This window comes from Centroberyx affinis, unplaced genomic scaffold, assembly GCF_046629955.1.
Source record: "Centroberyx affinis isolate AG114_WGS23_722 - 3 ecotype Tasmania unplaced genomic scaffold, CSIRO-AGI_Caff_v1 ptg000767l_1, whole genome shotgun sequence".
NCBI classification, from domain to species: Eukaryota; Metazoa; Chordata; class Actinopteri; order Beryciformes; family Berycidae; genus Centroberyx; species Centroberyx affinis.
Genome location: NW_027279377.1, coordinates 171,749 through 240,179, shown reverse-complemented (window position 1 = coordinate 240,179; position 68,431 = coordinate 171,749). Strand labels below are relative to the sequence as shown.

The window sequence follows — 68,431 nt, the reverse complement described above, 5'->3', positions numbered from 1 at the left end:
TGAACCTTAAATTAACCAAATAGAAAAATGCAACAAAGTAAACTTTTTTCACCTTACCCAGGGCCTTTGTCAGGCTCAGACAAAACTGTAAAATACTTCATGATCTTCATGTTAAATTATTATGTTGATGGCCTAAAACTTGCTGTTAGTCTATATTTCATCTGTGTCACGATGCAGGGTGTTATGGTGTGATGTTGATGATGAATATAGATATACTAAATACATATAATCACAGCATTCTTATCACAGTAGCATCCATGTAGAAGTGACAAAGGATTCATTGCTGGGCAGCTTGCTTGGAGAAACCACAACAATAAACATAACCAGCGACAGCCAAATCCTCCCGACAGGCACAGTCGAATTTTGAGGCTCAGACTGTCTTTGATGTCAGCTGGCTTCAGTGAAAGTGTGTGTGTACAATATAGACTGAAAAACAGTTAGCTGGCTGACTGGTAATGCTGCGGCCTGAAGCTATATATACATACCTGTCCACACCTGTTCATTTCACACATAGATACACACACAGAAGTGACAAGGTCTGGATAGGAGTAGACTCTATGCCGCTGCCGTTCCTAGACAAAACCTGTACGAATCGTACACTGAATCTTAAAACTTATTCAGTCGTTCGCTGTTCTTCAAGTTGCAACACATCTCCTTTCCCCAAAGAAATCTTCGGTCGTGCTCCAGTTCATCCCCCTACCTGTTTCTTGCTCTCATTGAGTCATTCTGCAGGAATGCGCTTAGCTAGCAAAGCTTTGACAAGTAGCGCTTTGGTGCAGATCAGAAGATAAGGTGTTGATTCACTGTTCAGGCTATGGCAACCAAAACAGCAACATTGGCAAAATCTGTAACCTTTAGGCTCCTTTACCAGGCAATTCCCCACCTAATCCTGAAGTGGGACACATGTCTTTCTAAAATGGGCAATGATAACAGGGGAAAATAAGGGCCGACTGTCTAGATTTGTACTGACCTGGGTAGAGCGGATTTTTGGGGCAGGCGGAGTAAATAAGGCATGTGCTGTAGGGAGGATTGGGTGAGAAAACAAAACCCGTCGCCAATGAATTCACTCACATGTGAAGCATGTCGCTCCAGGGAATGGGCTGTGAAATGTGGAGCACAGGTTTTAACCGTCGAGGAGAACTTGTTCTGAAGTCTGAAACTTCTTCAGAAACGTTGTGGGAAGGGAAGCGGTCGTTTCTTCCCACAGGGACCGGGGGAGCTGAGTAGTAGGGTGTACCATACCACCGAGGGTACTGTAGCAACATGAGTTTTGGTTGTTCAAACAATACAAAGGCAAATAATTGGTGCGGTGTCTTGCGTCTGCGGATCTGTACGTCCGAATGATGCTGTGAGAGTTATGTTCTGTTGTGATTTATTACCACGTATACAACCATTTATTACCAATACTTATCCAACATACCAACAAAGCGTCTATGGCCCGTACTCCACCCCGCACAGTGATTGACGGCTGCACTAAAGCATGATCTTGTCCTTATATGTCTCCTCCCTCCTGCTTGTTTACAGCTGACAGATCCGTCTACAGCTCCAGATGAAAAGGAGGCTTAAAGGCATTCAGGCCATACCTAGTTTCTAATCACTGACTTAGCTTAATTGCGTGACCTAACACGGCCTGAGGTATTTTACACACTGTCAAGGCCTCTGCTACAGTAGCTTTTTAATAACATGATATGAGTTTGGTGTTTACAGTAGGATAAAGTTCACAGTGACTTAGATAATCAAACTCCCAAAGATAGGTGTAATTAATCTTATTGGCCTCTTTTGGCCTTGCCAGACGACTGGGGGGCGTGTCCCCATGTGGGAAAATGTTTTGACATGCCAACCAAAGATGCCATTTTGAGATTAGACTGATTTGTGTCGAAAAAGAGGACAACTTTATCTGGCAGTTCTTTGGACCCAACGCGACTTTCTGTATTTGTAAAAGAGTTGCTTTCATATGTGAACACTACTCACAACACAAATATAACAGAGGAAAGATCCTGAACATACTTGCTCTGAAGAATTGCAAAGTAAACAACTATCAATCCATTCCATGGTGTTCTATCAATGCTTCTATCAATGCTTTTTCATTTTTGTGACTGAAAACTCTTACTAGTTTTGTAGGATGGACCCATGCTGTGATTAGGATACTGACATTAGCATGATTCATATTGTTTGTGGACTTTTAGAAGTCGTTGTTGTGAAAACATTGATCATGAAATGGAACATACTGATAGAATTGTGAGATTTCACACTTTCAAACAGTATATTGCATGGCCAAATTGCATGCTTGACAAATTCACTGAAAATTTCACCTTAAAAAATTTAATGAATGTGATTAACACCCCTTCCAGCTCGTATGCCTGTATATGGGCCAGTGTCTGTTTAAATTGGCAAGGCAAAAAACAAAAACAAAAAGCAAAATCCAATTGCCCAACCAGTCCCTAAGAATCAAAGAGCAAGGCTTCTTTCTAGACTCGCCAATTTGCACCGACGTTCAGCAATCAGCGATCAATCTTCTATGATAGAAGAGGCAGAGATACCAGATTCTCCACCGACAGTAGCCTCAGTAGACTAGAATGCAATGTAGCCACAAGACATGGTGTGTTTTGAGCAAGGAGCACAACACTTTTTCTTGACTGGAAAAACTCTTGCTTTTACAATAATAATAGCTGTCGGTATTATTATTGCTCTGTCACTGTAGGAAATGTAGGAATCACTGGTTTAGGGAAGTGGGTGCACCAAAAAAAGTAAATTACAATCCTTTACAACACAAAATAACTCCTGTAATGCATTGAACATCACAGATTGATGTTATTTAACTGTGTAAGAGTATCCCAGGGTGGATTCTTCTTTGAACGGTAGGATCACTGTCTGACGGTAAGATGCATTTCTGGAACTGTGCGAGAATTTACAAGATTAAGGGGCCAATTGAAAGAGTGTCATCCAGTTTTACTTGAGTTGTGTTCAGTGTGTGTACAAGAGTTATTTACGAGTGTTTACTAGCTCCATCAGTGGCAGCTAATGTTTGTCAAGTGACAATGCCAGGTATGGTTATAAATCTCTTACCACATCACCAAACCTGTCTGCAGTGTTTTACTACATTGAAAGGAAGCTGAAGTGAATGTGATCTGCTCACGTTTTGTCTAAGCACATTTTTCTACTCAGGCTTTGGAAAGGTGAAAATAAAAATATACGTATGTAATCAAGTTGAAAAGTGAAGTTGAAAATGATTTGTTGTGTTTGAGGTGGTGTGATTTGCTGTTTATTGGGTTGAGATGGTGGAATATTAAAAATGTTTTCACAAGTGCTGCAGGGAATTTGCTTTTAAAACCCAGTGGGATTCGTCCCTGGTTAGAGATTGCTTGCGTGCTGCTATTTGGTGAACAAGTTCCAACTGGAAGAAATGAATGTTACCTGATCAGTTGGACCAGTCTTCATTTAAAACCAGTCAGTCAGTCCACTGACCTAGCTGGATTCCAATAATAATCAGTATTTTGACATGTGGCTCCTGTATGTATAGCTGTATGTATATAGATAGTATGGAGAGCCTCTATTCCCGTTTGGTGAGATTCTGCTACTACTACTACTAGTACTTCTACAACAACTACTTCTACAACTCCTGACTCTGAAATAAATCTACAACCACAACAACAACTACTACTACTTTACTACTAAAAGTATGGTCGCTTCTCACAAGCTTATTGATTATGTTTTACTACCATCCAGGCAAAGCAGACCTACTTTCCCAGCTGATGTCTTCATATCTTGCGGTGGTGTGTGTGGGCTGGTACTCATAAAGGGTAGATAAGCCATAATAAATTATGACCTTGCATAATCAACTGACTGGAGAAATTCTAACTTGGTAATGAGCGAAAGAGTGGTAGTTTTGTTTTGTTTTGTTTGGTATGTGTGTGTGTGTGTGTGTGCATGTGTGCGAGCGTGCACTTCTTCATTTGTGCCTGTAGACTTGTTGGTTTTTCATTTGTTGGTTTAATCATTGCATGAGCTGTATCCTGCTGACTCCATAACCTGCTGAGTTTGTTTGATTTATTGTTTGACTAAGTCATTCAAGCCATGCATGTTTGACGGTTTTGATAGCTGTATGCCTTTATTCTGTGGAAAAGGGTATTTCCACAAACTCCTTATCACTCTGCAGCTGTTGAATAATGTTATCATGCATGTAGGCGTATCTATGTATATGTGCGTACTTGTGTTGTATGCATGTCCATTTCTCTTTATGTCCACCATCTCTGTTTTCATGCTGAATACATGTTGGTGTGTTACGGCCGGGCGTGCATTGCACACTGACTGAGAGTCGAGACCGCAGGGTGTTAACTCCAGCATAAACACCTCACTGTTGCTCTTTTGTGTTGCAGCAGGCTCTCAAACACAGCCATTATAATCAAGGTGAGGGTAGTGCAGCAAACACAGGCAGGCACTGCTAAAGTAAACATGACCTGGCGTCGGTCCTGAAACGCACATACATCTTATTGCATGTGCGTGCGGATATCAAACACATAAGTGCACATACAACACACACACACAAGCACACACGCATGCTTTCTCACACATAGGCTGATATGCACACAAACGTCGCATGGGTGCACACACACACACAAACACACCCCAAGAACTTTGAAAAGGAGTGGCACAGTCCAATTGGGACTATGCAAACACTGTGGGCCGATTCAAGTTTTTCCCTGTTAAAGAAAGCTCTCATTGTCAAAGGATTTTGCTAAATATTGTAGTACGTCATCATTATTGCAACACACTGAGCGCAGAAGCCAGCTTTGGGAAGAAATATGCTCTCTTCTTCCCTTACCTCGCTATTGAAGTTGTGCTCTTCAAACTTCTCCACTCGCTTTGCATTTCTATTAAAAAAATACCTATGGCAAGAATGAATAATGCATTTGGCATTTGTAAGAATTTACTATCTTTGCACACTCTGTAGACTTGTTTTATATATGCAGAACATGTAGGAAAAACGTAAAACTTCTCTCATCCTGTCACCATATTGCATTACATTTCCTGCACAAATCCATTTTGTAGCTTGACAGTTGCATTAACATGAGAAGAAGAAATAGATGGACAGAGGAGCGAGAGGGGGAGAGAGAAGATAGATGTTGCTATAGATGTGTTTTTCTCCTCTCCTTCCAAAGTCAACATGTCAGGATTATGAGGTGCCATCAGGTAACATTGTCAACCCTTGTAGTTGTGGTGACATCATAGCTGCCTCTCTACCCCAGGGTGATTGCAACAATGGCACACTGTATGCATTTTCACCATCAGGCAAGTTGGAGCACACATGCAGTTGGCTCTATAAGCGCAGTTGTTTATTGGTTTTAGTTTTTGAAAAGATGCACCGAGTCTGCAGTTGAAACATGGGGGGAAATGCATTAAAGCATTCACAAACATGATGGGGTTGTTTCCACTGCACCCCATCGTATCCAGTTATTAACGACCAGATGCTGTATTTCCACATACAAGGCCTGAGCTGCGGTCCAAGTGGAAGTGTAGTGGCTGCATCCTACTGGTTGATCCAGACCCACCCAGCATCTGGCAAACATTCGGCCCCACAGTAGTTTTTCCAGGCACTCCCAAATGCCCAGTGGCTTTTACAAATAACAGCTGCTTTGGATTTGTAGTGTGCAGCTACACTAGAGACGATTTTTGCAACGTCATTAGCATTGCAGATCATTGCACTGGTTTGTTTTATTAATGCATTGATGTGTTGAGTACAGTTGGCTCATGTTAGTCCCTCAGCACTTTCAATAGAGTGCTGATGTTTTTGGCAAGGGGGCCCAAGCTTTTTTACGCAACATTGATATACATTTTCCTGTTGTGTCGACCATAGACAGCAAGCCTCTACTTGGGCCGCATTGTCCCTCAGCTTATTGACCGACTGCCACTTTCCTTGACCCTGGAGTTTCCTTGACCCTGGAGTTTCCTTGACCCTGGAGTTAGCTTGACCCTGAAGTTAGCTTGACCCTGGAGTTAGCCCTTACATTGGGCAGCAGTCCAACAACGCCCAGTCACATTCTGTATATCACACCCTGCTCTGATTGTGTGCCGCAGTCAAATCCAGTGCCCTTCCAAAGTGTGCTCCCTGACTTTTCCTTATATTAGAACAAGCTATCTTCCATCAACAGCCACCAGTGAGTCATAATGCCCCTCATAAGCCCCAACAGTGGATGAGTCAGTTGTTGAATCCCATCCATCCCTTGTTCCAGGTTGTGCAGTAGCTACAGGTTTGCCTAGCTGCCTGAAATCTATTTGTTTTGTTTGTCTCTGTGTTCCTGCGCAGTGAGTGATGTGTCTATATTGATAACCTACAGTAACTTGGCACCGGCATGATGTGTTGCCAAGCTGTAGGATGGCAGAGGCGCTGAAGTGGATTAAGTTCGTGGAGGTTTGATGGGGCGTTGTGCGTGCAAATGTGTCTGTGTAGCTGTGTGACTGTTTGTGTCATCCGAGTCTCAGTTAAAGTTTACGTAGCTACATTGTGTAGCACGCCTTTCTCAGAGGCAGAGGTATTTCTCAGAGGCAAAGTTATTAACAGGGGTGCTTAGCACCCTTGTTAATAACTGAAAAAATGTGATCTAGCCAAACAAGGTTATCTAGGTTAACTAGTTAGCCTAGCTAAATTCAAACTAGCCACACTAGCCTATAGCTATCTAGGTATCATGAATGCCATGGTCATGAATGAATGAAAAAAGAAGTCATTGCCATTTATATTTTTACAGTGGTTCTTTAGCTCGTTCATTGATGTTGAGTTAACCAATGAGATTATTTCTGCTTGCACAGCAGATCTGCCTCTGAGAAACTCTTGTATAGCTCCAATCTGTGTTACACACAAATTGTGTGTCTTTGCATGAGTATGTGTATGTGTATATTACGCTGCTATGTTGCCATTCTGAGTTACAGAGTAGCCAAATGAAAACAACCCTGTCCTGTAATTCAGTGTTGGTGGGGAGCTGCCTTGTTTCCTCAAGTTATGGTCAAGACATAACTCCCAACATGAACTAGTTTCTGTATTTAACTGTTTTTTGCTTAGGGTTACAGCCTGAAGTCATAAATCCATCACTAGTGGCACTGATTTTGAAGACATGTAAAAAAAAAAATGGTAAAAACATTCAAACATTGACACAACCTTTTTACAGAATCCATCATTCTCATTCTCAAAGTGGGATTGTTTGCTAGCTGCCTTTTAAAGGATTAGATAAGGTGTGCAAAGGGTAAAGTTTTAAGAATAGCCAACCAACTCAACTTTGCTCAACCTTCCTTTGTTCAAGTTTGTCACACCTTCCACTTTGCCATTTACGTACCCCATGTGAAAACAACACTTCTCTTCTAGACGTTATAAGCTTATAGCTCCAGCAATCTTTTAGCAATGACATCAGTTGCCAGGGAGTATCAAAGACACACTGCAAACACTCCTAATTAAAAGCACAGATAAAATTGTGCACTTACAACAGCACAGTTTTTCTCTGTGGTGCAACAGAGAAGAGGCTCCAGACGAGTTGGAGCTGGTCTGTGCCTGCATGTCGACAAGGCGCTGTGGAGACAGATTTCACTCAACAAGGTTAAGGGTTAGGCTCAAGGATTGACTTTTCTTAACACAGGAAATGTCACTTTTTCCCCTCATAAAGAGCTTTCACTGATTTGAAGATGGCACCTGGCCTTCAGGCCTTAAAATTATCCTTAAAGTTAAGGGTTAAGGTCATGGCTTGGCTACTCCAAACCCCATAGGCCTTCTCAATAGCTCACTATTTTTTTCATTTGTGTGCATGCATGTGTGTTATTTTTTTTTTTTTGTTATTAACTCTGAAATTTAATTATATAAAATTTGCAAAGCCTAAATAGAGCTTTACAAAACAAAGCATAGGCTGTTCCACATTGTATTTGTACATTGGTATCTAAAAGGAAAAATCCACCCTAAAGCACACTATTAAAAATCAGCTATTGGCCATGTACCTTGCATTTCTGGTCCCATTTATTTGTTTGGTGGTGTATGTTTCTTAGTCCCATGGATAACAGGCCAAACATAGACGCAATGTCACATTGCAGCTACAATGGTGTTTGATAGCAGAAAGCTTCTAAGAAGAAACTACCTAAAATATCAACAGTAAACATTGGTTTGGTTTTGGTGTCGATTCAGCAATCATACATAGACAAAATCCATTGTAGAAGAGACAGAGACCATTTCTTCCCCAAAAGTAGCCTCAATAGACCAGAATGCAATGCAGCCACAAGAAGACATACTGTGTTTTGGACGCATAGGAAATGTAGGAAATCACTAACTGAATTAGAAATAGACGAGGCAGGTTGAGGGAAAGAGGGTACACCAAAAAGGTAAACATCACTATGACAAATTGATGATATATAACAGTGTAACTGTATCTGAGGGGGGAGGTTTCCTTTAAGGGCAGCTAGCCAAAACAATTTGCCACACCAAAGACAATAACTTCTGAAATACATTTTCTAGAGCACAAATAATAAGGAAACAGAATGTCCTAATAGATAAAAGTGTACCATTGAACAAATCATATTTTATTTACCTGTCTTTATTAATTCATTTTTATGATGTTTAATTAGTTCTACCTAAGAGCAAGATCAGAATGATAAGCCTATTTTAGCAAAAAGCAACTTAAACACAGGGGAAGAATCATAATATTAGGTCAGGCGTGGTTCATCCTACAGCTCAGCCTCGCACAAAGAATGTAAATATTGTAGAACATCTGATAGGACTCTAGACACTCCTCAATCCATCCACTGTTTGCAAGCACAGTATAACTCTGGGGAATAGGGACAGTTCCTAATCAAAACCATCCAAGGACAGTCCCATATATCATCCTAACTCTGACTTCATCCCATGTTGTTGGATTGGAGGCTGCTTTTCACAACTACACTCTTCTACACCCACTCTTGTCTGTATTCTCAGTATAACAGAATAATTTGACATGTAGTAAGCCTCTTCTTTATTCTCCTAGTCTGTTCTTATACCAAACATCTGGTCCTGGTAGGTTGTACACACTTGATCAACATATCAGTCAGCATATTTGCCTAGGTCAATACAGTCAGTCATTAACAATGCAGCCTGACTTCAAAGTCTTGGCACACTCTAAGAGACCAAATTCCGCATAACAATAATTCCTGTTAAATAGGTTGACTTTGTGACTCATTATACAGAAGTCTGCCTACTCAGTCAGCATCACTGGAAAAGTGATCTACCACTGCCTCCTTGTGGGGAAACACAGTACTGCAAAGTCTCATGTCTTGGTTTAGTGATTGGGGTTAGGGCCAATGTATTGCCAAATGGGAAGTGCCAACATTAAGTAACTTTCCTCTGCCTTCAGCATTGCAGTTTATACTCTGTCTTGATGATTTCCAGTGGACTGGGTGCCCAAAATGGTCACATTCCCTTTCACCTAACTGACCCATCCCACAATGCAACACGCATGCAGTGTTGTTGAACTGACAAAAGCGAGTGCTGAAACCTGGATATGTTGCATTATGCATTGTCACGGTGCAGTTAATGATATCAAACCGAGAGGCTGCCACGTTCCTGCACCTTGATCCCTTTGTTGTGAATATAAACACTGGAACAGCGGCTTTGTGTCATATGACTTCACTCGCTACAGTACAGCATTCCTTAAAGTACAAATGTAGCACACGTCTAGTGTTTGTTCTTGGTAGAAAGCTGTCTGCCATTCTGCTATGAAGGAGTCTTGATGCCAGGTTGGGTGTGTGATTTAATGCTCGGAGTCAGCTGAATAACTTTGGCTGCAGCGACGGAAAACCGGCCCTCCCGGAAATAGATGGGCCTCCTGATGTCGCACGCGTGTCCCAGAATGCTCGCTGGCACTCTAACTGAGCGGCACGTAGGCGTTACTCATGGTTATGCCGCTGCGGGGTGAATGCTGTCTGACCAGCATTTTCTCCCTCCTCTGGTTGTTTTTACCGACTGAAAACAAAGACGGAGTGCAAGGTTTTCAATGCACCTAAGAACAGCTAGAGGTGTCGGTGCACCTAGGAACAAAAACACACCCAGCCTCACACTGGAGCAGGAAGCGGTTGGGTTTTGAGGCTTTATTTGCATGTTGCTTATGAGGAACATAACAAAGAAACTATGTTAGGTTCATGTACTTACTTTGATGTAAAATTGACAAATGAACAACTAAATTGAAAAAAAAAATATTTTCCAAGAGATGTCCATAAAGGCTTTGGCGCAGGTTTTGTTATGAGCGGTTTGGATATTGCATAACATAATAATAACATAACATTGAGATGGGGAAACAAAGGCTGATGATATAACAGCCCCCCTTCCCCTCTTCTCCCTCTCTCCATTTCCTGCCTCTCTCCACCAGGAGCTATGACCAGATGAGTGTGTCCACGGAGTGCAGTTTCCGGACAGAATCGGACTGGGACCCTCATGACACCGGCTCTGTGATCAGCTTGGACATGGCTCAGCCGAACAGCCCCACCTCGCCTTCAAAATTCTTCAAGGTCAGTCTTCTTCACACCCAAAAGTGTGTTTTCACATTTATAATGAGCGTTGGGAAGGTTTCACTCAAAATGTGAGCTGTTATCGATTACTACCTACTTATCATTGCAGTAGTAGTACTGTAGTTTCACAATCTATATATTATGCAGTTGAACAATTTATTCCAATTTGCATACTTGTGAACTGAATAGTGTTGTTATTGTCAACAAGCATCACCCATTATTTTAATTCGATTTAAATGCCTTGTTCCTTTCAAATATGAGTAATGCAACAAGTAACCACCTATTTATATATATTTTTTAAAAGTGTCTGCAGTGTAATTATGGTAACTAGAAAGGTTTACAGCATCTACTTCTTTTAATCAGATTGTTGATTGTTTGAAATAGCTTTTAAGGATGATTCATTTTTATCAAAATCAAAGCAATGAATTAGCACAAAGTCCATCTGAAAGGTGTCCTCTGCATGGTTAAATAAAGGGGACAATTAATACATTTAATCAGTTAGTGGTGCAACACCTTCAACTCTTCCGGCTCTTATGACTCAGTGCCTCACTGAGGTTCGATCAATTCGTGAGAGCAGGGAACTTTATTTGTCATGTTAAAGCATTCACTGTCCCCCCCTTTCACATTTCCATATTGCCACTGTTGGGTGAAAACCTCATATCTCAAAAACTTTGCAGGAGCTGAGAAAAGCAGCCTTGTTTTTAGCTTGACCACCATGTATTTTGAATTTATCCAATGGGGTTGGACAGGGTTTTATAAGCTCAAGGATGGTAGAATTTTCTCAACCCATAGAGCAGTGTTTCTCAACGTGGGGTCCGGGGACAACCAGGGGTCCTTGAGGGGGTTCCAGGGGGTCCCCAGCAAACTGATGAATTGTTAAACTTCAGCATTATTTCATTTACAATTAGTTAACACAATTAGAGAATGTAGAAGAATGACTGTTTTGATAATAGTTTTTCTGTTATCTATCTACCTACAATACAGACAGTCATGTAGTTCTGGACAAAATCATATCTAACAATAAAAATATTCTCAGATTTGGGTCAGAGAGACAAAATCTCATCAAATGGGGGTCCATGGTTCTAATGTGGACTAAATTAGGGGTCCTTGATATGAAAAAGGTTGAGAATCACTTCAATAGAAGTGGAAACATGGAACTGATTAAAATTGGAATAACAAGGTTTCCACATGACAACAGTGATATGTTCTCAATCATTTAGGGCATTGTATTTAGTATTTGTGACTATTTAATGTTCTTTCCTAGTTAGCGATGAGAGAACCACTAGACTCTACCTGTTCTAGAACTTTGGAAACCCTCCTGGGTGCTGCCACTGGGTGCTACCTCTCCTTCCCAGTTCATTATCTCTGGAGCTGCACAGCTGCGTGAAACCACAGATTCAGACTTGAACCATTTCAAGCTGTTCTCTCTCACTTCTGCCTGTAGGGGACAGTGGTGAACGCTCACTGATACAGACTAAACCGTCTTCAGTAATAGAAATAACATATTTCTGGGCTGGAAGTCAGTGGTCTTCCCCTTTAAGATAAGATGACACACATATCATGTGGGTGATTTAATGGGGGTAATTATTCTATGGGATCTAATTGTCCCTAGGCTGTTTTCCATAGTCTCAAACTCGTCAAACCAGCTCTGCTCGGTATTAGTGTAGGAGTTGGAAATAACAATCACCTTTCATATTTGTTATGAAAAGTTATAGAATTTCAGGAATCAAGCATGTCATATTTAGAGTGTATACCAATGAGTCTGACTTTTATCTTTCATAATGAGAGAGAGAGATGAAAAAGCATAACCCCCTTTTGTTTAGCTCCAGTACACCACACTATTTGATTATAATTAACATTATTTTGTGTACGCGTGTGTGCTCCTGTGTGTGAGGTTTCGTGCCTGTGATCTTTGTTATCATCTGAGGCTGACAGATAAGGAAGTGGACCTTAATGCACACAGATATGGTACTGTATCTCCACCTACCTGACAATGTCACCTGAGTAAGTGAGTAATTACTAGGGAAATGCTTAGTGGATAGCTTGTGCTAGTAGCTTTATGCACACAGGAACGGTAGGTAGTCATTCAAGGTTGTAACATCTACTGGACACAAGAAATAGTTTATGCTCTTTATTTCCTTTCTGTCGTTTCATCACCATGGGATTGTGATTGAATTGAAACATCTCTGAGGTATGACAGTTTTGACGATATATCACCACAGAAACAACAGTGGATCGGGCCTGTTTTTACCAGTTTTTGCTGTGTTCATTGAGTAGGGTCCTTGCATTTCTGTCTGTTTAGAAATGAACTGGAAAGCCCAGCCACAAGCTGTGTGTCTTTACCTGTTGTTTGCTCAGTGGAATTATGTGGCTGTTGGAAAACAAAGGAATGAAGTGTGTTGAAACAGGATTTATGGTGGAAAAATTGCCTGTTTGCAAAGTGTTCTGTGTAGGGAAGCTGAAATACTCGTGTTTTACTGACAGAGCATCTGGGAAATAAGCTCTTCCTTTGGCAATTGTGGATAGAGATAAACCGGATTGAACATATTGGTCAAAGTAACAGTACTGATCTTACTTTTATAGTAATGTATCATGGCAATACCTGTGGCTCCTTTTATTCTTTATTATATTTTGTTCAAACACGAATGATCCGTTTATTGCTCTTATCTGACACAAGCTGTACCCCTCCTACCTATGGGCACTGTGGATAATAAAAGCCTATTGATTTGCTCAGGTTTAGTATGAGGAAGGGTGGGGTTTTTCGTTGGCAGGTCCATCCACGCCCTCACTATTTCTCTGGATGGTGAATTAATGTGGGTTGTTTGCCATGCGAAAGCTCTTTCACAATATTTTTTTTCACACTGCAGCTGTGATGCAAAAGAAGTCATGCCCTCCAGTTAGACCCTTTGTTCAGAAGCCGGGCCTCTTAGCACTAGACACACACAAGTAGATGTGGACGACGCTGCCTGTCTGTTTGTGAGAGGATTGACTGTTCGTTCGTTCAGAAGTAGGACACCGGTGTTTCACGCTTTCAACTTTATGAGCAGTTTGCGCGATCATCCAGTTTAAGGGACAATCTACAAAATGTAAACATTAACTTCTTTCGCCTACTATTTTTTGCGGTCTATGATAAATTGGATGTAGCACTCCAAAGGAATTCAACAAGTCAAAATGGTATGTAACTGTTGTTTTTATGTTGTGATCTATAGTTCCTCTGTGACTACAGACAGCCACGGTTTGCGAGGTGTGTAACATGCAGACATGGTGTTTTCTTTTTCTTTTTTGTGTCAAGTGGATGGTTTTCCTGTTGGGTGACTGCTTCCCTGCTGTCTGGGATGTTGAGTTAAAGTTTCCAGTCGAATTCTAAACTGTGGTTAAATTTGACTGGACAAAATTAATACTATAAATAGAGAACCTTGTTTGACCGTACAAGCAGAAAGACAAGTATTTGGAAACTACTGTTGTTTAACATTGTATACCGCTCCAACATTCAGTAATAAAATACTATGTATACAGTGTTTATTTGTTTGCCACCTGGACCCCTGGCCCAAGTCTTTCCTGTTGGCCTTCATTCTCTTCTGTTCATGTGAATACCTGTGGTAACTGACTCTTGAGCCGGGCATTACTGAAATTTTATATCTCCATTCCACCGGTTCTCCAGCCTGATCATTTTCCCACCGTGTTGTTTTTGCACCAGGAAGTCTGCCATCAGCACGTTCTATCTTTGACTTGACTGTACAGATTTTGAACATGATGATACCAAATCTTTTTTGTAAGGAATAGACACGAAGATATCTAATTTAAAGCGTGGCTCGGAAGAAACCGCATCAGTTTGTTATCTGTTTTTCTTGCCTGGCTTTCAGTGAGATTCCTGTTGAAGAGCATAGCTTTCAGTATTCGTGTTCTACTTTCTATTTGAACCAAGCCAAAAACAACGGGTGTGCCATCTGCTCTCCCCACCTGAATATTTATCTTTCTGTCTGTCCTCTTTCAGAGCTCGGATGAGAAGAAGGGAGTGTTTGATCGTATCAGCAGCTTCTTCAATACCAAGAGAAAGAGGAGCCAGAGCAGGCAGCTGTCAGACGCCTCCAACGATGGAAGTTCTGCAAGTTCCCCGGCCTCCCCGCTGTCCCCGCGTTCTCCCCAAGCCCCAGAGGAAGACGGGCTGAAGACCCCAACTCCTTCCCGAAAAGACAGCGAGGCAACCGGGCCGGAGGTGCTGGTGCATGGTAGCAGCCCCAGCCCCAGTGGCGCAAGCCTGTTGACAGATGAAGGAGTGCTTCCATTTGCGGACAGCGACAGCAGCGGCCGAAGCAGCGTGAGGGAGGTGCATGTGTGCAGGGTGAGCACAGCCAGCGGTGAGAGGAATTCTGGGAATGTGACTCCCACCCCTTCTGACCTTGCAGCTTCTGCATATCCGAATGCCGATTTCAGCTCTGAACCGGGCTTAACGGAATCGGTGGTGGTGGAGGTAAGCAAGAGGCTGCAGGTCCATCTGGAAGAGACCATCGTGAAGAACTCAGAGGGGTCGAGTGGGGACCTTACAGTGGGCCACACCACCCTGCGCTCATTTGAAATCCCCCTATCCAAGACATCCAAGGCCCCAAAGTCTCCTAACTTAACCTCTATAAGTTTTGAGTCCAAAAAGAACTCTCTAAAAAGTGAAGGGACGTTGGGAGTAACTTTAGACACCAGTTCTCGTTCTTCATCCACCTCAGATCCCATTGAGCCTCCGCAGGACGCTGGAGACTCTCTAGACATGGAGAGGAGAAACTCAACAGCCAGGGGAAAGTCTCAGAGATCCACCAGCGGCCCGTCCGGGGAAACCGCGACCACCACAGGGCGCCCCTCACCTGAGAGAGCAGAAGCACCCAGGAGCGCTTCTCCTGTCCAGCTCCACAAAGCCATATGGGTGGAAACACACCTGGGAGGGGAGGAGGAGTGGGAGGGGGGGAGGGAGAGGGAGAGGGAGGGGGAGGGGGAGGGGGAGAATGACAGGGATGTAATGAAAGGGAGGGAGGAGGGCTTCAGAGCGGACTCGCCTCCCGTGCTGGCCATTCCCGTCACAGTGATTCCCGTGGAGGACTCGTTTACTCAGGGCGCTCCAGACAGCCCCTCTACCCCCTCAGAGACTTTGGCGTCCAGTGGCAGGGAGCCAGAATCAGCCGTTTCCTTGGCACCCATCTCAGGGGAGTTCCAAACAAACTCGACCCAGCCAGAACAGCCTGACGTTGGCCCAGACTCAAGTAAGAGTCGTGTTCAGGACAGCCAAGAAATTCGTGTAACGCGCAAGACTGTGAAACTGCCTTCGAAGCACAAGGTTTCTGCCCAGAAGCCAAGTTCGGACGTGAGCGAGCAAGCGGAGAGACATCCGGAGAGAGACAAGTTCAGCAGAGATTCAACTTCAAAGACTTCCGAAACAACGGAGGAGAAATTGTGAGTATCTGTCTTTTTAAATTTTCTGTTGTTATTGTGTAACAGCCGCTTTGATCCCGAGAGAGAAAGAGAGAGACAGACAGAGAGAGAGAGAGAGAAAGAGACAGAAAGAGAGAGAGAGAGAGAGAGAGAGAGAGAGAGAGAGGCCTGGAAGCAACCTGAGCTCTGAGTTCCCATGCCCCATTGTATCAGAGGAGAACAATACAAGCTGAAACTGCACAGAGTCACTGAAATATTCATATATAGCACATTTAATTATACAGCACCGATGACAAATGTATGCGCCATAGGTTACACTTACAGTAAAATTCCTTAATGGCCAATCATTTCATTAGTACACAATAAATCAAGTCATAACTTTATAACTGCTGTGATTACTTTTGTTTCAATTTCAACTCAAATCAAGGTCACCTTTGCTGTGTTTACATATGGCGTCTTTTCACAGCCTGAATTAGTTAGTCATTACAGAACTGGATGGGCAACTGGTGACTGCTGCCTGCACACCTTGTTTGAGTTTAGGGCTTCTCCTCTACAGTGAATGTGCACTGTACTGCTCTCTATTAAAATAGCTAAGATAACTGCAGGTCATGTACATACCTGTAAAATGCCAAGAATTTCTTTGGACACTAGGATTGAGTTATAGCTCCATAACTACTGCAGGGTATTGCTTTTGCATAGCTGAAGTTTTTGACTGAGCACAGATTTTCAACTGTTAATTTCACATAGGTCAAACATTGTAAGAAGGGGAGCTGCCCTTGAAATTGAAAGAAAGTTCTCAAGTTTAAATTCCCTTTTTCACTTAAGACTTTCACGTAAGTGTGAATGTGAAAGTAGATTTACTTTATTTTTACTTGCATGTAGATTTTTTTGTTGCGACAGGTGATGTAAACATGTTCCTTGTTCCTTATTTAAAGAATGCATTTAATTTTACCTCAGGTATGTCCTACTGAAATTTGATTACACTAAAGATTTTTCTGGTAACAGTGTTTGCAATAACTGAATGATTGTAATGGCATTAAAGTTAATTGGTATTTATCTGTCTCCGTCCCACTCTCCCTTTGTTTCTTTCTCTCTCTCTCTCTCTCTCTCTCTCTCTCTCCATCTCTCTCCTCAGACCACCAAGCCTAGAAAACATCAATGCAGCGACCAAGGAAGCTAAACATGAGCCTACCACAACAACAGATTATATTACAGACTCTGACTCAAACACTCATGTGCCTTTAGCTAAACAAATTTCACCGAAGACAGACCCGGAGGCCTCAGAGCTTGATGACACGTCTGCAACCTCAGACATGCACAGACCAAAGCCACAAGCTGGGGCGTCGGGGCTGAGGGGCCAAGGGGCCAACCAGGCTGCACCTCCTAAACGAGGGGTTAAAGCAGTAGCAGAGATTAGGCTAACCACAGCAAGTAGAGCAAAGAGCCCGTCTTCATCAGTTGGAAGCAAGGCCAAAAATGTCACAGCAAATGGGAAGGGTTCCATAGAGAGCACGAAAGTGGGGGCTTCCAGTGATGTCCCATCACAAAAGGAACATAGGGATGAGAAAACAATTTCTGTGTCACCCACGTTAAAAGACCAAGCCACTCCAGGTAGCACCAGCAGTCCTTCAGGCACAACCAGCTCTAAGTCTAGAATCCCCAAAAAATCAACATCAGATATGGACTTGAAATCACCAGTGACACCAGATAAACCTTCAGTGGCTGATGTCTCTGGGTCAGTGGTCAGTTCCAAACCACAGAGACCAGCTAAACCCAAAGAAATTTTATTGAAATATACAGCTGCTAAAACCAAAGTTGGCAGAAAATCTAGTTTTGAGGAAGGTAAAGGGGAAAAAGCTCCGTCAGGGGAAATTTCCCCCACAAAAGCACCATCCAGGACAATACCAAAGCTCACCAAAGAAAAGTCAGTTGAGGACTATGTGAAACTTGTAAATGGACTGGAGAAAAGCCATGAGGAAAGGAGTATTAATGTGACCCAACCAACTGACAGGGACAACGCGGACGTCAAGAAACGGGGACAGGCACATCTGGAGAGCAGTGTTTCCATGACACCAAAGACCCGGCTACCCATTTCATCACCTGCAAGGAAGAAGAATGATGAAATACCTCAAACTAGTGGCACCGATTGTAAAAAGATTGTGGGTGAGACAGAACCAGGTATCAGCAGTATGTCTTCCGTGCCAGCCAGTCCAGAACAGCAGGAAATTACAAGTCCCGAGGAGAGCCTTGCTATTGAGATTCAACCCCTCGACTCTGAAAGTCCTGAGAAGGGTAAGACAGCACAGTTATGTGTAAGAAAAAATCCATCAGAAAACAGCTAATATATGTTATTTCTGTGATCCTGTTCAGTCTTGATTACTGATGTTTTTTTTCCCCAAGATTTTCTAGACTCATGACATCAATCCTTGGGCTCCTCTGTTGACAGTGAATGAAAAAGCAACTTTATAGAAACAGTTTAAATTTCAGTTTGTGGTTAATATCTTAAATAAACCTCATTTGGATGTCAAAGCTCAAACATTCTAGTGTTAACTGTCAGTCTCCAATTGATTGTCAATGGAGGAGCTCTAGGTTTTGTCTCTTGATAACATAACAAATTAGAGTTTTTTTTAAATACTTTTTCTATGGTCTCCAGCTTGGAGCAATAGTTGCTCATGTTTTAAGGTAGTGATTGAATTGAACTTTCAGCTTACATGTTGTCATTTTGTTGTATTAAAACTGTTGTTGTGTCTCCAACAGGAAGTAAGCTGCCTACAATCTTGCCCAAACATCTCTCCAAAAGGAGCATTAGCCAGGAGGAGAGCGACACACCCGCCTCCTGTCCCTCTCCACCTCCCACCAAGCGAGAGAAAGCTGGCTCACTGAAGCTTAGAAAACAGAGTGACACCCTATCTGCCACCAGTAAACAAAGCCCAAAAAGTCCAGTGAGGGATACAAGTGACCCGTCATCTTCTATGAGCAAGCTTCCTATGCGGCGTCAGAAAAGCCCCATCAAAGTTAACTCCAGAAAACTTCAAGATTCCCCAACCAGGAATTCCTCAACCACATCCACATCTAAACAGAAATCTCTGCTGGAGGACTCCAAAACAGCTGTCAAAGTGTCTAAAAATACTGTGGCGGTAGACACTGAGCCGCAAGACCCAGTGAAGGATAAGACCACTGATGATAGATTATCATCTCAGTTTGATTGTAAGTCTGTGCAAAGAGATATATTACTGGTCAGCTCAGCAGTGGAAGAAAAACAAATTACAAAAATAGATGACCAGTCCAGTAGCTGTGAAATCAAGACAGACAAACTGGCTGCCATAGAGACAAGTGATTTAGTGAAGAACATAACCAGTCCTACTGCTGAAGAATTTTCCAAAATTCAAACAATACAAGGCGATGACGCAGTTATTACAACAAACTCTCAGGTAAAAGCTACACCAGTAACGGACCCTACACCTGCGGCAGTGCCTAGCAGTGAAGTTGTAAAAACAATTGGAGCTCAATTACCAGTCAGTCAAGCAAGCAATGCTGAGACAGATAGCCAAGGAAGAGAGCATGAGGCCAAAGTACAAACAGAATCTGAGTCTCCACCTGCAAATGCACCACACATTGAAAGTGACGTCACCACACAGGAATCACAAGCAATATTACCGCCAGAATCTTCTCAAGTCAAAGTAAATGACAAACCCATGTCAGAGATAAACCAGCCAATAAGTAACATAAACCCGGATTCAATCCAGGAGAAAAGTCTTTCAGAGCCAAACCGTATTGTGTTAGCCCGGGACATTATACCTTCTCATCAGGATTTAATGGATACGTCAGCTAAACCTGTGGTGACTGACAACATTCACCGTGACATCAAGACCCACTCTAATCAGAAAAGTGTTGTGCCTAGTAATGCCTCCCTGAAAGCAGCAGATGAGGTCATATCAAAACAAGAAGAGATTAGCAAAAGTAATCTGCCTCCTGAATTAAAGGAATTAAAAGAACAAGATACTGATGGGAAAAAATCAACTACAGCCACACCCACTGCGGTCTCAGTTGATGCTAACCTGGCCAAGGCAGAAGAGCCAACTTTAACTGGTCTAGCGGATGATAGTTTGTCCCCTAATCTAGCCATGGATTCAGTGAAAACCAGTGAGGAACAGAGAGAAGGCAAAGAGGAGATCGACAGGAAACCAGAAAAGGCCTCGGATATGCAAACAGAGACTGTGATTGTTCTGAAATCTGCTGAGAATGTTGAGAATCAGCTGGACAAAGAGCCTTTTTTAGTCAGACAGAATTTGGCAGAAGAACTTAAGAGACTGGAGAAAGGCACAAAACAAAATGAAAAGCTGAATGAAGCAGGAGTGGAAAGCACTGACTCAAAGACCAGTTGCAAAGAGGAGCTCAAGTCTATAAGCTTCAAAGATGAAGTAGAGAAAGGCGTTACAAAACCAGAGAAACCTTCAACAGAGGCAAAGCATCTTCAGCGTGATTCAGAACAGGAACCAAAGACAGTAGACACAAAAGCTCTGGAAGAGAAGTGGAGAGAGGCAGAACAAGCAGAAATATTAAGTGTACTCCCTGAAAATGCAGTCTCTGTGGTCGATACCAAAAAAGAATCTAAGATCTTTGCAGAGAGTGGAGATAAAGAGACAAAGCAAGCGGATCAGCAGATGAAGACATCAATGATGAACACTAAACAGGAACCCAAACAAACTCTCACAAAAGATGAGAAGGTGAAAGACAGCGATGCAAAACAAGAGGACAAACACAATGTAGTTTTAAAGGAGAGCATAATTTCACAGATGGACACTAAAGCTCAGAATGATGAAGGTACCAAAGAAGAGACTAAAACAAAGGCGTCATCGATAAGGAGTTTGGTGAATGTGACTGCAAAGGAGAAAACTGACTCTGAAGTTAGCACCAAAAAGGCGCTCAAGTCCAGAATTATTAAAGACCAAGATGAGAAGGAGGTTACAAAGCCAGAGAAAAACACTGCTCAATCAACGGAATCCAAACGTCCAAATTCTAACTTGGTACAGGAACTAGAGACAGTAGGCACAAAAGCTCCAGAGGAGGAGCGGAGAGAGAAAGAACAAGCAGAAAAATGTAGTGTACTCCCTGATGCAGTCACTGTAGTTGATACAAAAAAGGAATCTAAGATCTTTTTGAAAGAATATGCAGAGGGTGGAGATAAAGAGATAAAGCAAGCGGATCAGCAGATGAAGACATCAATGATGAACACTAAACAGGAACCCAAACAAACTTTCACAAAAGATGAGAAGGTGAAAGACAGCGATGCAAAACAAAAGGACAGACACAATGTACTTTTAAAGGAGAGCCTAGTTTCACAGATGGAGTCAACTGGAGAACCAAAAGCTGTAAACACTAAAGCTCAGAAATTTGAAGGTACGAAAGAAGAGACTGGAACAAAGGAGTCATCGATAAGGAGTTTGGTGAATGTGACTGCAGTGGAAAAAAGTGACTCTGAAGTTCACACCAAAAAGTCCATAATTATTAAAGACCAAGATGAGAAGGAAGTTACAAAGCCAGAGAAAAACACTGATCAATCAACACAATCCAAACGTCCAAATTCAAACTCAGAACAGGAACCAGAGACAGTAGGCACAAAAGCTCCAGAAGAGAAGAGGAGAGAGAAAGAACAAGCAGAAAAAATTAGTGTACTCCCTGATGCAGTCACAGTAGTCAATACAAAAAAGGAATCTAAGATCTTTTTGAAAGAATATGCAGAGGGTGGAGATAAAGACACAAAGCAAGCGGATCAGCAGATGAAGACATCAATGATGAACACTGAACAGGAACCCAAACAAACTTTCACAAAAGATGAGAAGGTGAAAGACAGCGTCACAAAACAAGAGGACAAACACAATGTAGTTTTAAAGGAGAGCATAATTTCACAGATGGAGTCAACTCCAGAATCAAAATCTGTAAGCACTAAAGCTCAGAAATTTGAAGGTACCAAAGAAGACACTAAAACAAAGAAGTCATTGATGACGAGTTTGGTGAATGTGACTGCAATGGAGAAAAGTGACTCTGAAGTTAGCACCAAAAAGGACCTCAAGTCCATAATTATTAAAGACCAAGATAAGAAGGAAGTTACAAAGCCAGAGAAGAACACTGATCAATCAACAGAATCCAAAAGTCCAAATTCTAACTTGGTACAGGAACCAGAGACAGTAGGCACAAAAGCTCCAGAAGAGAAACAGAGAGAGGCAGAACAAGCAGAAAAATTGAGTGTACTCCCTGATGCAGTCACTGTAGTTGATACAAAAAAGGAATCTAAGATCTTTTTGAAAGAATATGCAGAGAGTGGAGATAAAGAGACAAAGCAAGTGGATCAGGAGATGAAGACATCAACTGACAATGAAATTAGCATCAAAAAGGAGCTCAAGGCCATAATTGTTAAAGACCAAAATGAGAAGGAGGTTACAAAGCCAGAGAAAAACACTGATCAATCAACACAATCCAAACGTCCAAATTGTAACTCAGAACCAGAGACAGTAGGCACAAAATCTCTGGAGGAGAAGAGAAAAGACACCAAATTACCTGAAAAATCAAGTGTCAGCACACCTGAAAATGCAGTCACTATGATTGATGTGAAACAGGAACATAAGATCCTCATCAAAGAAGGTGTTAAAGATGGAAATAAAGAGACAAAGCAAGAAGATCAGCAGGTGAAGGCATCAAAGATAGACACCAAACAGGAATCAAAATCCATTGTCATAAAAGATGCAGTGAGGAAGGAAAAAGGTTCAGAACAAGAGAACAAACCCGTTGTTGTTTCAGATAAAAGCGTATTTAACAAGACAGACTCAAAACAAGAGCCAAACGTAATTAGCACTGAAGGTCAGAAGAGGAATGAAGATAGCAGAGAAGAGGCTAAAACAAATGAGTCATCAACAGGGACTGTTGCTACACAAAGAGGCTCAAAAGAAGAACCGTCGTCTCCAAGAGAAAAGAATATCCTGATCCTCGGTGATGTACCAAAGCCTTCAAAGACAACACCCAATGCTGGTTTGTCTCTTCCTGCTTCAGTGACACCATCTACTCCACTTCAGACTCTTTCGCTGAAGAGCGAATCTCCATCTAACTGGTTAGACGTGGAACATGGTCCAAAACATCCTCAGAAGAAGGAACACAGAAGAAGACCAAGTGCCACAGCCAGTGTGGATGAAACCCTAGAGTCTGATGACTTTGACAATTTCATCAGGAGCATTAAAGAGGGCGGCATTCCTTTCTCACTACCTCCAAAGAAGCACAGTCATAAGAAAATCCCATCTCCACCTTTTGCCATGCCCGCCATCAAGGAGGACCGTTTTGAGAAAACATTTGACCCCGAAGAATTCCGCTTTGGTTTGAGGAAAAATGACAAAGGTTTTAGGGATCCTTCACCAGCTATGGTGATAAAACAAAAGGCCGCTGACAGGGAAGGAAAGAGCTTGGCAAAACGTGCAGGTACAGAAAAAGGTCTCACTTACAAAGTCGAAGAGGAGGCAAAAGTTGAAGCAGGAAAGGAAGAGGTACAAAACAACGGAGAAGAGCCTGGGAAGCTCACATCGCGACTAGGAAGGATGTCCATCCTCTCTAGCCTACTGAGTTCACCTAGGTCCTCCAGGAAGGCCAAAGAGGAAACTACCTCAGCCCCAAATGGCGCACTTCCATCCAGCCAACAACAGGACCTCCCTTCCCTTGGGAAACAGGGAATTGTTCATCCACCTCTGCCTGGCATAGGGACAGATAAGGCAGGTGTGAAAGGTATGGATCCAGGCCCACTTGTGGGTGTGGGTGTAGCTGCAGCTAGTGACTCAGCAAGTGACGGCCCCTCCTCTCCTCCTCCTCCTCCTCTTCCCTCGTTCTCAGAGATAAAGCTGCCTGATCACTTAGAAAAATACCTCAAGAAGGACAAAGGTATATCTGACGCTTCCCAGGGTTCCACACAGACTACCAAGACTAAGCTGAATCCTAAGGGAAGTACTGTTATGGACCAGGGTCTGACTGCAGGACTTCCTCAAATTGACATGGGCCTGAAGGGCCCTGCTGGACTACCTCTATCCAGCAACTCTATCCAGCAGATCTCTGGGAATGGACTTCCTACTTCTAAAACTAAGGTAGGTGTTTAAATATTTTAATGAAAGGCTGCAGTAATTTATTTCATTGTGTGCTTTTAGTTTTTACCATAACAAGCAATTATAGAAATGATAGAGAAATGAATGCCCTAAGACACAGTGATTTGAGCCCCTCCCTGCCACAAGGGCCTCTCATATTACTTCACCACAGTGTTCACTGTTGACAAAAGAGTGATTCATTCTTACAGCTGAATGGGTTTTGACCTGCAAGGACTTTTGAACATGGAGAGGCATTGCAGAATTCTTCACCCTTTTCAAAGTGCTGATATCTCCTTGTTATTTCCATGGTGATTTCTCTCTAACTTGAACAGAATGCAGTTTTTGTTGTGTGATGTTGGAACAAAGCCAGGAATCATTTGCAAGTGAGGACAGGTGAAAGGAGAATGTTGTCAGTCTAGAAAATGTACAGAAATCCCTGCCAACATGAGCTCATCTACTCTGTTACATGTCAGGATTAGAATCAACATGCAAATATAGCAGGTCTATGCAAAGAACATATTTGTGTTTAGATAAGCACAAGGAAGATGCAATAATACTTCCTCCACAGCAAGCAGTGTGTTCATTCATTGCTCTCAAGCTAACCAACAAACTAACAAACAAGCTAATCATTCTACAGGTCTGAAACCTTTAAGATCAATTTGCAGCACAAGTTTAAGGTAATTGAAATGTTATGTTTCCTCGCAGATACCTGAAGTAAGAGGGTTCCATAAAAGGCCTGGAAAGGTACGGTTAAATGCTTTTTACGCCCAATTGTAGAAATGTGATCACAATGATAAAATGCCATATATTGTACTGAAATATCTACTTCCTGGTTCAGATATTCATACATGAGCATGCTCAGTTTGGAGGGGAGGCCTTCGAGATACACCATGACGTAGAGGATGCCACCACGATGAAGCTGTCTCCTGTTATCTCAGTCAGAGTCACCAGAGGATGGTAAGGGTCTGCTTGCCAGTCTAAAGTCATAGTGTTGATTTTATAAAAATGTAAGTATCATAAACATTTAAAGCCTAGTTTTTGGTATGTATGACTGAGTGGGAAAAAGGAAGAAACAAGTCCATCTGTTTGCGAGAGATCTGTTTGCTGTTTGCTTTTGGTTTTAACATGCACCTCAATGTGATTGATAGGTTGACACATTTAATAAAAGAAATAGCATAACAAACCAACACTCTGCTGTGTAAGTATAGCCATACCTCATTCATATACATAGTATATAGTGATGTTTGCTGTCTTAGGCTGTGTTTGATGTGCATATTTGCTATCATAATTCAAGTTCCAATAACTATAGATAGATTGTGTTATGTAATTCTGTCTCTCTCTTTTCAATAGCTGGGTCCTATATGAAAAGCCTGGGTTCCAGGGGCGTACCATTGCCCTGGAGGAGGGTCCTACACAGCAGATAGTGAATATGTGGGCAGAGGAGGGAACCCCCACTACACTGGACCAGATGGGTCAGGCCATTCCAACAGCACCCATGGTCATAGGATCTCTTCGATTGGCAGTTAGGGTGAGTCACTGATTAATTTCTTTCTTCAATATTATTGATCTTTGGTTCCGTCATATTACATCCATATTGTTATTGTTCTGTCCTGTAATTGTTTTCTCAATCTATTTCAATACACCTAAAATTCCACAAAAGTCATCAGTCCATGTAGGTTTTGTATGTCTTGGTTTCACGTCATTCCTACAAAGAACTAGAAATCCTCATACAACTGATGTTTATTTTGTGTTTGGTAGGACTATAGTGTACCTTGTATTGACCTGTTTGCTGAGGTGAATGGACTGGGAAGGCGGGCATCTTACTGCGACGACGCCATGGAGATTGGCTCCTATGGGATGCCACAGACCACTGGCTCCATCAAGGTCCACTCTGGAGTGTAAGTTCTGCTACCAAATGTTCTTTTATGTCTCTCACTTCAATTCAGCTGGTAGCTACTGAAGTAATGTGGCATTATTTAAACAGCCCCAGTATGTCTAATGTTGAATTACCTTTACTTTTCTTGTGAGGATGGAGTTAGCAGTGTGCAAAGTAGTATTTTGCATATTGCCACTTTCATTTTCATTGTTGCTGACAACAATGCACACAGTGCCACAACAGTGCACAGTGCCAGAGATGCAAACTGTATGGAAAGTGTATGTACAGGGTCTTTGTGCAGCATCTGTTTTGTCCATGGAGGAATGCAGTCTGCACGCTAGAGCTTGTGGTATTACCATAATGTTAACTGCTGCTGATTATTGATGGTTAGTACTTCGATTTTACGATTGGCTCATGGTGTAGAGAGCGAAAGTAATTAGTGCCTTCATTTTCTAATTAGATAGGGCAGCGTTTTGTATTTCCAAGGTGATGTGAATAGATAATTCATGGAATGGTCATTACTCCCTCTGGTGCCCTAACCATAATTTATAGTTCTGAAAATGAGTGTTGAGGACAACCCCTCTCTCTCACACTCTCTCTCTCTCTCTCTCTCTCTCTCTCTCTCTCTCTCTCTCTCTCTTTCTCTCTCTCTCTCTCTCTCTCTGTGTCTCTTCAGCTGGCTGGTGTACAGTGATCCTGGGTTTGGGGGTTTCGTAGCCGTGTTGGAGGTGGGGGAGTATCCCTGTCCACAGGCCTGGGGTTTCCCTGAGCCCTACATTGGGTCTCTCAGAGCCCTGCGAATGGTACAGTACATACAATATAATATGCATCTGACCTACTTGCAGAATATTAGCAATCAACTATCAAATCATATTTAGGACATATGTTTGTACTGTAGTGATACATAGTTTTGAATGGCTTAAACTGAATTGTCTTGGTCTAATGTCTGTCTCTTCATAACAGGGAGCAATAAAGGTGGAGCATCCCAATGAAGTTAAGGTAAGTGTTGAATTACAATAACATCTATTCATATCTGCTGTTAATACAAAAAACACACATCCAAGGTTAAATATGGATTTTCTTACTCGTTTCTACACTAAAAATACCGGTCTTATGAAGTTTCAACACAAATTTCTGTATGTCACATTTATAAAGACGCAGGATTTGATGTAACAAGCCCTTGTAGAAATCTGTCTCAGGTGTCAGAGGGATGACGGGTACATGAGAGAGGAAATGTCATATAAGGTTATCACAGATGTTTTATTGAATTTGGCCCACAACGCCCTCTGAAGCCTCAACTACTATGACAAGGCTTAGACATATTTATCTGTGATGAATTTATTATGACGATGGATCGGCTGTATTTCCCACAGGGTTGTGAAACATTGCAGCGTGTTAATGCAGGTGTATTGGCTGGCTGGTGGGGAAACTGTACAGGCCCTGGAGAACTGGCACATGGCACCAGCGGGTGCTGTCTCTGCATGTTGAAATCAGTACTCAGAATTTGGAGTCAGTCTACTTTATCAGTAGAGATTCAGAGATTTAAAGTGGTGCCTTCAACGAATATTAGAAATGACAGATGAGATTTTGTAAAGTTTTTTCAGGTTTTATCAAGGGTTAGGTTTTATTTTGTATTTATGGATGTAAGAATAGTAACAAAAAAGATGATGTGACAGATGTTAAAAGGGCACAGTATGATAATACCAATGCTCTCTGACGTAGCACTCTTTGAGGGAAGTGATAAAGTAAGTTACCATATTCATACGTTTATTTATTTTTATTCTTTAATTAACCTTTATCTAACAAGGTTAGTCCCACTGAGATTAAGAATTTCTTTTTCAAGACCTAGTCAATAAAGCCACATGAAATAAAGAGCCAAGTAAAACAATTAATAAAATCAAAATGCAGTCAAGTCACAGAGAAAAATTCTATGTAAGCACACTAAAAGGTGCTTGCATAAAAGTCCAACATCAAATAAGCAGACTCGTTGGTCAAACTTACATTAAAGGTGCTACATGTAACATTTTAACATTAATATATCATTACCACATTAATTCTGAGACATGAAACAAACAAGATTAGCAGCTTCGACCAGCCTCTAAACTGCATTTTACATTGTGTACACTTTACGGCACAAAGGGAGATTGCTTTATGGCACAAAACAGGAAGAGGGCACTGTTCTTCCAGTTAGAAACATTTCCAATCGCGGTCTCCTGTACGCTGTCGGCTCACAGCCTACAGTCAGTCTCTACTGCTAGACCCAGTGGTGAACCCCATTGACTGACAGGTGTGAGATGCGTCAAGTTTCACTGCACTTTGCCCTGGGCACTGGGATCTGGGGACTGGATGGCATCCTACCTGGGAACGAGCATGGGCCAAAAGACGCATACTCAAGAGGCACACACACACATACACTTGCACACAGGGCCCGTCTCTGCAACTGAGGCTCATCTTCACCTCCTTTCTCTCTCATTCAGGCCTTAGTTTTTGAGAAGCCCAACTTTGACGGAGAGTGCATGGAGGTGGAGAGTGATGTGTACAGCTTGAGAGAGGGGGATAGCCAGGAGGAGGAAGAAACAGAGGGGGATGTTGGGAAGAAGAAGACATTGTCGACAGTCGGGTCTCTCAAGATACTTGGTGGCCTGTAAGTATCTCTGATTTAATGGAATCAGGGCAATGATCACTGCAGGAAATAATCACTAGCCACCAGTGAATTTCAGATGGGAATGATGAATTTGTCTCCACTGCCAGCCATTTTTGGCAGGCAAACAACCATTTTTAGCGATTCTTTTGTGTTGTTAAAGTCAAATTGGCCAGTAAAATAGTGAGATTTTTGAATCCACCACCCACTGTGCCAAATTGATGTTACTGGATGGAGTTATTTCCTCATCCTGGTGATTATGGTTCAAGAAAATAATGAAATGGATTCTAGACTAACATTGTATAGGAATCAGTACACCTGATTATGAAGTCTGAATTTCTCAAATGTGTGAGAAATGTTGAAAGCCATGGGACTAGCTAGTAATTAGGTATGTTTTTCTATTGTTAGTGAATGAAATAAACCATGAGAGGTTGCCAGTGACATTTGATCTACAGTGGTAATGTTACACTGTTTTTTTCCCCTCATATATCCGTGTGTTTCATCCTTGTAGCTGGGTGGGCTATGAGGAGGAGGACTTTGAGGGCCAGCAGTACCTCCTGGAGGAGGGGGAGTATCCTCACTGCAGTGACTGGGGCGGGTACGGGGACGGACTCCTGTCACTTCGCCCCATACGCACAGTAAGTATCATCTCAAATGTTTCCTTGGATTTTCTGTTGATGGAGTTTCTATATCTCTGCTCATGCTAACTACCCAGTTCTGTACATTTATCTATTTATCTATTTGAAAATGTCAGTTTCCAATTCATGTATTCACAAGAAGTGTGATTTCAATTCACTTTCAGTGGATTTGACTGTGTCATTATGCTCTCCAGGACTTCCTGTCCCCCAGTGTGAAGCTGTTCAGTGAGCGGGACTTCGGGGAGCGGGGGGTCAACGTCAACCTGCTGGGTCCCGTCCCCAACATGGAGGACACAGGCTTCGGTGCCAAGACCCAGTCTGTCAACGTCCTGGGTGGAGTGTAAGTCATACCTGTCTGGTTTCTGTTATTATAACCAATAACCCACATCATGACCAACACTAAATATTACGATGTTTTTAGCGGTTACAGAGTAGATAATTGGCAGTCGATGAGTTTTTATTTACTTATTAGTTGGTGAAGGATTTGTTTTCCACATCTGTGCTTAGAGGAAATAGCTGTAGTATTAAGAAGGAAGCAGGGAAACACTGCGTCTCTGTGCTGTGCTTCCCTTGATAGTTTTTTGGGCGTGTGCTTCTCATCTCACCTTGTAGACATGACTAAGTGTTTCTTTTAAGCCTCTTACACACGCAGACAAACACACACACCCAGCCCCAGAGCACACAAATATGAAAAGTATTGTGGCTGATACTTAAGTATAGAAAGAAAAAAAACATCCCTCTCTGGAGGGCAAGGATTCTTATCGATGCATTCAAAGTTAAATCCTTAACTACTGTTACTGTCAAATATATACATTACAGGCCTTTCAGATGTTTCAGCAAAGAAAGGCGAGGCCTTGCTCCAAGTATAGAACACAGAACACACAGTAAGCAGTAAATCCAGTTTGGAAAACCCACAACTAACAATCCTCCTCATATAGTTTTTGAGAATGTTGCCTTCAGGTATGCTACTACGTCAGCGCTAAAGCCCTCTCTTACGTAACCCAAAACATGAATATTTCCCCATTGTTCATATTTTTGCAAAGTTTAAATATGTTTAAAACTACTTTTCTAAGTCAGTGGGTCATCCAAAATAAAGCCTTCGTACTAACTAAACATGGCGCGGGACTGAATAAGGTTTTGTCTATCAGCCAACTGCACGTTTAAGCTACACAGTGAGTTTGTTTAACCTTTATCCCACCTTCACATAATACTCCGATGTTTACTCTGCATCTGGCTCGCCTGCTAAATTGCTTTACTGCATTTCAGAGGCACAGACTTCCTGTTTGGTTAGCGATAGGGTCGAGTTAGAGCCAGTGATTTGGTGCGAGAAGAACCAGCGGCTACAGAGAGAATGATATGGCACGGATTCTTTGATCATGAAGTGAAAGCATTACCTTTATCTTTTGTTATTTTATGTAAAACAACGCTGGTTTCCGATATATTCCGATAAATAAATCTGTCACTGTCAGTTTCCCAGTTTGCGTGTCAGCATGTGGTTTGTGTGTTGGTGGCAGGTGGGTGGCGTTTGAGAACCCCGGGTTCAGCGGAGAGCTGTACGTCCTGGAGAAAGGCCTGTACGGAAGCCCAGAGGACTGGGGAGCCCACAACTTCAAGATCTCATCCATACAGCCTGTCTTCCATGTAAGGAAGTCTCAAGATCAGTAGGAACAGTTAACAGTGAGGTTCAGCCAACATGGGTTTTGTCAAAGCCAATACCAAAACCGATATTTTGTGCCAATATTAAATTCCTTCAACTTTCACCATTTTCATGCCAAAAAACATTTCAAGTGTTCAGTGTTTGCCCCAGAATTCTCAGGCTGGAAAAGCCCAGGATAATAATAATGATAAAACACATTCATGCATACAAAATGTTGTCAATTCAGGTTAAGGGCTGAATTGATATGAAATCAAAGAAAACTGCTTCTATCTGTCCACTGATACATTGGTCTAACCCCAGATCAAGACTGGTAGGATAGAACCAGACATACTGAGAGACAAATTGAAAGTTTTGTTCCTTTTGTTCCTAACACCTCCCTCTGTTCTACAGGACACACTGACAGGATCAAGAAAGTTCAAGGTGAGTCTGGACAGTCATCACTTCGTTTCACTTTCTTTCACACGGAGCGCCTGTTTCTCCTCAACCCTCTGACATGCTGGTGGCGTGTTCTCCCCGGGTCAGTAAGGCTGTTGTGATGTGCGTTACAGGTGCAGCTGTTCTCGGAGCCAGACTTCCAGGGAAAGCTGCTGGTCCTGGAGGACAGTGCAGCCGCTCTGGATGAGGACTTCCTGCCGAGGTCCTGCAGGGTTCTGGCTGGCAGGTAGGCTCCGCTAGATTAGTGTCAAACACGGCCGTGAAATATCAGTGGCATTCTAGTAATATAGGAAGTTATTAATTACTATTATTATACTATACTACTATTATTAATATTAATATGATTATATAAGTAGTAATAAACATTATTTATTCAGCACTTCTATCTAAAAGCAGAATTTACAAAGTGCTTTGCAGGAAGGCATAAAGACAAGAATAGTAAAATATGTAATGGGGAGATAAAAAAAATAGGAGGAAGTAGGTTGAAAGAAAAATAAATTACAAAAAAATTTGATTATAAAACAAAATTTGATTTAAAAAAACGCTGTTGTCATGTGAAAACCATAACTCCAATTTGGTTGATGGTTAACATGCTGCTGAATGAGTTGAGGACATTTTATGACTCATTGTGCTCATAACGCCCTTTCAAAACAGCTGAAAACAAAGCTGTTTTTCTTAGTTCCCGATATTTTGGAGATGCGAGGGTCTTCACCCGACATTGATGAATTAAGAAACAAGCTAAGATTAAAAGCAACAAATGACTTAAAAGCAAGCCTATAAATGTTTTAAGAAGTGATTTAAAAGATGATACTGAATTATTGGCAAGACAGTTATCAGTATCAAATCCATAATGTGTGTGTGCACTTCTGTGTTTGTGTGTGTCAGCTGGGTGGCGTATGAAGGAGGCCAGTTCACAGAGAACATGTATGTGCTGGAGGAGGGAGAATACCCAAACACAGAGGCCATGGGCTTCCTATCCCCAGACTCTACTATCCGCTCCATACAGACCGTGGGACATGTGAGTAGTGTGTGTGTGTTTGTGTGTGTGTGTGTCCCTATATAAACAGGCATAAATAACATTAATAACATTATAACTTTGATTATTAAAAAACTATATAAGGTGTGTGATACTCGCACTGCCTGACTATTGGTTGCATGTAATGTTGGTGATCTAGGAATTTAAGTGTTGCACTCATTGCAAGTCCTTCTGGATAAGAGCATCAGCTAAGTACTGTAATATAAAAGTTGAATTACTGTATTTTCTCATTACACATACATACTCATACAAACACACTAACACTACATTTCTCAATTTCCCCTCTCTCTCTCTCTCTCTCTCTCTCTCTCTCTCTCTCTCTCTCTCTCTCTCCCTCTCTCTTCTGTAGGAGTTCTCTCTGCCCTCCATCGTCCTGTTCAGTAAGGCGGGCTGCAGGGGCCGCAGGGTGGTGCTGACGACTGGAGCCATCAGTTTAGCACAGGCAGGCCTGGATGCACACATACGCTCCCTGGTGGTGGATGGTGGAATGTATGTATACAATTTCTTCAGGTTAATTTAATTAGCAACTCCGAGTAAATATTTGCATTGTATGATCCAATATTAAAAGGATTTTGAATTTCACCTCAGCTAATTTTCGACACTGTAACCTTTCCCTAAACTCTTCGCTGCCACTGTGTTGAGAGCATGCAAAAGGTACAGTGGGAAAGCATTGAAGGTCTCTATATACCCGCATAGGGTTCAACAGGGACGCATGAAATTCCCTTGAATGGTGCTAGCCTAGCTGGTAGAATTGGACATGTTCTCATTAAGTGCCATCAACATGTCAGAGTGATGTGAGGAACCCACTGAGTGTTGAAACTGAAACTGTATAAATCAGGTGACTTAGCTTCAAATATTAAACCCATATAGAGCTGCAACGATTAATCGATTAATCGATTAGTTGTCAACTATTAAATGAATCGCCAACTATTTTGATAATTGATTAATCGGTTTGAGTAATTTTTTAAGAAAAATAAGTAAAAATTCTCTGATTCCAGCTTCTTAACTGTGAATATTTTCTGGTTTCTTTACTCCTCTATGACAGTAAACTGAATATCTTTGGGTTGTGGACAAAACAAGACATTTGAGGACGTCATCTTGGGCTTTGGGAAACACTGATCCACATTTTTCACCATTTTCTGACATTCTATAGACCAAACAACTAATCGATTAATCGAGAAAATAATCAACAGATTAATCGACAATGAAAATAATCATTAGTTGCAGCCCTAAACTCATATGAATACATAATATAGAATATACATTTGTCTTGGATTTACCTCCATTACATTTCCATATGCAAACCAATCAAGCTAAGCAACAAAGTGTGATTGGTTGTCCTCTGTCCAGATGGGTGTTGTATGAGGGCTGTAACTACCGCGGTCGACAGATACTGCTGCAGCCCAGCGAAGTGGGTGATTGGTGCAAGTTCAGCAGCTGGCAGCGAATAGGATCCCTGCGCCCATTACTTCAGGTATGAAAGGAGGGGTATGGGCCCATATGAACTTAAAAAAAAACTGCAAACTGGAGTCTTTACTTGTATTGTGTTGTCAAGACGTAATGTCTTAATGTTGGGTGTTACCAGTCATAATGAATCTAATTTGGTGAGCTTCATCAAATCAAACTAAGTGGTTCTGCATGTTTCCCCCCAACAGAGGCAGATGTACTTCCGTCTGCGGAGCAGGGAGACGGGCCATGTGATGTCCCTGACTGGGACCTTGGATGACATCATGCTGATGAGGATTCAGACCCTGGAGGAGACCGGGGGGGTGGAGCAGGTCTGGCTCTATAAGGACGGGCAGCTTACCTGCAAGGTACCCTACTATACCAACTCCACTCTCAACTAAAGCACTGCTCAAGGTTTCCTTACAGGACAGCTCACTGTATCTCCTCATTGGCACTGCTAATCTGTGGGTGGCTCATTGTTTACCAGAAAGTAAGGATGTGATGACAGCAACATTAAAAACAGGAAATAATAGGGAAGTAACAGGAAAACTGTAATCCCCTTTAAAAAATGAATAGGATGACAGATGTCTCTGTGGAGGGTTCTTTATAAAGGTTCAGTTAGAGCTGATTGTAACTACAGTACAGTGTTGAAATGTGTGTTTATGCACTTTCATCATATTTAGAAGCCCACTTTGTTCCATCAGTCACTCCAGTGTTTATTCATTCTGATATTTCATTCTGATATCAGTTCAGTTTCCAAAGCTGAGTTTTTATTGAGCCATAATATCCTGTTATGATTTTTTTTTGTGCTCATTTGAGTTGACGTCTTGCACTTTGCCGTCTGCTTGCCAATACATTTCCACCTCCTCCGTGTCTCCAGCTGGTGGAGGACTGCTGCCTTGAGACCACCGGCAGTATGATGATGGCAGGCAGCAGGCTTTGTGTTTCCCCGGAGCGAGGCAAGGACAACCAGCTGTGGAGGGTCACGCCAGACGGCCTGGTGCGCTGCCACCACAAGCCTGACCTGGTCCTGGAGATCAAAGGTCACATATCTTTGGCTTATCTTACAACCTTTGGCTCATCTTCCTTAAGTTATTTTTTGTGTGAAGTGAATAAAACTCAGAGATTAGAGTTCTGTCACCTTGACTGCTTTTCAGTTGTAATCCAATGGCTCCACCTCCTGGTCTGTTAAGGAAGTGCAGTTGTATAGTGCTGGAGAATATCTGGATCCAGCACTTGACAAATTAGGATGCACTTTTTTCAGCAAACAGTACTTATGTCCAATTCTAAAAACACTAAGCAGAAACTCCCACAACGTATATTTACTCTTTATGATCAGATAACAACTACTATTAACTTTTCTAACAGTACTTGCTCCATACTGAGCCTAGTTGTTTTAGGAAAATGTCAGCTGCCTCTTCTTCAGTCATAAAAAAGCGGTCCACGTCATGCAGTCCCCTCTGAAAGTTTACTTTTCATGTAACAATTTGTGGAATAGTGTGAATGCATCCGAACCAGAATTTATTCGGCCTTGACTGTCTCATGGTGTGCAAAAAGGAAGAAAAAAAACTGACTGTTTTTATGGTCTTTGTTTCCCAGGTGGTCAACAGTATGACAAGAACCAGGTGATCCTCAACACATTTGACGAGAGGAAACTGAACCAAAAGTGGTCATTGGAGATTCTGTAATGGGCCTCAACTCTCCAGACAAACTCGCCATGGGCCTCAGAGCCCCCTGATGCAGCTCTGCCAGGGGACTGAGCTCTCTACTGCAGCTCTGCCAGGGGACTGAGCTCTCTACTGCAGCTCTGCCAGGGGACTGAGCTCTCTGCTTCAGCTCCGCTAGGGGGCTGAGCTCTCTGATGCAGCTCCGCCAGGGGACTGAGCTCCATGCAGCTCCATTGTGGAACCCACACACAGAGAGTTTTCATGCTAACATAGCTCCATAATGTGACATTTTGGTTCATTTCTTGCTGAGGGTGAGCGTTGCCAATGCATCAACAAAGGAACTATTAACCAGAATGTAATAACATAGCACTTGATGCAGGTGAGATGTCGAAATCCAGGCATAGCAAACCTTTCAGTAGTATTGTCTGTTTTCTAGAATGAATGTAAAAATGTTAGGACAGTTGTTTTGTTTACCTCTAACACAGTGTGCCAAAGAATCCATGTACCCCTCCCCCTGTTTTCACTGCACTTACTGAGAACTCAGCCCTGTATTGATGCTGCATCCATCTCTCCTCCTTCATGGTACTTTTCTTCTACATGGTTTCAGTGTCTGTTTTCTGATCATACTGTCAGCTGTGTTGAAAAAAGTAAATATATTCTGTATATTGATGGCAGTAATATGAAGTTCCATGTACCTAGACACTCCAAAGATGTTTTTAGCAAAGATGTTTTCCTTTTGTAATTGCTGTCGATCCACAATGATCTATTGTAAAGTTTTGATATCTCTCTAGGATTTAGGTTTTTACATAAACTGTAGTTTACAGCAGTAGGTTGCACATAAGCATCAGGTGTATACGTTTAAGATTAGATCCATTTCAAGATCTGCAGTAATGATGCTTACCACTGTGTTTTGAACTGACTGTAAATATGTGAATGTTCCAAGAGAAAGCTGTTACATGAAAATAATAAAGATGTGATTTTCTTTCGTGCATTGTTTTTGGGGAGGCAAGGATTGATATATTATCTTTGCTTTCTTCACATGTTAATTTACTGTAGATATAAAACTCACAGACAATTTGCCAAAATAGCTGCATTTATACTGAAGGCCGAGTGACAAATCTGATCTTCTGGCCACATTGGTTAGCTTGGCATGACTGTCAAAAACACCATGCTATAAATCATTGATTAATGTGTCCACAGGTGTCTCAATCATAACAATCCCAGTCTATTTATGATTACAAACATGAAGAGATAGAAGAGAAAAACTGGATCCAAGGCACTCTTCTCACAAAAAAGCCTTTATTTTAATGGATAATGCATGGCATGAACAGTGAGGAAGGCCATCATGTGCTGCATTGGAGCCGGTTTTTAATGTTTATGCCTTGCATTAGCTATTAAAATAAAGGCTTTTTAACTTGGTTTATGTTAACCTATCCCAGAGTTTCACTTACCATTGAATAGATGTGGTGGGTTACTCTGCCTTAAGGAGTTGCTCACCCTAAGAATTTCATTAGTCTGGGTTTTAATACAGAGTTTTAGTGTCTCATGATGGAATAAATGCTGTTTCAGAGGATATTACAAAAATGACAAAAAATAAAATTCTGTGGGAAACACTTAGAATCTGGAATTTTTAGGCATAAAATAGTCAGATTTAAAGATATTATCAGCACAAAAGGCAGCTAAATAGAGAAACTTTGTTTATCACCCTAACATTTTTAGTCCACAACATCTGAGAGATATTAAGTCATTTTTTTCATTAGGAAACACAAAGATCACCAACATCTGCCAACCAGGACAAAATCTGAACCTGTCAGGCTCACTCTGAGGTCAGTAACATGACACTTAACCAGAGCCAGCAGCCACATTCACTGCAGTGCTATCAGATCCATCATCAGCTGTACACAACTCCCTGTATGAAAGAATATCATCTTCTGTTACTGTGAACAGGTGAACCAGTGACTCACTTTCTCTTTCTCTCTCTCTCTCACACACACACACGTGATCAAGTAGATTGACTCTGTGTGTGTGTGTGTGTGTGTGTGTGTGTGTGTATTGGGCACAAGTTATTCTTAGACAAAAAAAAATCTTACATGAAAACAAACCAAAGAGAAAGTCTATATTGCCCAATATATGACTTTTAATAAAAGGCCAATCTATCGGTTAGCGATATATCTGTCTAATCCTAATACATACATTTTATGTATTAAGGGTGAAGACTGTGAACACAGAAGAAGATGGAAAATCATCAGGTTTCATTTCACGGTGTCGTGTTTTATGGTATCAGAACAGGCAAACACAGCAGGAAGCCAAACACCTGTAATATGGAAGATCTTTTTTCTGGTGTACAACTAGCCCAGATGCTTTGTTACTGCTTCACAACAAAGTAGTTCTCAACCCCATTGATCGTGGCCTTGTACTGATAAATATATTTTGAATTAACTTGAATATCTTGCTTTCTCCTTTAGATACTGTGCTGTTGCTTGGGTTCCTGGCTTGTAACTCATAAAGACGTAAAATCAGTCAGTGATTGCAGGAAACAATCCATTGTTTACTTTTCATTGTATAGAAAGAGAAAGATGTGATGAGCAGTTAACTTCCACTGAACACAAACCTGGCTTCCTATGTCTGTGTCTAAGAATGTTGTATAGCTGAACACTGTTTCCATTGCAATCACTTGTGGCCAAATTATATATATACTATATATTTTTAAATGAATCATTCAATAATTTCATAACAAAACTTGATATGAACTGCATGTAACTGACACTTATGAGTCATGATGGAAAGTCCAAAACACTGCTTGTTTTGGCCTCATCTCATGAGGAAATTTAAATCATGTAGAAGGATGTGCTGTAGGTGTTATGTAGGCGACGATCAGACTCCTCTTTGGAACAGACCTGTTCCACTGTGCTCCTGACCAAGCAGGTAAACAAACAAAAAAAACAAACCTTGGCCATGCTGTGATTCCCCCAGGCAGAACAGCACACAGTGGCCTTATGATTTGATTGGACAGCAGGGCGCCACCTCTACATGACAAGACCCTTTTTATACTGTCATGCCACAGCAGAATAAGAAGCTGGAATAAGAAGTGTGTCGATTTAGAGCTGCGAACTGCCTGGCCGAGTCCAATTCAACAACGAGAAAGAAATACTGAACACGCTGACGACAATGAATCGCCAAACTGCCAGTCTTGATCTGTGTGGTTCTGCTGCTCAGTGCATGTGAGTAATCTGCTTGATTTTTGTTTTTTTTTCTGCAAATGTTTAGGCTGACATTGTTTAATTAATTTAAAACTGACAATTAAAGAAGGAAACTAGATGATTGTGCCTAATAACTGACATTACCAAATAACTTTGCTGCATCCATTTTATTTTCCTCCTAAACCTAGGTGAACTGGAAGGAGCACCGTATCGGGATTGTTCAGTACTATTAGGGTTCTGTGCAAGGTCTGCAGACTGCAGGTACCATTACTATGATGTTATTGTATGTTCTCATTACGCTTCCTTCTCATAAACTTCCTTCAAGTCCCTTACAATACACATTTCCAAATATTTTAAAGACCCAGTTACAGTTTTTTTTTTTTATGTATATAGCACAATCTCTTTCTTTACTTACTATATCTCTGTAGGCTACATTGATTGACGGTAATGTTGAGAAAGTGTTTAAGCGACAAAACTAACACAAGTGGCAAGCAATAATAACAGTAATCAAGTTTATTTCCTCAGCTGATTATATCAGGCAATACCCTCAGACCCCACACTCAAATTCAGTTTTGCCATTTATTTTAGAAAAAAACCCCATCAATTTCCAAACCTTGTTCAAAGAGAGATATGCAGACAGTTATAACACATTCTGCACACCGGCATATATAATCTCATAGGATGTCAGTAATTGTGTGAGGGGCGTCAGTGCTATGAGTCGTCTCCGTCTCCTCGGCTGATCTGGACCACAGTCTTCCCTCGGGCGTGGCCCTCCTCCACCTTCTGGAAGGCCTGGGGAACCTGGGAGAAGGGGAACTGCTCCTCCACCACTGCCCGGATCTGGGGAACAGATACAGAAAGGAGGAGAAGGATGAGGTCACAGGGTTTGTCGAGGCAGAAAGCTTCGGGTCTCCCCAACTTTCACAAGTGACAAATTCAGTGAGGGAAGCCACGCTCGGTAGATGTGATTTCCTTCAGAAGGTGAAAAACATCTGGAGTGTTTCGTAGTTGTATGTGAACCAGCCTTACCTGTCCCGCATCCACCATTTCACTTATGTCGTCCAGTGCGGGGCCATTAGGTGCGAAGAAGCCCCAGCGGTAGTGAACTCCCTTAGTCAGGTGCTGGAAGAAACCGGATGAGTGAAAAAAGGCATGAAGAGGGACTAAACAGATAACTTCACTTCATAACTTTGTCTCATTTGCTTTGTGTGTGAGATGGAAAAATAAAAGGAAAATTCAACAAAAAATAAAAACAATATTATGTGATGCACACTATGAAGCAGTAGATTGAGTGGCAGTTTTCTAGCCACACCATGAAAACACCATGAAACCATAAATACCGGTGGCGTAGTTAATAATCAAGAACGGGGACACAGCCCACTTTCAGTCTCTGTCCCCATTCAGCCTGGGTGGGATTCCCGGGAAGCCGCTACAAAAGGGAAAATGACTTGTCTCCGTCCTTTGTTGCGTTTGTGTGTGTGTGTGTGTGTGTGTGTGTGTGTGTGTGTGTGTGTGTGTGTGTGTCTGTGTAGGGGTTTTAGGTATAAAGGAGTTACTTAACATGTTGCCTTCAGGCCCATTTGGAAACGAGGACACTTTGACTGCTGAACCAGTTGTCGGCGCTCTAGTTTTCCTTTTAGTTTCAAACGTATGTGTGTGTGTGTGTGTGTGTGTGTGTGTGTGTGTGTGTGTGTGTGAAAAAGGAGCCGTGAAAGCTGGAGGTGTGTATCGCTGCTTCCTGTCTATGAACCCACAGCGGTACATCCCTCTCCCATTCTTTTCTGCTTTCACTCGTCAATATCCTGCTGTGCATGCGTCTTTCTTTACATTATGTATGCATGTACTGCACATTATACTCCATGTCCCGTACACACCGAAGCAAGACATTTGGCACCAATAGAAGCTTGTCTTGGGCCCAAACAGTTACACAGTCGGTGTTGATTAAACTCAACACTACGCCAGTGTTTATTTAAGTTCACACCCATCATTCAACACTTTAGATAGATACTCATATCGGCTCTATGAGTGAGCAAACACATTTCCAATCAACACTTGTCAGCTCAAATTAATTGCCACTGACAAATCAACACTTACTAACACTGGATAATTTGCTGTGCATCTTGGGTCAAAGCAACCAAGCCCATGTTGCTCTCTTCCTGTAAAAGGTCAAGCCATTTCAATTCCCAATAAGTGTGAATCTTTGCTGTGTCAGTCTGGATATCTCCCAATTTATCTGATTGCAGAGACAGTATGAGTGCTAGCAGAGGACAATGCTGTTGTAACCTGGAGCCTCCCAGTGGGAGAGCGCCTCTCCCTTTCTTACTGAAATGACTGTACCTACAGTCTCTGCAGCACAAGCTCTGACCGTAAGGAAAAACACACAAAAAACAGCTGAGCGCTCCACAATTGAATGGTGTCCGCTTTGTTGTCTCAGCGCCTGGAGGTGTGGTGTGTGTTTGTGTGTGTGTGTGTGTGTGTGTGTATGAGTTGGGTGTGGGTGTATGTAGGCCATTCAGGTGTCCAGTGTGTGTGTGTGTGTGTGTGTGTGTGCTGGAAAGAAGGCGCCATGAAGGCATCGCAGCAGATGACACAGTATCCTCTCTGGTTACACTTGGAAAGAGGAGATTTGTGCAGGAGGTGCTAGTGAGTACGACACCGTACACGGATGGTTGTTCGTTTAAAGCCTGTATTCAAATGATACGTACAGTATGGAAAGTAAGAAACGGCCAACTCTTTCCCCAAGATCTGCATATTTATCACTCTCTCTTTCAACCCCGGGGCAAACCCCTCGGTTAAAGACAGTCACCTCACTCTGCATTTAGTGGGGAAGAAAAAAACACAATAGGGCAAGTGTATCTGGGGCTGCCCCGCGCCATTAGAACCCTCCATCCGCACTCCTTTTCTTACTTCCGTTTCTATTTCGTGAGTACTTCTAGTTGAGCTTTACATGAAAAACGAAAAAAGTCACGATGAAATGAAATACGACTTTTTCACCTGGTTGGGTAAATTCTCCACATCGTACCGTACACCCATTTAACAATAAATGGCAAAATGTTATATAAAATGTGTATTTTCTCATATTTTTCTATCCAAACCATATTACTTTGACTTCCTGGAAATCGGCATGTTTCTAGCAAATGACTTCAGCAGTAGGGGCAACATGGTACACCGGTGTATTTTTGGGCGTTCGCCCCCGAAAACCCTTTCCTCTTCCCTAAAACAACATGGGCTGCGTGGCTGGAAGTGATTAATTGAATAATCCATAATTTGTGACAGCTCTGTGTGATGCACAGAGCAAGTCTGAAGTTTCAAACAACAGTCCCTCCTCGAGTTGTTTCCGCCACCAACATCCTGTTTCAACCAGAAATTCGCCGAATTATGGAGGCAACACGCCATCCAACTGCCATTTCCTTGTGACTTAAAATACACATGATGCAGAAATGCATCTGAGATCATTTGCAAATTAAAAGGAAGTTTATGTCACTTCCCCCTCTAAGTACAAGTGGGGTGCATTTGAGTGAATCAGTGCATTACGCCACAATATGTGCCTTTTATAATCAACTTGACTAATGAAATAAGGCCTAAAAATTTGCCTTTGAGTTTAACCAAATACTTAACCAAAAAGGAAGGCGAGGTGGAAGTTTTTTGTCCACTTGCTGAAACCCCAAGTAATGAAATAATATTGTTTTTTCCAACAGCGTACTGTAGAAAAAGACACTCCCTGAACCACAGGCAGACACCTTGAAGTAAGTACATACTGTGGATTCTGTGGTCGAGAGTCGAGTGGAAACACAGAGGTGGTGACAGCGATGCACAGATGTGACACACACACACACACACACACACACACACACACACACACACCGCAAATGCACTGCACCAACCAGAGATATGTGCTGCAGTCACTGTGGCCGCGCTGACAGGATGCCAGAGTTAAGAATACAAGCTCAGGGTGTGTGTGTGTGTGTGTGTGTGTGTGCGTGGTAAAGGGTGTTATATTTTACCTTATATGACTATATCAGAGCATAGGCTGCATTGATGAAGTGACAGTTTAGGAAGGATAATTTAATCTGGGCCACACTGGCTCAGATTTGAAATGGTAGCCTGGTCCAAAGTGATCATTGATCATTACTACTTTTAAATGATTTAACTCATGATGTTTTTAACTATTCTGCAGTCAAATATGATGCTACAATATGGGGTGTGCACTTCATACTATGCACTTTAGTGACACAGAGTTATATTGTATGTAATTCATAGTATGTACTTTATCTTGATATGTGCATGTCACCTGAGGATTGTTGACAACAAAGCACTGAAACCCTGAAACTTTATTGCTGCACACTATGCATTTGATTTTATTAGTTTTACCATGTGATATGATTGTGTGCTGAATGTTGAAATAAATGTTGAAATAATGAAATAAATGTTGCAACTGTTTTTAAGATGGAAAACAAATTGCCTCAATGACAACCTTAACGTTTTGTAATCTAATCTGTTCACACTACCAGCCGCAGTAGTCAAAGTTACTGGAACACAACGTATCATCACATCTGTGGTGTTGAGAATGAACAGTTTCCTTTCTCATCCGACGTGAAATGAATAGATATTTTTTACACCGCTCACTCCGACACAGATCAGTTGTGTAATCGGTTATTTCTCACATATGTAGAGGTATACCATCGTGTTTCTGTGTCCGTCCACCAAGATGCAACTGTTCAAGAGAGCCATGATGCAACATCAGAAAAACAGAGTGTCTGTGGGGCCGTGGAACAAAAGTGAATCCACTTCAAGCACCGTCTTTATACTGGTTATGATTACTCAGGCCAGTAGGAGTTATAAAGGGCCAAGTCATTGTTGCTGTCCTGTGACCTAACTAACTGAACTGAGTGTTTTTGCAGGCCAATACTGATACCGATATTTTTGGACTGACACTGCCAATAGCTGATATTTTGTGCTGATATCCAATATCTTTAGATTTGACCATTTTTGTACCAAAAATTCAAAAAAGATGTTTTTTTCAGTGTTTCTCTGAGAATTCTTTTTCTTGTTAGGGTGGAAAAGCCCGAAACAGCATTTAGACCATGGGACTCTCCACTGAAACTCCATCGGAACCTACAATAATATTACTCCTCCTCTTCTTCCGACTACGACTAAGAATAATAAGAATAATAAGAATGATAATAACAACCACATATTCATGCATACTTGTGTGGAATTTAATCAAAATGGTGCATAAGAACCAGCGTGATCAATGCTACAATAAATATGTAATCAAACTGCTTCATACCCATCATATTCCAGGTGGATGACACTGACTGGCCAATATGTGATTTTTAATAAAAGGCCAATATCAGCCCAATACATCAGCAAACCAATACATCGGTCTATCGCCGTGGTTACCTTGAGGGCCTTGGTGGCCACGGTGACGCCGGTCTGCAGCATGCCGTCAGCGATGCCCAGCAAGTCAGTGTTCTGCAGGAATGGAGTTACAAGGGTGATGTACTTGGCGCCGCTCCAGGGCTTGAGCAGGCCCAGCGCCCACTGCTCCGTGGCCCCGCCCACATTATCCAGGATCAGGTCAAACCTTGTGACGAGCGTGGGGGGTGGGGGGGGGGGGGGAGAAGAGACACACAAACAGCCAGAGATGACAAAAGGGCACGGAGACGGAGGGAGATTGAGCATAACAGAAAAAGTAAATGAGAGAAAGAGAGGTGTAGGAGTGGGAAAGGAAAGGATGAGTGGGCAGACAGACATATGAAGTGGGGAGACAGAAAGTTGGGTGTGAACACGTTCATTAGAAAGGCTGAAGGGCTTGGTTTTCCCACACTAATGAGAAGGCTGCAGCTATTGTGTTTCCCAGTCATTGATACACACACACCAACTCCAATCCAACACCTACCAGAATGAAAAATGAGTAGAGGTGTGAGACAGAGAGAGAGAGAGAGAGAGAGAGAGAGAGAGAGAGAGAGAGAGAGAGAGAGAGAGAGAGAGAGAGAGAGAGAGAGAGAGAGAGAGTGTGTGGTATGTGTGTGTGTGTGGTTTTTTTTCACTCACTTCTCCAGTGCGCCGAGTGGCACCTCAACAGGTCCGGCAGTGTAGTCCACCACATGGTCCGCCCCCAGCCCCCTTACCAGCTGCTCGGCATTCTGGGAGCAGGTCACAGTCACATGGGCCCCCCACGCCTTCAGCATCTGGCCACAACATTATCATGTAAATAAATGACAAAAGACATTTTCTCTTCAATCATGACTGCATTTAATGAATATATCCTGTATCACTGTGGCTACAGAACATGACATGATTGTTCCTATCAGTATTAGTGGAATGTATGAATATTATAAAATTTAAAATAAATTGACTTTTCTTGATGACTTGAAATGACTTCTGAACTTTTTGCAATTGGTTTTCAAACAATTTTATATAACAAATACAAAAACAATATTATTTGTTGTCATCCAGAGTTTTAGGCAAGTGCCCATAGCATTTATTATTGAGATCAAATGTTGCATCTGTGTAATGTGAGCTATTCAGGTCATCCAATAAGGTGTGGTGGAACACTTTGAAACCCCGGGTCATAAGGGTGTATTAAATAGAACCCATCACATTTTATGGAGCAGAATTTATACAACACCATTGTTCCTCTGGTGCTTTGTGTTCTCCATTATCTAAACACTGCTGTTGTTTCTTCTATGGCCACTGGTTGCATCATGCTCTTATACAAGTGGGAATATGTATTCATTTGTAGTGTGACACTTTAATTCCTCTACCTTGACCAGCATCATCATCATCCTCCTCCTCCTCATCAGTACCTGTATAGAGAATGTTCCCACTCCTCCGGATCCTCCGAGGATCAAAATCCTACGAGGAAGAGGAAAAAAAAAAAAAGACATGCAAATGTGCCAACAAAAGTATCCATTCGGTCATCTACAGTATTGTCAGTCTGAATCTCCCTCAATAGGATTCATTTCAGTTGAACTCGGGGCTTCGGTGTGTAAAGGCGGAGTCTGAGCCGCTGCCAGGAGGCCGGAGAATGTCCTCCAAGTGCTCATTACCAGCCGGGCCAGCAGAGGCTAAGCCCAGGGGGGAGCAGAGCAGGATAATGGGCTAGATCAAAGACAGGGAGCTTCTTTGGGATGGATGGGGAAGAATAACAAGCGGAAGGAGACAAGGTGGCCTCATATTGCGTGTGTGTGTGTGTGTGTGTGTGTGTGTGTGTGTGGGTGCAGCACTGTATAATCCCTGCTCCCTCACCGTTTCTTGGCACAGTTGTCCTTAGCGAGCCCACCCGTGTTGACCAGCGCCGACCAGGCAGTGGCCGCCACGTACGGGACGGCCGCCGCCTCCGCGTGACTCAGCGACTTCGGTTTACGGGACACCTGTCCTCGACACAATTACAATAGTAGCGGTTAATAATAATAGCAGCGCCCCCCCCTGCCGCCCGCCCAAAACGCCCCCCACATAAAAGCAAACACACCTCTCACTGTTTGAAAGCGGCCGAGTCATTATGAAAAAAGCGGCTCGGTGCCAGCTCCAAGCTGTGCTCGCTGTCTGCCCGCCCAATTACTCCAGATTTAGGAGATGCTCTCACGTAAAATGGTCCTAATGAATTGGTTTTTCATTAACGCGCTTCAGTGAGCAGCAGCACCCTGCCAAGTTAGACCTGCAGGTTTCCCTTAAAAGTCTGAAGGCAAAAATCTAGGAACAACCATGATATGCTTAAACTGATATGCTTTACTTCTGCTTGTACCCAGATAGTTGACTTTCACATACAAGGAAAGGGGATGAAATTACACTTTTGACACACACAGATAAGAGCTAACCTAACTAGTTAAATTGAACAAATTACAGAAGACATAAAACAAGCCATAACAACATTAGCCATAAGGCAGCAATGTACTACAGGAGTCCGACAGCTGAACAGTACCTCATTGGCACTCAACACCACAAACTCTGCCAAGCTGCCCTGCTTCCATGGTGGGATAGCTGCCCACACCTGAGGGAGACAAACAATAACAGAATATTCATTAACTAAAGACAGAAACACTTCAACCACTCAGAAAAAGGGCAGAAGGCACATAATTCTGCTTCAAAATGTTCTCAGCCTCCCTCCCCATACAGTAGGTTTATATTGTTCTAATACAATGAGATTGTATTTCACTGTACAGTAATGTATCGGCCCTTCGGCCCAAAGCAGCGCAGTTACGCAACCTGGTACAATGAGTCGCTCTACATTTCAGTGCTGCTTAGATTAGTCAACAAAAGTGTGGAGAGAGGAGACGGAAAGCAGGCAGCGTCCCTCTGTCAAGTCTTTTCTGAGTGGGAGATTGACATATGACTTCATGACAGGCCCATTTAGAGGCCCAGCTGGTCTTCATCCAAACACACACACACACACACACACACACACACACACATATACCTGTATATGTGTGTGCAAGTCAAGGTTATTATGGTAAACTGAGACAAAAACTAAAAAACTACTACAACTACCAAACCCCACACTGAAAACTATCTAAAACTAAACTGAAATTGAAATAAAAATTGAAAACTCCCTTTCAAAATGAATGAAACAAATGAAAAATCCCAAACTATGAAAACCCTGGTGCAAGTGCATGCTTACATACACATACACACTCAGCATCCACTTATAGGAACAACTCTGGCCTCCAAGACAGCAGATTTTTTGGCGGCACATTCATGCTGCACTGTCATATTCCTGGAACCATTTTGAGAAGATGGAGCATCATCCTGTCTTTGACTTTATTAATTCATGCTTGCAGCAGTAGGGTATACTGAAAAAGCCGCAGGATTTTACATCAGTATCATTAAGATCATAAAACATGGACATAAAAAGGACACTTTTGTACACGTGAAACAAGACAAAAAGAGCTGTTCAAAGTGATAAAAAACAGTAAATAAATTTGAGACCTTATCCTGCTGGAAGTTTCCATTTGACAAAGGACAGGGATGCACCTGGTCAGCTGCAACGTTTAGGTACTCTGTGGTGTTCAAATGATGCTTAAAGGCCCAGCTGCATGTTCTGAGATGCCCTTCTGCACACCACTGTTGTCCCGACTTGGCATTTGCGTGCTTGTGGCCTGCCGGTTTACTTGAACAAGTCACGCCATTCTCCTCTGACCTTTCTCACCAACGAGGCGTTTTCGCCCACTGCTTCTGCCGCTGGAGGTTTTGTGTTTACGGCACGCTGTCTGCATGTTTCATACTCAAACTTTATTCATACCTGACTCACTGTCTGGGGGAGCAGGCTTTTGGCGTGCCTAATAAAGTGGATACCGAGTGTATATGCACACATCTCTCCACTCCTTCTCCCCTCCATTTACCTCATCCCCCTCTTTGAAGTACTTCACATCCAGGCCGCATTCCATGACGACCCCGGACACGTCCCTCCCCAGGATGAGAGGGAACTCGCTGCCCGTCTGCTTGATATTCAGTGGGTCTCTCTTCATGGACAGTGTGGCAGCACCATAACCACCTGCGTGGGTGAGATGAGCAAAAGTGAAAGAGGAGAGATGCCGATAGAGACAGAGATGATGCAACTGTATATTGAAATTGGTAATTTTGCCTTTACACTGTATAAGATACGATCTAGCTAATGCAATTTGGGTTTTGATGCCCCATACTGTCCATCTGCACGCTAACCCACTGCCTCCGTAAAGATCTCAGTGGTTTAATTAATTTTGACTTTAACACCAAACCACAGTGCAGTGGAAAATTATAGACCTTCAACATCAAACCACAATTCTTTTTTTTTTTTTAAGCTGGGCTATGTGCTCACATGTCAGACTTCATTACTAGATAGTGAGCTACCATTTGCTCTATTCACTGGCATTATCATCAGAATGAATTTATCATTGCCAGTAAAGTCTCTTGCATTTTTCTTAATGTCAGCCTATAGGCTTAAATATTAGCTACATACCATTCATACTTTCCAGGGCCTAGTTTCCCAAATGAGTCTTAACAGTGGGATCAAGGCATTGGATGAAGGTGACTTTAGATGCCAAGATGTTTCTGTCAAATACAGACATGACTTGTTCTAGTGCAAATGGTATTCTGCTGTGAAGATGCAGACAATTTCAGTAAGTTCAATACAATCTGGCAAGATATGTCACCCACCTCTCATACTGACATCGAGGGGGTTCAGTCCTGCTGCGTGCACTTTGACAATGACCTCATTGGGGTAGTGGATGATGGGGAAGCTGGCGTTTTTAGTGAACCGCAAGACATCATTGCCTCCATATTTATCGATGACCCAAGCAGGCATAATAGTCATGCGACTGCGGGTAGTGCTGAACAGTCTTGTCTGGCTGCCATGCCTAGAAACTGATGTGTTTACACTAGGTGCTTTACTGAGATAAGACAACCACCTGCTGCACACTAACTGTCTCAGAGAACTCATCATTCAACTCTCGAAAGACTAACAACTGTCAAAGAAAATGCTGCACCTGGAAATCAGTAGTAATGCATTTTGCACTCGTTTTAAGCAGGGCAATCCGAACTGTACAGCCAGTTACGTTAGAGCAAGTCATATAAATCACGATTTATGACAAGTGAATATTAACATTTTCATCTCATGCTAACAGATCTATTCATCTCGACAAATGCACTGATTCCAAGTCATTTCACACACTGTGGAAGAACAAATGAAGTCAACTTAGCTCTGTTCCTTAGCGTGCCCCTTACTCGTGTGACGTCGCGGACAGGGCTCGGCGCCTCCACCAATCAGAGCGCGGTTTTCTCAACAGCTGTCCAATCACTGAGCGCGATGTTCGACGCGAGCTCAGCGAAACAAACATGGCAGCCCACTAGTGCTCCTCACACTGCACGAAGGTTGCTGTCAGTTTGAAAGGTTGTCACCGAAAACTATTGTAAATATGCTCAGCCTGACAATAAGGGAGGTTAGTACGACGGTTGCTTGTTTTACGACCTTATTTTTCCAATGTTTTTGTTTTACGTAATACGTTAGGCGTTTCATATTGTAGCCAGGTTGCTAACTTTAGCTTTAGGATAACTTGCACAAATGATTATTTTCCTCCGTAACAGGCTATAACCAATGTTTGTTATTGTCCGTTACTCTTGTCTGGTTGTCTTCCCTTCAGTATAGTCAGGGAAACTGTATAGTTGAAGGAAAATAGTAGAAAATATGAGCATGAGTCAGAAAGTGCACGAGTCCCTTGCAGAAACAAGGTGACATAGCTTCATGTGCTTCATCACTCCTCCCCAGGTGTCTCTGGCACTGAGGGAGGGAAGGATCTCACCGACAGAGCTGTGCAGGAAATGTCTGCACCGCATCAGGAAGACTCAGCACCTGAACGCTTACATCACCGTGACAGAAGAGCTGGCACTGAAGCAGGCACAAGAGGCGGAGAGCAGGCTGCTGCAAGGTGTGGGGATATGTGTGTGTGTGTGTTTCCAGTTTTGTGTAGAGTCATAGGTGTTAACTGTTTGATGTTTTCTTCTCCTCAGGTGCTCCAAAAGGCCCTCTAGATGGAATCCCCTTTGCTGTCAAGGACAACTTCTGCACAGAGAATATCAAGACCACATGTGCTTCCAGGATGCTCCAAGGTCAGCAAAAGATACCATGTCTCATATTTCCCTCCATATACTGTATCTATACCATTAGAACTGATGATGACAATGTTCCCTTACTACTGCTACAGACTACAAACCGCCATACAATGCTACGGTGGTCCAGAAGCTCCTTGAGCAGGGGGCTGTTCTCATGGGGAAGACCAACATGGATGAGTTTGCTATGGGGTAAGAAGATCACAATAGCTCTCAACATACAGCATTTATTTTGGTAACATCCAGTTCCAAATCCAAATTTGAATTTTAAGTTGCTTTATAAAGCTGTTATTCCTATGTTTCTGTTCTCCCCAGTGCTGGCAGTACTGACGGGGCCTTCGGTCCGGTGAGGAACCCCTGGAGCTACGCTGCTCCCTACAGAGACCAGATGAGGACGGAGCCAGACTCTGACTGGGTCGTCACTGGAGGAAGTTCAGGAGGAAGCGCTGCGGCCGTGGCGTCACTCACCAGCTTCCTGTACGTGAGACAGTGTCAGATCCCACAACTGTTGCAAAGAAATAGAATAAAAAAACTTTACATTTTTGATAGATTGCAGTCAAAAATGTATTTGCAAATGGAAAACAAAGGCATTTTGACTTGTTTTATGTTGCATAGGACATCTTTTGATACCCCCCAAGTGACAAGAGCAGTATAAGATGTATATTACAGCATAATTAAATAGCATGTTGCAGTAGCACAAGTCATAATATGTTAGTACAACAAATTAGGAACCGTCTCCCATGTCCCAAGTGAAACCCTTTAACCCTTGGTGTCCTCCTGGCAGGGCTTTGGGTTCGGACACAGGCGGTTCTACCCGTAACCCAGGAGCACTGTGCGGTGTCGTGGCCCTGAAGCCCACCTACGGCCTGGTGTCCCGGCACGGCCTCATCCCCCTGGTCAACTCCATGGACGTGCCAGGCATCATGACCCGGAGTGTCAGCGATGCAGCCACTGTCTTGGGTAGGAAACTGGTGGCAGGTTCTCCTTTTCATTGCCTAATTTCCAAGCAAGTTTTCTACATAGCACAAGGGGTAGTGACACAAGATTGTGGTAAAAACATGCAACATCGCATGCGGGTCAGTTCCGCACTGTTAGGCAATGGTTCTGTGGAGTTTACCTGGGAGTTTGTTAATGTGTCACACAGGCGTCCTCCAAGGCCTTGATGTTAGAGATTCAACAACAGTCCCTAGTCCCTCATCACCTCCAGAGCTGCCTGAAGACTTTGATGTCAAAAACATCTGTCTAGGCATTCCTAAGGTGAGCTCATCTGTATATTAAATCATTATTTTCCATCTATTAGCACACATTGGATACCTTATTTCCCTGCCCAGTCTGGCAGAATATATTTTTTCACAGACCACAAGCATTTCATACATTAGATTTAAGGTTTAGTTATATCCAATATGCCTGAATGTTTCCTTTCCACTTTTCACTGTCTGATAAAGCAGAAACACATTCAGTTTGTAAAGCTGCTTGTCTGATCTCTCTATGCGGGTCAGGAGTACCACGCCCCGGGGCTGTCCCAGGAGACGCTCGCACAGTGGAGTCGTGTTGCGGACATGTTTGAGAGGGCGGGGGCGCGGGTGGAGCAGGTGTCCCTCCCCCACACCCAGCACTCCATTGTCTGCTACCACGTCCTGTGCCACGCTGAGGTGGCGTCTAACATGGCCCGATTTGACGGCCTACAGTACGGTAAGGACCAGTCTGTGTTAAAGGTACTGCGTGTAGCTGTTTACATTGTGTGTTACTGGGTCAGATTCTGCAGGGAATCTGCTGGATTGCTTTACGGCAGGCAGGGAGATTGCTTTATGGCATAAACAGGAAGAGGGTGCTGGTCTTCCAGCGCAAATGGAGCCAAAGCTTTTAGAGCTTCTTGCAATTGCAGATGGCATAATGAGTGAAAGACCAATGGGGGGAATAAAACACTATCAGTTATCAGCTCCTTCTTGCTCTTCAATACAAATGCACACACAGCAACGCTGAGGAGGCGAACAAGTAGCAAACTCTTAGCGCCAGAATACGATCATGTTTATGGGAAATGTGGTCTTTAATATTGAGAAGCACTAGCACCAACAATACCACTGGAGTGCGACAGAGGCTACCAATCGTCCTGACCATGATCTCATTTGTTATTCGATAATTATAATTATACCATTATACCAACTTCACAGAGAAGGAGCCAAAGTAGATCTAACTGATCCACAATCAGTCATACAACAGAATGATGTTAACACAAACTTAAGGAAGCAATTCAAAACACAAGACACCAATAGCAAGTTTTAGCAAGACATAGCAGCCTATCTAACCTACCCGGCACCACCAGCCTTAGACCGTCAATGCATACAAGGAAAAACTGCCAACTGCCTTATTAGGAAAATATGGAGGAGACCAAGTCAAAGAAGGATCCCCCACCGGGACGGCTGAGCATGCAATAGATGCCAGGACAAAGAGTGGAATGGACATTAACATGGATAATGACAATGACATAAGAAAGCAGATGAGTCAAAGAGAAACATGATGCAGAGTAGTCTGTCTTTCTTGGATCACTTGATCCGGTCTGGCTCAAGGGAATATCATCTAACCCAAACAGACTAAAACAAACTGGGAGGATTATAATGATGCTTGACTCATGCCTGCTTGTTTGAATATCAGAAGACAATGATGCTGATGACCTTGTTGACTTCTGTCCCGTCTCTGCCAGGCCACCGTAGCGAGGTGGACAGATCGACGGAGGCCATGTACGCCTCCACCCGTCACGAGGGCTTCAACGACGTGGTGAGAGGGCGGATCCTGTCCGGGAACTACTTCCTGCTCAGACAGTAAGGTCCTTCTCACGCTAGTCACACGATCTGTCGCCGAATTCAAAGCACTTAATAGTTGAGAGCTTGAGTGTCTCTTTATTGCTTTGACCTTTTGTCTGCTGTCAGATCTCTACTGTCATGGGAACATGACAAAGAGGAGAGGTGAGGGCGTTTATACTGTAATATGCAGGACTTGCAGATTCGGTTATTTGCCAGGCGGCCCTTCACGAGATTCAAGAGAAAAATAAAATTGTACGGCGGGGGTCGAATAAGCTGTTGACGCTCGTTTTCCCAGGAACTACCAGCACTACTTCGTGAAGGCGCAGCAGGTTCGCCGGCTGATCGCGGACGATTTCGAGCGCGTGTTCCGGTCGGGCGTGGACGCGCTGCTGACGCCCGCCACTCTGGCCGACGCGGCGCGCTACGCCGACTTCACACAGGAAGACAACCGAACGCGCAGCGCCCAGGAAGACGTCTTCACCCAGCCTGTCAACATGGCAGGTACAGAGAGACAGCTGTATTAAGCGTGCGTGTACAGGATGGGAACGTGTGTATGAACGGATACGCTCATACTACACACGCACGCACACACACTCCCATATGTTATTTTTCCCTCATCCATTCACAAAGGCACACTGAACAAACGTCATCATGAGATTAAATAGAGAAGTGAGTGTTTCAGTGAGCAAAGGCAGTTCTTTAAAAGTTATGTTCACTTTGTAAATCAGCCAGGAGAAAATTCCTAACTTTCCAGTCAACCCATTGCAATTTCAGTTTAGATAAAAGTTTCCCTCAACACAGCTGATCCTTAATGGGGGGTGTTTCAGTTTGAGGGCAGTTAAAGTTTCACCCACCTTTTATCGCTCTCCAAACTAACCTTTAAATAACCTTGAGATCCTAATCTCTGCTTTTCCTTGAACTCTCTTTCAACTCCCCTTTTTTTTTTTTGTTGTTGTCGTAGGTCTCCCTGCCGTTTCTGTGCCAACCGCTTTATCAAGCCGGGGCCTTCCCATTGGCCTACAGCTTATAGGCCCCGCCCTCCAAGACAGGAAGCTTCTTGCTGTAGCCCAATGGATGGAGCGGAGGGTTGGGTTTCCCTCCATCAGTGACCATGGAGACTCCAGCGAGAGGAGAAGTGACACGGGTGTGACCAAAAGGGAGCAGACTTCAGCTGTGTGAAGAGAGCTACAGGCTAAAGGAACTATTGACAAAGTCACTAAACACAGGCACACTTATTAGACTTATGATGCAATCATGATGGACATGTATTGCCTGTAAAATGCCTTTTCTGGAGTTTCATCACTGACATGCCCACAAACAGTGACCACAAACAACAAACTTTCATCCACTGACTATTTTAAAACATGCATCATATTTGGAAGGAGATGACATCCACCCATGGCATGTGCTACTGTGTTTGTGACCCTAGGGTGATGTCATTAAATAAATGCCGGGAAGTCGGGTAGATTATCTTGTGACTGATATTCTATTTTTTTATCAAACGTCCGTGTTCAGACGTTGTTTTGGAGAGGAGGGAGGGTTCTCTTTGCTCTGTCTTATCAGTTTCTGTGTAGCCTTGAAGTTCTTGAACCTGCTTTACACACACACACATTCACCACTGAAAACCTGCTGTCTGCCTAAATGGTTTACTTCTTGAATGAAAAAGAACCTTTCAGAGGCTCTGGAACCACATGTTTCTTTGTGCTGCAGTGGGTGCATTAAAATAGTTTTTGATGGGTTTTCAAGTTGTTTTTTCAGTCATTCACCAGGAGTTGGTGCTCTGTTTGTTAGCGCCTATCAGTGTAATATGATACATGAATAGGTGATGTGAGACGAGGAGAGGTTTTCCCCTTGTTTCCCCCTTGTCTCAGGATCTAGATTTTCCACACTTTAAGTTCTCTGATAGCTGAAAAAACATATATAGATATATAGAATATGCCATATGCATGGTTATGCTTTGCTTCAACTTTGCCAGGGCTTCTGCTTTTTTGTTTTTTCAATTTAGAAGCTTCAAATGACTTTCCAGGTCTCCTTCATACACGTTCACATGTAGTTTCATGCAGTACCCAGGAGAGGGTTGTGAGGAGGCTGTCTGGCCTCATATGTACCATATCAAGGCACACACTGCTGTTAAGCATTGTCCATATAACATCAGATCCCAAGTCAGCTTGCTCTCCCCAAGCTTGGAGAGGGACATGCAGCAAATCTGATCTAAAACAAATCCCATTCTGGTGAAGATACTGAGTATTGAAGTACTGAATATTTCATGCAGATGTTACAAAATTAAAAACGTTAAATGCATATCTTTATGCGTGTGCTGTACGCGTGGGTGTGAATGTGTATGTGTGTGTGTGTGTGTGTGTGTGTGTGTGTGAGTAAAACACACTGCTGAATTTCCAATGTAAAAGTCGGGTAGCTACTTTGCATGATTCAAACACAAGCTCTAAAAACATCATGGCTCCAGGTGACACTTTTTCTGAAATACTAAGATTGACGGCATTAAAGCACTGCACTCAACTCAAGTGAAATGAATCCACTCAGCCAATTAAGGCATTGGACACAAGCCTAAACTGAGGCGTCACACTGTGTGCTTACAGAGCCCACAATAACCCCTGCTCTCCACTGACTCCAGTTCAGCCTAATCCTGACCCAGGGAATCTGCACTCGCTCCCGATTTCTCTCACGCTACCCGCCGCGATGATTCAGCGCTTTTCGAAAAACTGAACTCAAATATTTACATGCAGGAACATCACTTATTTTATTATGTTTGCATTAATGTGGTGTGTTTGTTCGTGCGACAGCTCGGTCGGCCGCCCTTGCCTGTGCAAAACGCATGGGTATGTGGATTAAATGATAATGCAGTGTCTAATGTTGATATGGGGATGGATGGCTGGAACTTTGATGAATTGATACTGACACTTGCTGTAAGTTTCAACAGATGCTTGGCTGGCTGCCCACTGAAACCCCTTCTGATAAGAGGACAAATGACCAAGTGTAGTGAAGACGGCTATCTGCTTCCTGCAGCTCATTGATCTTCCTCTTTGCTTTTCATGCCGTTTACGGCCGTACCACAAAACAATTCACCTCAGTATCTCTATCTATACAAATGCATATTTTTGCATTTTAACATCATTTATATACATTTACATTTGTATACATAATTTAGTAATAACTGAGTAATAATTTATTGATTTCCACAGAACAAAGAAAGTAAACATGACTGCATCGGCCATACTTTAAACAACACTGGTTCAGTTTTAATATCCATAAGGAGTTCTTTGGCAATGTTTCTCTAGTGTATTGCTGTCAAAGGTCAATGATATCACATACAAAGATAATACATTAACATTATTATTAATCATTTATTTTGCACTTCACACAAAGGTGGGAAGACCTGGGAATTAATTTTGTTGATTATATAAGGTGCATGTTGTAGCCTCTGGAGAATCCTTTACTGGCTGTCTGCTAGATGTACTAAAGGTTTTTCTTGCAATCTCAATGACATCAGACAACACTCTGTCTCTGACCCGCAAGGCCGTCACCAACACCCACAAGGCTCCATTAATACTACGCTGTGTGGGAGTACGCTTCTCATAAAAACAAGGAATCGTTTTTTTTGGTGTTGTTAGAGACGAGAAGGAAGTTTTCAGTGGTGCCGGTTGATATCTAGACAGAATGAAATGTCTATTAGGGGTGCTGTTTTTGTATACACAAGTCTTCCTACATCAGTGCCTTCTACTGAATAGCTGCTGTGTAACAAGCACACTTCTCCAAAGTGGACATAGCTGCCTCGTTGTACAGACTTGAGTAGCTATGCACTTGACACAGCATTCCAGTACAATAGAGGACTTTCACCCCTCTTGAGTACCAGACATCAAAATACTCTTTCCGTGACCTGGGGGAGCCTTTTTTGAGTGAATGGGTGCAGTGCTGAGTAACGAGCATGCCTGGACCTGATAATATCATGCCAGATTCATAACATACAAGATGTCACTGATTTGCTTCTGATTTCAGCAGAAAGCTTGTTTCGCATCTCTTGAAACAAGGCTAAGTAGAGAAAGTGGAGAGCGCCGAGCTTTACAGGTTTTTGCATCCAGCTACGAGCGTGGCAGGCCCAATTAAGACCCAACTAAAAGAAACAAATTCATTTTAATAAGGATTAACCTGCCCATCCATGACAAAGGGTTACTGGCTCATTCTTGATGGTTACAAGAATGGAGGAACGGTCAGTCTGTATCAACCAGGCATCTGCAAATGAAATGCAACAAATGTGCAGTTCAATTAATTGGTATGTCATGTTAATGAGGGTGACTCAGGCATTAAGATAAGAGAAGTCACTTCTGCTAGTTATCTACTTTGGTGAATATGAAACATATTCACTAATTTCCTGTGTGAAGTGGCTCTCATTTGTCTTTTTGAACATTGTATTAGGGAAATAATAGTTTACAGACAGATTTAACTGCTGTAGAATAGAGTATAACCTCACTTTCAGCCAACATTGATCACAGCCTCTTGTTCTTTCTCTAATGGAGACCCCCTCCACACACACAGGCACACAGAGAGCCCACGCTAGGCTCTTGTTTCCTTTGACATTCTCTCTCCCGGATGTGTGGATTTGCGCTGTACCCCCCTCTCCCCTCTTTCATCCTCTCCCCTCCATCCCTCCATCCATCCCTCCCTCCCTCCCTCCTGCCTGCCCAGGCTCTTTCCATTGTTCTCTCATTTGGTCCTGACCCCCTGTGTTCGTTGCGCAAATGTCGCCCGACAGCTGAGAGAGAAGGACGTGCTAATGAAATCTCAGCAAAGCGAGGACTCCTCCGCACATGCCTAAGGCCTTGTCACACACACACAACCTTGTCACACACACACACACAAAGAGGAACAAATGCCAGTATCTGGTTGACACTCACAAACCACCGTCCAACCACCTTTTAATACTCCCTCTCTCTGTCCCTTTCACGTTGAATTCAAGGGACAGTTCCTATCCAGATACCCAGTGGCTGAGTCTACTGTATTCATGCAATAATGGCAAGGCGAACCTATTTGGTTGATGGGGCCTGTGCCACAGACTCTCCTTCACAACATATTGATATATGATCCAGTTATTTGGCTTGTGCAAATGAGCCTCCTTCACATTAGTTTTTGCATGCTATCAGTTATGGGCTGTGAAATAATAATTAGGAATTCATTCATTTTCTATACCCGCTTATTCCTATTCAGGGTCATTGGGGGGGGGGGGGGGGGGGGGGGGGTCTATCCCAGAATGCATTGGGTAGAAGGCAGGGAAAATTGTGTCATGAAAATATATGCAAACTGTATTCAGTTCATTTGCTATGGATGTCAATACAAGATAGGTAGATCGCTTGTGCAAAGTACTGTATACACAAGTCTTCCTACATCAGTGCCTTCTACTGAATAGCTGCTGTGTAACATGCACTTCTCTCAAGTGGACATAGCTGCCTCGCTGTACAGACTTGAATAGCTATGCACTTGACACAGCATTCCAGTACAATAGAGGACTTTCAAGGTAAAGTAAGAAACACAGAAGTAACACATTCTCTGGCAGCCATATTGGAGGTCCTCAGCTCATGGGCAACAGCGGCGGTAAACAGGTGTATTTTCTAAAAGTACAACTTGTACTTTTTTTTTAAAAAGGTACATTTCTGTGTTGTTTTTGACTGGAAACTGAACATATGAAGTAGAAGCTAGTGTTAGTAGCAGCTAGTAGTCACTTAACATTAATATCAGTTGCTTTGCTAAATTAGCCTGCTGGCTGGTTAGCTAACGTTAGCTTACAAAGCCAAAAAAAACAAAAAACAGCAGTTTGTTCAGGTTAATTGAGCTGACTCCTCTCAAGCCACAACTCAAGAGTGTTTTGGAGTAGAGACTACAACCTAGAAAGGGGCTTGTCTTTGGAAACAAATCTACATTAACAGACTATTCACTTTTATAACATTTCTAAATTGACCAACATCCACAACGTCTTCACAACGTGTTTGTCAGGTATCTCTCATTTATTTTCTAGCCCCACTGAACACACATAAATACATACATAAATGTGTTGTCTATGGAAAGTGAAGAATATCACATCTCAGAATATGAAGATACTGTTAGGTGACTTCATACTGTACACTTCCCACTGCAATAACAACTGTGATATTCTCAGTATTTTTCTTTAATGCAGAGGGAAGTGCATGATGTTCAGTGACTCATATTTTGAGGTAAGTGAGATGAACCACTGGCTCTCAGCACATGCTTTGACCACAGGAAAGCAGAGAGATAGAGAGCAATGGTCTCAGTCAATACAAACAAATGTTATCTCTGCTTGGTTTGAGGCGGGGAGTTTGCATTGCAAATAGCACGACACAATGTCTCTCCTGGTCCAGCTAGTGGAAAAACAGGCAAGGGTCGTATTTTCAAGAGGAAAGGTGTGTGTGTGTGTGTGTGTATCCAGAGCCTGTTCCCTTTTTAAATGAGGAAATTACCAACACAGCTGGGCAGGGGCCAGGTGAAGGGATTTTCAAATGTAGAGGCTGATTTATTTTGTTTACCGTCCTTTCCAATGATAAACTATTGGTCGCATAAACTCAGCATCCTTTAAAAGTCTCCACAGGCTCAAACATCACTATATGCTATTTGACATGCATTATTTGTTTCTGGATTGAAATATCATTTTTCTGCGTTTTAATTTAATAGAATACACAATAGAAACACAATACTGATAGAACATAACCAACAATGGATTACATACAAAAGCAGCCTATAATGTGTCCGATCACCTGTCCCCTTGGCCTGCAAATAGTATTAGTTTACATCCCGGTGACATTGGCCATAGCTCAATCGGGGTTTTAATTTAAAATCATGAAAATCATAATGCCAAAGTAAACATTGATGATGGAGAGCCATACCATTGTGAGTGTTCTCTTTATTTCTCTCACCTTGCCTTGAAAAGCCATACATTTGATATGTTTTTACGTGCCTGAGTGGTTGGGTCTAACATGGGAAAATTATTTTCCACAGTAGGCTATATTAACCTTGTGTAAATTTGAGATAATCCTTGTGTAAATTTAAAATGGATTAGGTTCTCGCTCATTATTCATATTCCAGAAACCCACATTGAAGAACACACCGTCACCCAGCTACTGCTTTTGTTTACAGAGCGATTTTCACCCTGAAATTCATTGTCTGCGCTTTTGTTTGACTAGTTCAGCGTCGTCCCCGTCTCATTTCCATGTCCCATTGAGCGATGTCTGTGCGGTAAACTGAGTTAAAGCCGTTCCTATGGATCAAAACCCATAGCCCTGCATGCAAAGGAGGCCGTGCAGGCCGTGCCGCAGCAGGCTGCAAAATGTAACAGGGGAATGGGAAAAGGCTCGAGCTGGGTTATCACTGCGATCCGCTGTATTGTGTGGAGGAAGTAGACTGACAGATGTACCCTTATCTCCATTTCACATAGCCTGTGCACAGTGTATTCTGAATACACTGCATTGAACTGAGTATATACATATTCTGGCATGAAGTAACCATAGTGACTTGCAGGTGGTTGCCTTGTGACAACCGGCCAGGGCAACCAGATAATTGGATGACAGCACTGTCATTAACGGCTGGGTTCCGTTCCTCATTCTCAAAGTGGTTTTTGATTGATGATTGTGTTTTTTTCTTGCTGCCATTTTGTGTTTAATACAGATGATAGATGAAAATAAGCCTGGCAGATGTAAATTCAGCTCACATTCTAATTGTGGAAAACTTAGGAAAAATGAACTCATTAAAGGAGACTCAAGACACAAATTAGGAGGAAAATGAGAGGATTTATTGACTAAACTAAGTAAAGCAATTGACAATACCGCTAAGCCCAACCAAGTCTTGGAAACAGAGTGGCAGGTCGGCATAGTGGTTAGCACATACCTGAAAGGTCACAAGTTCAAGACCCATTGTGTTCTGGCAAAGGGAGTCACTCTGCATTGGAGCATCAGCTAAAGGAGCAAAATGTCTTTCAAAATATCAAGAGAGAATTGAAAGACCATTAAGAAGTTTAATCTGATGACTCACGGATGCACTCAGCTGAGACTCCAGGTTTTAGTTTTTATTTCATCCAGATCACTCAAAGCTCATTAGCCTGCGTTCAACGGGAATTGTTTAATGTGCTTCCTCCTTGTGCCCATTCTCGAGTTCCTTATTGGTACAGGATGTGCCACAGTAATAGGGCATATCAAAATGCCCCAGAGACTGTGCTATGTGCCACAAAGTCTCGGTCAGTGTTGGCACAATAGGCGAGAGGAACATTTTTAGGGAAGATCGCGGTTGGGTCAATACGGTTATACAACCTGCGTATAAAATACAACGACCTTTAAAGTATGATTAATAGCCAGTTCCTGATGTTGTGCCACTGTGCCGCCCTTGACGCTCTATCGGACTAATAAAGCCATCGCAATTTGTGTGATGGCAAGCATCATTAACATGCTGCTAATACAATCATAAAAAAAGATCTGTACACACATGACGCATTAAAGCCACTAAAACTTTACTGTGGACTGATGCTTGGATCTTGGTGTTTGTCGTGTGTACGTTGGTTTCGATAGGGAGAGATGTAGTTGCTTTGAAACGCAGGAAAGCCAACAGGGAGTTTAGTTTCTTGGTTGCCCCCCTGTCCTTTTCCGTGCTGCCACTAAGCTCTCAGCAGGCTTTGAAATTAGATCTCTCTCTCTCTCTTTGTCACACACACACACACACACACACACACACACACAGTGGATGGATAATGATCTTACTACTCAAACTTCCTCTACCCTTATTTCTCTCTCACAGGGGCCAAATCTATGGTCCCATGTACATCAGTAAAGTGCCTCATATACAGACTCTTCTATATAGATCCACTTCAAATAATTACAACAGCCCTTTGTTGTTCAGTCTCTCTCTCTCTCTCTCTATCTCTCTCTGTCCAACAGGTGGCTGATAGAATTAATCCCAGTTTCAGCTCGTCGGCACTCTTAGCGAACACACACTGAAAGCCAAAGGGCAAGATACGGCACACAGTCCTGACTGAGAGCATATCTAATATAAACGCGATGATATTTTCATATTTTCAATGTGCTGTTGATATTTCACCAGGAAACACTACCAAAGCCCCTGCCTCTGAATTTGCAAATCAAACAACGCTGTTTTCTTTGGAGGCTGTCCATCCAATAACACAGAAGAATGTGAGATATACAGGAGGAAAGGAGCATCGTTAATCGCAAATCTATGTAATAGGATAAATAGAAATCTAAATGGAAAAAGATACATACAATAAAGATAAGAGTATGCAAACTTAGTAGACAGTCTTAGTCTGCACTGCAACTGTGGCTTCCCTAAAACAACATTTAGTTGAATTTAGAGGAGATTCTCATTGCAGTTGAACAAAGTCAAAGTTTATATTCACAGGAACCAAATTCAATTCCTGAAAAAAAAGTTAATGCAAGACTCAATCTATGGCCAACTTCTTGTTGTGTGTGGCTTTAATTGACTAATGAACATATTTCTTTCCTGCGGATAGAGTTCGTATTTCACTGCTTCAGTTCCCTCGGCGTCGTCCAAGTTGTAATATGGATACGGGCCCAGCTCCAAAAAAGTGTTGTAAATGCAACCCTAGTCTCACCCGTAGAGGACGAGAAAAAAAAAAAAAAACAACAACTCTGAGACATCAGTTCCTGGAAGCCGCCTGGTGCTAAGCAACATGCCGGGAAGCCACAGAGATGGTGAAGAGATATCTGTTTCCAGCGCATGATAGTCTTTGACTTATTGATGAGCAACAAACTCCAGGCCATTATTTTAGACACCAGAGAGATGCGGCGGAAGAGAACGCTGAATCAGTGTTGTGGCGGCAAAAAAGTGAGTGCTTGTGTATGAGAATATTGTGGCAAGACGGTGGAAAGCATTTTAGTGAGTTTGGCTGGGTGTCAAAGCTCTTATCACAGGCTTTGATGAGAGTTTTGACTGTTTTTTTTGGAATGCAGCCTCCTACTTCAGTGACTTGCACAGCTCAGCAGTGAGAGCTGTGGAGTGTCCTTCACCTCTCCAACCCCCTACCTTTACCCTCCCTGCCTCCCTCCCTCCTTCCCCTTCCTGTCCTCTCTCTTTTATTTGTTCCCAAATAATCCCCATACCACGTGCTTCCCCCTCACCCCACCCACACCCTCTTACAACCCCCTACACCTCCACTCGGGTTTCTCCTTACATTTCAGGTGGGACGGGGAGGAGATGGGTGGAGTGGCTTGGAAGGAGAGAGGGGAGGGTGGGGGGTATTGGCTCGAGCGGTCACGCTCCGGTGGCCGACTAAAGGAGAACCCTTCTCCTGCTCGCCCGAGTCCACTCCACCGCTGTTAAAGTTTCATGGCTACTACTACGTCAAGCCTCTTTAGCTTTGGATTATATTAAGTATGGTGGCAGAGGAGGGGAAAGAGGCTGAGGGACCGAAGTCGTGGGAAGGAGATGGCGATGGAGATGGTCCTCTGCCAAAAGAGAACAAAAAAGTGACTTTGTTTAGGAGTAAGAGGTAGAGTGAGATATGTGGAGATGAGGTGAGGGCAACGCAGATGCAGAGAGGCAGGCAGGAGAGTCGGGACGGAGGTGGAGCAAAGGCCTTGAGCCGAGTCCCGCTCTGAGACAGATAAGACGAGACGGACAATGAACCTATTGTCATGTGATCGGGGCGGGATGCGATTCCCACACAGATCAAGAGTGCACAAGTGTTTGCACGGGGGTGTGTGTGTGTATGTATGTGGGGGGTGGGTGGCTTGGTGACTGGGGGGTAATGTTGGGTGGGGGGTTGAGGCAGCAAACAGGTGAATTCCACCATTCAGCCTCATATAGGGCCCTGCTGCTGGCAGAGCCCCAGCAGTGAGCAAGGGAACCGTGGGTCACCGGCCTCTGAATTATTCACTCGCTCTTAGTCAATTATTGAAGTGTTTTTATTTGTCCATTACTCACACCCTCCCTGCATGGAGTGAGAAAACAAACACGTGAACTGGTTAGGTGTTTGCATTTTAAAGTAAGTATACACACGTAACTTTAGTATTTGCTGGCAGTCGATAATAATGCATTATATAGGCTATCCCTAAGTCCAGATAGCATCTCAAAATTGGATAAGCAGTGCAGAGAATGTAAAGGTTTGGTTCATCTTAAAGACATTTTTAGGCAGAGATCATTTTTCTGTTGTATCAATCAATGACTATGGGAAAATATAAGCTTTAAATTTAGTTTCTTATGAAGACTTGTTGATAGGAAATGGTTCAAAGTCATTTCTTTCAATGCGCTTTGTTGGTACATTAATTTCTATTGCTTGAACTGTATAAAAAGGGCAATGTGGCGATTAGCTTTTTGAGGCCATCAGATGACCTTTTGCTATGGTGGCCTCTCTTCAATGGGCTGATTGTATGCATAAAAAAATGCATTTTTGACTGCACAGCTCCATGAGGTGGTGGCACTGGGCGTTTCGGATGCTTCTGGTTCCATCAAAAGGTTTAGAAAACTGGACATTTGTGCCCATTAGAGCTGCAACATCTATGAGAAAATTAGCACTTGAAGGTACTTGAGATCCTTTTTTTCTTTTGCAATATGTACCTGTTTATATCATACCATGCACAACATAAGTTTATCCTATAAAAAGTAAGATCTGAAAATAGCACGTCATTGTGTTCCTACTCTGATGACTTATGGCAACTATGATGAATAATGGGTCCCATTCTCTGGAGGTCAAAACATTGCTTTGACAGGCTATCTCAAATCAATCATTAACTCAAGCCAACTTATTCAAATTTGAACTATTGTTATTTGGGAGGGCTAAAACTAACACTTTCACAGCACCAGGAAGCTGCAACAGCTTAATGGAAAATATTGGGGATGCAAATGAACAGAAATGCAAAGTTCTGCAAGTGGTTGTATGCTACAACTGTACGGAAATCCTTAAGACTTACAGGTTTCATTTTCATCTAAATGCAGAATACAATGCTTTAGTTTAAGACTAGCCTGTCAAACTTCTTGAATTCCAAGTTTCTTCAGCTTGAGATGTGAACTCATGAACCACAGCAGCATGCCACAATGCCAGTTCCTCATTATATACCAACCTGTTTAGCCTCACCTTAACTCAGACCAGATTAAAAGAGCCTAAGCAGATGAACTTTAGTTGATCCAAATAATCCCAGGTGCAAGTGATACAGCCATTAGTTGAGATTTAAATAGGAAACTATTCTAGACACAGCACCAGGTCCACTTTCAGAAGTGACCCAGTCAACATGCCTTCCTTACTCAACATGTCCAACAACTCTTGCACTCTTTGCACTAACTGCAGCCATTGATACAGATAATTGCATGGCTAAAACCCATATTGGCCCAATTCTGCAGTATGTAGCTTCCATGGCAATAGCAGGTTAATGGAAAAAAATTCATTTTGTTCAGTGACAGAACCGCAAGCCTACGAGGTTCATTCTAGTTTTATTGATTAGTTTAACCAGGAACATTGTAGACTGCCAAGGTAACCGGATCAGGGTGTTGCATGGCCTGAAAGCAAGACCAAGCAAAGCTAAAGAAATTGTTCACGTCATCCATTTGCTGGTGAAAACTCTAGGTGTAATATTGCATTTACACTTCACCATTAGTGGATCGCCTGTTACCTGAAATAAAGCTCAAGTTGTGAATTTCCCCAGCGGCCTGAGCCATGCACAGCATGTTGAGGGAGCAAGAGCCGAACAACTGAAACCTGGGTTCATCTTTTTTATTGTCCAATTTTAAATTGTCACATACATTCAAATCTTTAATGAACTTAACACAATAAAAATCTAAAAGCATAGTCACATTTACATCACACGGATATGTCGGGAATTGGTGATACAAAACTTTTCTAAACTGTTACAATCACTTTTCGACCTATCCAGCCTCTGACATAAAGTATCCTGCGCGTGATTTTAAAAGGCGCACAGTGAGCAGGACATGCGCCACAGAAGCATTCTTTCCCCATCAAAGCGCCTCAACCAACAGTCACCCCGTCGATTTCCCGGGCACGGGGCAAAATTTTACACTTCAACAGAAGTTAAAGTCCAGAACGAGCCCCTGCAGAGAACAGCGGGACATAACGAGCCAAGAGCAAGGCGCGTCCCCGGTGGCCGGTGCCTAACGGGGGAACCAATCCTCCGGTGTACTTGAGGCTACAGGAGAGCCCTCTCCTTTGAAAACCGAGCCCCGTTGAGGTCCACAAGTGAATACCCCTCTGTAAGCCCACCCAAAAAAGAAAAAAAAAAAAAGTCCCCCGGGTTATGAGCGCAGAGGAGTGCATTTTGGAGAATTGCTCTTGGAATAACGTTTTGTCGCTAGTCCAGCCGCCGGTTGTTACAGTCTTGGCGGTGTGCGTGTTCAGTGCTGGAGAGCCTCCGTCCGGTCATTAGAAACGACCGTGGAGGAGACAGGCGGCTAGTGCCACCGGCAGCAGCGTGAAGACGTCGGATCTCACCGACGCGCTCGCCCCTGTAGTGGTTGTGACGTTACCGGTGGAGTTGGTAGGTGACATCGTGTAGTTCATCGTCATAGTCGGTGCCATCTGGGTGCTTGTCATGTTCATCGTCGTCTGAAACACACAACGCCACATAGTGAGCTATAAGGCTCCATCTCTGGTAGAGAGCAATTTAGATTCAGATTAAAAGATCATGAATGTGGATAACTAAAATCTAGTCTCAAAACAGTCCCATACGAGAAAGGGCAAACGGCAGTTCCTACCACGGTGTCACTATAATAGCCTACCAAAAAGTACGATAAAAAAAAAAAAAAAAAAAACCAAACCCACTATTTAATGCCACACAAGCTAAAATAAAAAAAGAGCGTAGATGCTCGCCACATTAGAAAAATGTTTCATATTCCTAATAGTGATTTATAGCGTCTCTGCTGTACTTGGGTTTAAAGTTTTGAAAGTCAGTAGCTGACGGCAAATAACGGAAATGTAAATTGTCTCATTCGGATTTGTAGCAGCCTTTTGGAAAGTTGCCGCGAGACCACGTACGGCCTCTAATTAAACTTAATGATGAACAGCTGTGACTAGAGTTTGTTCCCGGCTAATCCAAAACCACTCAAAATTCATCTTGACAATTCATCCTCTAAGCAGACACATTTCAACCTGACGTTGTACAGCCGTTTATAGCCGCTTCAGCGCAGATACTCGGGCCGTTAATCCAAATTCAGTTCTTTATCCCATTGGTTGCTGAAATATGAAACTGAATATAAGCAAAGGGGGAACAACGCACCTGTGATGAGACATGCACAGCGAGCAGCAGAACTCCAACGTAAGCGGTAAACATCTTATTCATTTTGGCGTCGCTTTTCCGCTCTCCGAGTCTGAACAAACTTTGGGCTGGCTGCTCCGCTTGGCTCCCCTGTCCTCCTGAGAAGTGAACGTATGAATGAAAGGAGAGATGCTGAGGGGCATTTTATACCCCCCGGCGGAGTGACGTCACCAGAGACGCTCCCTGCCACCTGCTGCATCCCGGCGCTGCCTTCAGGTGCCGTCTGAAATATTGGAATAATGACTGAGCAAACGTGAATGAGTCAACACGACGGTAGATACGACTGGGGAAGACGGACGAGAAGTGACGTCTAGAGGGGGCGGAGAGATGGTGATGTATTTTATAACAACTTTCTGATAAATTAATCAAAATAAAAAATCATTAATTACATGCTTGATGTGCATTTTATCCTCATTATTCTTCTATGTGCCATAGGAGCTATGTGCTGCTTCATTTCTAAAATAAAACAACAGCCGCCGAAGGAAAACTAGTTTGTTACAAGGTGCATTTTGTTATGATTTCTTGCCAAACGCACTTGACTGTGGACAAATCATATTTACGATTTCTGTACTCGGAGCATAGGATCTTACGAGGAGCGCTTGAAGGTAGCATTCCTTCACACCTTGTGGAAACCTACCACGTCCCACTTATTTTTCTCCAGAGGTATCCACTTACACTAAGCACCTTCACAGGTAATGCTGAGACACACACACACACACACACACACACAATCCTGCCTCTCACCTGACCTCCCTTAAAAAGCAATATACACTCATACATTATAATGCAGTATGACACATGTTCTCTCCGTTTCTGTCCCTCACACACACAAGCATAGCCATGTTAAATTCACACTAAACCCCCCTGTCTTTCTCTCCCAAGGCTCATAACTTGAGGAAGGGACCTGCAAACACCCCACAGATCCCAACAAAGAATGCCACTTCATTTCTAATATGAGACAACAGCCACAAAAGCAAATTTCTGGCCAACACCACTTGAATTTGTGACAAGTCATTTTTAAGACTTCTGTACTCGGGCGTAGGAGCTTACGAGGAGCACTTTAAGGAAAAATCATGCAAATCATGTAGAAACCAACCACAGCCCACT

At 42.7% G+C, this 68,431-nt stretch overlaps 4 protein-coding genes across 6 annotated transcripts; 3 read left to right on the top strand and 1 right to left on the bottom strand.

The window, feature by feature from the left end:
* Positions 1–10,367: 10,367 nt before the first annotated feature.
* Positions 10,368–20,589, top strand: LOC139644660 (serine-rich adhesin for platelets-like; the record flags this gene model as incomplete). Its single annotated transcript, XM_071520107.1, has 5 exons — positions 10,368–10,506; positions 14,501–15,942; positions 17,057–18,213; positions 18,679–19,850; positions 20,548–20,589. Coding segments are annotated over 5 exons (3,952 nt in total), but the record flags the coding sequence as incomplete, so codon positions are not given.
* A 773-nt stretch (positions 20,590–21,362) lies between these two features.
* Positions 21,363–36,410, top strand: crybg1a (crystallin beta-gamma domain containing 1a). Its single transcript, XM_071520113.1, has 19 exons — positions 21,363–24,041; positions 24,744–24,782; positions 24,877–24,995; positions 25,389–25,566; positions 25,797–25,936; positions 26,591–26,717; positions 26,878–26,913; positions 28,392–28,558; positions 29,067–29,193; positions 29,388–29,533; positions 30,708–30,834; positions 31,241–31,270; positions 31,399–31,511; positions 32,171–32,303; positions 32,671–32,810; positions 33,672–33,795; positions 33,977–34,135; positions 34,648–34,810; positions 35,367–36,410. The coding sequence occupies exons 1-19, from the start codon at positions 21,702–21,704 to the stop codon at positions 35,453–35,455; spliced, it is 4,497 nt and encodes a 1,498-aa protein (XP_071376214.1). The 5' UTR covers positions 21,363–21,701; the 3' UTR covers positions 35,456–36,410.
* A 2,754-nt stretch (positions 36,411–39,164) lies between these two features.
* rtn4ip1 (reticulon 4 interacting protein 1) lies at positions 39,165–49,330 on the bottom strand. 3 transcript variants are annotated; one of them, XM_071520111.1, is made up of 10 exons: positions 49,017–49,330; positions 48,772–48,971; positions 47,979–48,130; positions 46,562–46,630; positions 45,889–46,013; positions 45,447–45,495; positions 44,692–44,828; positions 44,038–44,221; positions 39,664–39,756; positions 39,165–39,474 (listed from the first exon to the last, which is right to left on the bottom strand). In XM_071520111.1, the coding sequence occupies exons 1-10, from the start codon at positions 49,055–49,057 to the stop codon at positions 39,346–39,348; spliced, it is 1,179 nt and encodes a 392-aa protein (XP_071376212.1). In that variant the 5' UTR covers positions 49,058–49,330; the 3' UTR covers positions 39,165–39,345. The 3 variants fall into 3 exon arrangements, with proteins under 3 accessions (XP_071376212.1, XP_071376211.1, XP_071376213.1); XM_071520110.1 differs by having other exon boundaries at positions 48,772–49,330; XM_071520112.1 differs by lacking the exons at positions 48,772–48,971; positions 49,017–49,330 and adding an exon at positions 48,575–48,610.
* Positions 49,331–49,429: 99 nt separating this feature from the next.
* Positions 49,430–54,732, top strand: qrsl1 (glutaminyl-tRNA amidotransferase subunit QRSL1). The gene is made up of 11 exons (XM_071520108.1): positions 49,430–49,553; positions 49,880–50,039; positions 50,122–50,220; positions 50,316–50,412; positions 50,536–50,697; positions 51,005–51,180; positions 51,365–51,477; positions 51,720–51,912; positions 52,922–53,039; positions 53,317–53,522; positions 53,983–54,732. The coding sequence occupies exons 1-11, from the start codon at positions 49,530–49,532 to the stop codon at positions 54,198–54,200; spliced, it is 1,566 nt and encodes a 521-aa protein (XP_071376209.1). The 5' UTR covers positions 49,430–49,529; the 3' UTR covers positions 54,201–54,732.
* The last annotated feature ends 13,699 nt before the right edge of the window (positions 54,733–68,431 follow it).

Bases quoted from the DNA above. Each gene is read 5' to 3' on its own strand.
- rtn4ip1 (XM_071520110.1), bottom strand. From the start codon at position 49,057: ATGATGAGTTCTCTGAGACAGTTAGTGTGCAGCAGGTGGTTGTCTTAT. The intron at 48,131-48,771 runs GTGGGTGACATA...TCACCCACGCAG, and splicing joins CCTCGATGTCAGTATGAGAG to GTGGTTATGGTGCTGCCACA. The intron at 45,496-45,888 runs GTGAGGGAGCAG...TCTTCCTCGTAG, and splicing joins GACAACTGTGCCAAGAAACG to GATTTTGATCCTCGGAGGAT.
- qrsl1 (XM_071520108.1), top strand. From the start codon at position 49,530: ATGCTCAGCCTGACAATAAGGGAG. The intron at 50,221-50,315 runs GTCAGCAAAAGA...CTACTGCTACAG, and splicing joins TGCTTCCAGGATGCTCCAAG to ACTACAAACCGCCATACAAT. The intron at 53,523-53,982 runs GTACAGAGAGAC...TTGTTGTCGTAG, and splicing joins CCAGCCTGTCAACATGGCAG to GTCTCCCTGCCGTTTCTGTG.
- crybg1a (XM_071520113.1), top strand. From the start codon at position 21,702: ATGAAGACATCAATGATGAACACTGAACAGGAACCCAAACAAACTTTC. The intron at 29,534-30,707 runs GTAAGTCATACC...TGTTGGTGGCAG, and splicing joins GTCAACGTCCTGGGTGGAGT to GTGGGTGGCGTTTGAGAACC. The intron at 31,271-31,398 runs GTGAGTCTGGAC...TGTGCGTTACAG, and splicing joins CAGGATCAAGAAAGTTCAAG to GTGCAGCTGTTCTCGGAGCC.